At 43.9% G+C, this 72,089-nt stretch overlaps 1 protein-coding gene across 1 annotated transcript; it reads left to right on the top strand.

Moving 5' to 3' along the window:
- The first annotated feature begins 42,745 nt into the window (after window positions 1-42,745).
- ODF1 (outer dense fiber of sperm tails 1) lies at window positions 42,746-53,926 on the top strand. Its single transcript, XM_082364463.1, has 2 exons — window positions 42,746-44,443; window positions 51,315-53,926. The coding sequence occupies exons 1-2, from the start codon at window positions 44,124-44,126 to the stop codon at window positions 51,709-51,711; spliced, it is 717 nt and encodes a 238-aa protein (XP_082220589.1). The 5' UTR covers window positions 42,746-44,123; the 3' UTR covers window positions 51,712-53,926.
- The last annotated feature ends 18,163 nt before the right edge of the window (window positions 53,927-72,089 follow it).

The raw sequence follows: 72,089 nt of genomic DNA, 5'->3' as shown, positions 1-72,089 counted from the left end.
GCAGCTGAGAAGAATGAAGGGCTTCAACCTATTTGTCAAATGTGCTACCAGACACATTTTTTAAAAAGTAGATTCCCAAACCCTAAATCAACACTCACTTTGTTTTCTATTCCAAAAATTAGGGAAGACTTACAATTACTACCTAACTTTTGTTACATATAAATAACAATATAGATTAATTTTATAATTTTTCTTTTCACTTTCCAAGATCAAATTCTAATCAATTTTTTCCATATCTTATATGAAATGTTTGTGTTGCGTTCCCTTTATGTCCTCCTTAGACATTAATTGTCTTTGACTGTGAGACCTCCTATACTTTGCCCTGCTGTTTCATGCTTCTGAACTTTTGTCCATGGTGTTCCATCTGCCTACGGGACCTGTCTCTGTTGTTCTGCAGGGAAACCCTTCTTCACTGCTCTCGACCTTCTCCAATATCACCTCCTGTGTGAGAGTTTCCTCTAACCTTTCCTGCTCCCTTAGCCAGATGGATGGAAATATGAGGAAATACACAACCTAACAGAAAAGGTAAGTTATAATGAAGCAATGAATTATTCTGTGTCAAGAGGCACAGATTTCTTGGATTGAAACACGAGCACAAGTAAAGAACATTTCCACTATCATAGAAAGTTCTACTGGACAGCATTGGCACTTACTTGCGAAAACACAACAGATTAAAAAAAAATAACAAAGCACTAAGAAAGGAATTCTAGGCTTATTTTCCTTTTAAGTAATGGTGGTACTGCTGGAAAGACTATGTGTTCTGGGAGCACGTTGGAGGGGTCCTTACCAGTGCGGGAGGCTGGATGAGGAAATGATCTTTAAGCTCAGACTTGAGTAGGAATTAACTAGGAATGTGTTGGCGGGGGACGGGGAGGTTGGAGAGAGCTGTGGATTGGTTTGGAACAAGGAACAATCCCAAGGAGAGGAAACTATGGGCAGGGAGAACCTGAAGAAAGAGTGCACAGGATGCCTTTGGAAGAAGTATAAGATATTCATCAGGCTCTAATTCTGCAAACAAATTCATGGTTGACATTGTGCCTGCATCAAAAAATAAAAGAATATGCCTTAAATGAGACTTAAGTGCCATAGGAAATAAACTCTTCTGGTTATAATAGATCAGGACGACCAGAAGGGATGATGTGTCAGGAGGTTTCCTATTAATTCTTTATTTTCATTATTTGTTCACTTAACACTTATCCCATGTCAAATGGTGGTAAGAATTCTATTAGGAAACTCATTGAGTGCCCCAAATAGACTGGAGATGTTACATAATGAATGGAAGTTCATGATCTATCTTCAGATTTTTGTTCCAACTGAACTCACAACTTTTTGATAGACATAGCAATCATGAATAGAATATCAGATTTTTGGTTTCCAGTGCAGTGTGTCCAAAATGTGGCATTTGAGAAGCCCTTGCAGCACTTATTAAAATGCACATCCCTAGCCCAGAAATAAACCCACACATCTATGGTCAATTAATCTACAACAAAGGAGGCAAGAATATACAATGGAGAAAAGATAGTCTCTTCAACAGGTGGTGTTGGGAAAGCTGGACAGCTACATGTAAATCAATAAAATTAGAACACCCCCTCATACCCCTCATACCATATATAAAAACAAACTCCAAATGGTTTAAAGACCTAAATATAAGATATAACACCATAAATCCTAGAAGAAAACAAGGCAAAACATTCTCGGACATAATCTTAGCAATATTTTCTTAGATCAGTCTCCCAAGGCAAAAGAAATAAAAGCAAAAATAAACAAATGGGACCTAATCAAACTTAAAAGTTTTTGCACAGCAAAGGAAACCATCCACAAAATGAAAAGGCAATCTACAGACTGGGAGAAAATATTTGCAAACAATGCAACAGACAAGGGGTTAACATCCAAAATACACAAACAGCTCATACAAGTCAATATCAAAAAAACCAAAGAACCCAATCAAAAAATGGGCAGAAAACCTAAATAGACATTTCTACAAAGAAGACATACAGATGGCCAAGAAACACATGAAAAGATGCTCAACATCACTAATTATTAGAGAATGCAAATCAAAACCACAATGAGGTATTACCTCATACTGGTCAGAATGGCTATCATCAAAAAGTCTATGAATAATAAATGCTGGAGAGGGTATGGAGAAAAGGGAACCCTCCTACACTGCTGATGGGAATGTAAATTTGTGCAGCCATTATGGAGAACAGTATGGGGGTTCCTTTAAAAACTGAAAATAGAGCTACAATATGATCCAGCAATCCCACTCTGGGGTATTTATCTGGAAAAGATGAAAACTCTAATTTGAAAAGATTCATGCACCCCAATGTTCAGAGCAGCACTATTTACAATACCAAGACATGGAAACAACCCAAGCGCCCATCAACAGATAACTGGTTTAACAAGATGCGGTATATAGATACAATGGAATATTACTCGGCAGTAAAAAAGAATGAAACATTGCCATGTGCAGCAGCATGGATGGACCTAGAGAATATCATACGAAGTGAAATAAGTTAGACAGAGAAAGACAAATGTTATATGATATCACTTATATGTAGAATCTAAAAAATAATACAAATGAATCTATATACAAAACAGAAATAGACTCACTGACATAGAAAACAAACTTATGGTTACCAAAGGGGAAAGGGAGGGGAAAAGGAATAAATTAGGAGTATGAAATTAACAAACTACTATACATGAAATAGAAAAGCAACAAGGATTTATTGTATAACACAGGGAACTATATTCAATGTCTTGTAATAACCTATAATGGAAAAGAAGCTGAAAAAAAAAATATATATATATATAAAACTGAATCACTTTGCTGTACACCTGAAACTAACACAATATTGTAAATCAACTATACTTCAATAAAAAAATAAAAAATAATTAAAATGCATATCCCATTTCCCTGCCATCCCCTGGGCAGAGGTAGGGGCTCAGGGGCATTCAAGATTTGGCTCCATAACCCACCACCATAGTATTGCTGCTGGAGGTGTAATGGGTGTTAGCACTGCTTTACAAGAGGTACTGAAGGCTGCCTTCTTCCACGATGACCTAGCACACGGAATTTGTGAAGGTGCCAATGTCTTAGTGCCAAGCCCATCTTTGAGTGCTTACATCCAACTGTGATGAGCCTATGTATGTCAAGTAGGTGGAGGCCCTTTGTGCTGACAAAACTCAACGTCATTGAGGTTCATGACAATAAGAAGCTAGGGGAATGAGTAGGCCTCTGGAATACTGAGAGATGGGGAAAACCCTGTAGAAAGGTTGGTTGCAGATGGGTGGTTTTAGTAAAGGACTATGCAAAGAATCCCAAGGACGTCATCAGACAATACTTCAAATGCAAAAATATGAATAAAAAACTTGGCTTTTGTTTTTAAAAAATGCATATCCCCAAGCCCACCATGGACCTACTGAATCAGAATTGGTGGGATCTACAGGGCTAACAAACTCCCTGGGTAATTCTACTGCACTCTAAAGTTTGAGAACTTCCATCTGATTGAAGTGACTCTCAGGTATATAATGGCAGCCTGGAGCCAAGCTGGCTACATAAGAACCACGTGGAGTTCTGGTTTTGTTTTTAATTATTAACTCTATACTTATTGGGATTTCACTAGTTTTTCCACTAATATCCTTTTCCTGTTCCAGGATCCTACCCAGGATACCACATTACATCTAATCATCATGTCTCTTTAGTCTTCTCTGGTCTGTGTCAGTTTCTTAGAGTGTCCTTTTTTTGTTTATGACCTTGATATCTCTGAAGAACGCTGGCCTGGTTATCCTGTAAAATGTTCCTCAATTTGAGTTTGTCTGATGGTTTTCTCATGGTTAGACTAAGGTTATGGGTTTTAGGGGAGAATACTACAGAGGTGAAGTAATATTCTTATCTCACTTTATCAAAGGTACATACTCTGGGCAAGATTTATTACTATTGACGCTAATCTTGATTAGTTGGCCTGGAGGTAGTGTTTGCCAGTTTTCTTCACTGTAAATTACTCCCCTACCCCAACACTATACTCTTTGGAAGAGAGTCCCCCAAAGCACAACCCAAAGTCAAGAAAGAGGTGGAAATTAAGCTTCCCTTCCTGGAGTGGAGACTATCTACATAAATTATTTGGAATCCCTGGAATTCTTCTGTAAGGGAGATGGGTTTCTTTTTCCCCATTTATTTATTTAATCATTTATGTATACCAATATGGGTTCATGGATATTTACACTCTGTGTTATAATCCAACGCTATGTTATTTATTTTATTGCTCGAGTTTTCCAGCTTTGGCCATTGGAAGCTTTTTCAGATTGGCTCCTGGGTCCCTTTGACATGCCCCACTTTTTTTACTTTAGACACTACAAGATGCTTCAAGCCCATCTTGTGTATTCCCCATCCCAGACTAGAACCAGGCATTTCTCCCAGTAGAGTTGTCTTTCTAAAACATGAATTTCTCCCTCCCAACCTTGGAGACGTAAATCCAGTTGGCCTAGAGAGGGAGCCCATGAATATGTTTTTTTTTAAATTAGATGAAACTGGGAGTTCCCTAGTGGTCTAGTGGTTAGGATCCAGCACTTTCACTGCTGTGGCCCGGGTTTAATCCCTGGTAGGGGAACTGAGATCCTGCAAGCCTTGCAGCATGGCCAAAAAAAAAAAAATTTAATGAAATAGAACATACTCATAGTAAAAACAAATTCAAACAATGCAAAGGGGATATATATATATATATATATATATATATATATATATATATATATATTAAAAGTGAGAGTCTATCAGTCTTCCTGCCCAAAGGCAACCTATTGCCAGTTTCTTATAAATCCTTTCAAAACTAATCTATACATATTTCTGAATATGCATACATGTCCATATGTATATATCACCCATATTTTTACGGAAATGATAGTACACTACAACACTCTTGCCTCTTGCTGTTTTCACTTAATAACACATCTTGGAGATTGTTACATGAACACAGATTGACATCATCCTTTTCGAAATGGCAGAGAGCTTCAGTGGATAGCCATGACATAACTTATTTACCCACTGTTTATTGATAAACATTTAGGGTGTCTCTGAGTTTTGCCATTACAAGCAATGCTACTGTGAACTTCCTGTACATACTTTTTCATACATGTCTTAAGACATCACTATGCTAAACTCACAGCAGTGAAATCAATGTGTCAAAGGTATACGCCTGTAACATTTTGATAGATATTGACAAACTGCAATTCAAAAGAGGTTATTGCAACATACAGTCCCACCAACAATGTATGAGAATGTCTTTTCTCCACATTATTGACAATAAACTGTACTATTAAATTTGCCAATCTGGTAGGTGAAAATGGTATCCAAAGTTTAAATGTTCATGACTTTAATTATGAGTGATATCAATTGTATTTTCATATGTTGATAAGTATTTAGAACTTTTATATGTGTATAAACGGCCTATTCATACCTTTTGTCCTTTCTTTGCTATTGGGTTATCAATATTTTTCTTATTGGTTTGTAAGAGCTCTTTATATATTAAGAAAACAAGTACATTCTTGCTTTCTGTGTTGTACATATTTTTTTAGAATACTGTACATTTTAAAAAAAGTCTCCCAGGTGATTCTGATGACAGCCAGGTTGGGAAACCACTGCTAGGGAATTTATTAATCAGGGTTAATATGTCCCATGTGTGTGCCACCTCCAGGCATAGGTAAGGGTAACTGCTGCCTACCTGGTGCGGTCTGAGGGTAACAAAAATCCCTGTCTGAAATCATCTCAGCTACTAACAGCAGAGACTCCCAGCATTAAACCTACCCTTTGGGGCATAAGGCAGCGTTACCAGGAAGATGAGCAGCACACTGACCCATTACTGTGCAACAGCAAGACTGCCCCTCCCCCCACCCTGTCCTGTATCCTGGGACAGTGGGAGACTCTTCTAGCATAATATCACAGGACACAGCCACGGCATTGTTAATCAAGCAGTATGAAAGCTCTGATTACCTTATACACAACACATCCTGAGGGCAGACAAGACAGAAGGCTTCTCCCCTTTTCCATCTCCCACTCCCCAGGTCCTGAAGCCATTAAATAGCAAGGTGGAAATGAACAATGCACAGCCCAGCAGAAGAAAGGAACCAAAGGAAGGGCTGTGTGGGAAAGGGGCGGGGGGGCAGGATGTCCAGGGGGAAAGGCTCTTCTTCCACAGGGAGGGAGCTGCCACCTGGATGCCTGAGGGTCATTGTGAAGCCCCTCTTTAGTGAGAGAACCCCAAGAAGGGCAAGCTGGTGGGAAGGGGCAGCTCCAGAATCCCTGCCCCTTAGTGGCCTCTAGAATGGATTGGAATGTTCTGCTGAATGTAAAATGAAAAGGGCTGTTTTATACATAAATTTGGACCCTGTGTCTGGCTAACTATATCTGCACCACACCCTCCCATCCAAGATGTTTGTGTAGGGTTGTGTTGAGGGCTGACCCAAGCTGAGGAATGAGGAGCACCTTAGATTAAAGTATAGACCAGTGGAATCTGCCTGCCAATGCAGGGGACACGGGTTTGAGCCCTGGTCCAGGAAGATCCCACATGCCGCAGAGCAACTAAGCCCGAGAGCCACAACTACTGAGCCTGCGCACTACAGCTTGTGAGCCACAACTACGGAGCCCACGTGCCACAACTACTGAAGCCCACGCACCTAGAGCCCGTGCTCCGCAACAAGAGAAGCCACCACAATGAGAAGCCCACGCACCACAATGAAGAGTAACTTCCGCTCGCCGCAACTAGAGAAAGCCCATGTGCAGCAACAAAGACGCAGCCAAAAATAAATAAATAAATAAATAAAATTTATTTGATAAATAAATAATAAATAATAAATTTAATAAATAAATAAAATAAAATAAATAAATAAAATTAAAAAAAAAAAAGAAAGTACAGACCAGGGTTCTCAAAGTACCGTCCTAGGACCAGAAGCATCAGCACAACCTGGGAACTCATTAGAAATGCAAATTCTGAGATCCCACCCCAGACCCACTAAATCAGAAACTCTGGGGATGGGGCCTAACAGTCCATACTGTAATAAGCCCTGCAGGTGATTATAAAGCTAAAGTTTGAGAACCACTGCTCTTGGTCGGAGCCACTGCCATCTACCATGGCATCCAAGATAGCAGAGTGGAGCCTGTCAGCAAAAAGAATGCACCAAGGGCAGTAGGGGCACTCAGATATTCTCTCTGCAGTAGAGACACACAGTTACAACCACCATCTGGACCCTAAAACTTCCGGGTGAGTGTTTGTTGGGAATCAATGTTTTCCCCAGAGAGTTGGCACCAGAGTGCCGTGTACATTTCCCAGATGGGTTTCTGAACAAGAACCTCCTGCAGGAGGTTCCCAGCCCTGAGAACCAGAACTGTGGCTTGTCTACAGGCAAGGAATTCTTAAAGATCTGCCTCTACCTGCAGAGGTGGAGTTTTTAAGGAGAACTGCATTCCTGTAGGGGTAGGGAGGCTATTCTTCTTGTCTGCATATAAGCAGGGTGAGGGCTCTGTGTGTCACTCCCATGTCACTTCACTTCTTTGAATTTCAGAGTTGAGCTAACAGGGCTTTATTTACGCAATCCCAAAACACTTCGTCTTGGCAAAATTAAAGAACAAGAATATATATACTTTTGATAGATTTTTTTCATGGCTCCAAAATAATTTGGATCCTGGATCATTATTTCAGCTGTCTCTGTCAGCAAGTAACCTTAATGAGTACCATCTTGTAATTTATCGCCAAGTCACATTTTTTGGCAAATATTTTCCTATAAAATATTTAAGGCTCCATCTGACTTTGGGTCTTTTGAAGAGATTATGTTTCCTCTAAATGTCTGATGCATCCTCTAGGGTTTTGGCCACAGCGTTGCTAATGTGAATGCTGCTGACGGAAAGCTCTGCGCTCCGGGGTGCTGGCAGCTTGTCACCCCACTTAACAGACCTTTGCGTCCACTGGAAAAGGTGCAGTGGAGCGAAAATTTTTCAGAATTATTTTTCAATTACATTCCCTCTATTTTTTTTTCCTTTGCCAGAAGTAAAATGAAAAAACTCTAAATACCAACATGATTGTTTTAAGACATGTTTAGTTTAGGGGACTTCCCTGGCGGTCCAGTGGTTAAGACTTTGCCTTCCAATGCAGGGGGCGTGGGTTCGATCCCTGGTCAAGGAGCTAAGATCCCACATGTCTCATGGTCAAAAAACCAAAGCATAAAAAACAGAAGCAATATTGTAACAAATTCAATAAAGACTTTAAAAATGGTCCACATCAAAAAAACAGAAAAAGAAATGTTTAGTTTAAAAAGCCATTTTAGTCCCAAGCCTGAGGTCAAGAGGCAAGAAGAGGCTGTGTGGGCCCTGAATGGGAAGGTTCTGTCCCTTCAGGGATGTTGGGTGAAACCCTGAGGTCTTCCCGCAAGAGGCAACAGAGGCTGGATGCGCAGCAGGCCGGACACCGCATGGTCCCTGAGGGGGGAAAACTGACTTCACAGTCCTGTAACACTAAACCGGTTTCTCTAAATTCCCTGCTCCAGGCTGAGGGAAGCTGATTCTGAGGATTGGGATGCTGGCTGGCATTTCCAATGGCAGGAGCTGGGCTTCCTAAGTCTCAAGTTTCCCAGAATGATCTGACTTATTGACATTACATTTCAGGAGGCAAACTGAGAGCTCTTGAGAAGCTGTGCTTATTTTTTTAGGGTTTCAGCAGCTTTTACACACACTCACACATACCCACACATACACAAACCTTTCTGCAAAGAGAACATTGTATTTATATATTCTAACAAGTCTCCCTGGTCTCTCTGCCATGCATTTTAAATTTAGATGTTGTGGAGGTTAAAAAAAAGTCAACCTCTGGATATCCTGCAGTTGTGCAGACTCTTAACCCGAGGGCTGTAACACCCCTGAAATTACCTGCCAATTGTGCATTTTCACCACCAGAGTCGAGAGCACACAGCGTTCATCAAAAGGTCAAAGAGTTTTAAGGTGTTTAAGAACCTCAGCAAGTTGTTAAAATTTAGATGCCATGGCAATGATTAATTTCTGTCGCCTGCAAGTGAATATTGGTGAAGGACGATGGTCAAAGTTATTCACCAATGTCTCCCCATCCAGAACAATACAACATACACATATAGCCAAAATCAGACTCATAAGCCATATTTTTCTTTTCTGAGAAAAAAAGAATCTTTGTAATATGGAATAGTATTCTTATACCCCAACCACCATCCTAAATTCAGTTATTAATATTTTTCCCTTAAGGCTTTAAAGGGTTTTTTTTAATTAAAAGAGAAAAAAACATTAGAGGTCGAATTTGGTTCCCAGTCAAATTCCTCTTTCTAAAAGTAACTGCATTGATGAATTTAGCATGTATCCCTTTAGCCCACTCTTCAAAATTTGTACATCAATATAGCCCTGAACAATACATAGCATTCCTTTTATATTTTAAATGGTACCATCCTGAATGCATCAGTCTGCAACTTATTTTATTCCCTTAAGACTATACTTTGACATCTATCCATATTGACATATGAAAATCTAGTTCATGCCTTTGCATTTGCTATTTTGTACTTTAACATTTAAATGCACCACACTTTATTTATTCATCATTGATGGATACTCAGGTTGTTTTTAATTTCTTGGTCTCAGAAACAAGGCAGCAATGCATCTCCTTGAACGAGTCTCCTTGTGAGAGTGTCTTTCTAGGGTGGAGACCTAGAAGCAGAACTGCTGAACCATAGGGTATGTGCATCTTTGATTTAATAAAATACTGCCCAATGGGTCTCCAAAGTGCAGTATAGCAATTTCACTCCTCCAGCAGCCTCTGAGATTGCAGGATGATCTTCCACTGGGCTCAGATGGGAATGTACCTGGTCTGAGACCTCCTGCCCCATTCCACCTTTCTGTGTTCAGGTTTCTCCAAGCATGGAGATGAGAGCCCTCCAAATAAAGGCTTTTGGGGGAAATCTTTCTTAAACAGTTTCTATCCATGAGGCTCTGCTAACCTGCCGTGGCCTACACCATGGGGCTGTGCCCCTCCCTGTTTGTTTCGACGCTTAGCTTTTATTTCTCCTGACTTGATAAGACAAGTGGAAACTCTTCATCGGCTCACACCCGTGCCCTAAACTGACATGACCCAGGGGGCTGACACTGACCAGAGAGGGACCCAGTATCACATTAGTTTGACCTTAGGTTAGCTAAGGTCAATATTGCTGCTTGGTTTGGATTGTCCATTCATTGCACCAGTATTTATCAAGCACCTGGGTGAGGGGTGCTTGATAAATACTGGTGCAATGAAAGATAAACAAGACAACGCTCTACAGCAGTAATTGTCATCCGTAGGGCATATGTCCTAGCAGCTTAGGTTCTTATCTCAACCAGTCCTTCCAGCAGGCCTATGAAGAAGGTACTACTATTATCTCCTTTTTACAGGGCAGGAAACTGAGGCTCTGAGTTCAAGGTGATCTCTCGTGCCCAGGCACAGCTAGGATTCCAGTCCACAACTCTTTGTCTCCAAGGTAAGTGGTAGGAGGAGCTCTCTGTGGAGCTGGAGTGAGAGGTCGCTTTGGTGAAGGGGAAGAGAGTAGAAGGTAGAAAGGAAGTGTCATAGGAACGGGGCTAGAAGGATGTTTCAAACATTAATGGGAAAGGATGGTGGGAAGGATAGAGGATGCACAAACGCATGAGGTGGGAAAGAGAAGAAAGCGTTTGGGGAATGCGGAACAGCTGGAATAGAGGCAACTGGAGGAGTGGAGTAGGACATAAACCAGGAAAACAAGTTGGGACTTGATCACAGTAGACAGGATGAGTCACTGGAGGCTTGAGCTACAGAGTGATGTGATCAGAGCCGGAAGCAATAAAGAGAATGGAATTGTGGGGAAGTGCAGGGACACTGGGAGAGGAGCTGAGAGGGGAGGGAGATGTTGAGGACTCACATGCTCACATCCATTCTAACCAGCACCACTAAGGCTGGGAAGCTGGAAGATACAACTCACGCACTTCTTTGTAGCTAGACTTCTAGACAAGGATCCATTTTGCTGACATGGATGACACAGAGTCAGCGTGGTGCCAGGGTCACTTGCTTCTTGATTGGAGGACTTCTGTAGTGAAAGAACTCACTTTCTAATTCTTGACAGATAGGAGGATTCCAAGAGTTGGGTGTCGCTCCTGGAAGCTCTGTTTCTAATGTCTTCTTTAGGGTTTCAACAAGTTGTTAGCCACCTAAACCTGAGTTCTGCTCAGACTAGCTTGAATGGCTTCTATGTCTGCAAATAAATTCTAAATAAGAAGGCAATAGCTTGGGTGGAAACAACAGGGCTGGAAAGAAGAGGGAGTGGGTGCACACATTTCAGAAGCAGAAATGGGCAGGATGGGGTAGATCTTGGGGTTTGGGATGGAGGAAATTGTCAAAGTTGATGCTCAGGTCTTACATAATGATGATGTGGGCAGTGATGGGGTTATTAATGGCCACAAACATCGGATTTTGAGAAGCTGACTTTAACCTAGAACTTTGGGGAAGACCTAAATTTGGGGAAGTGGGAAGAAGAGTCAGTTATGATGCAATTACCTGTTTAGAAGCCTCTTTCCACTGGAAGCTGGAGTTCTATGAGGTCAGAATCTTTGCTAGCTTGTTCACTATCATAAACTCTAGGCCTGGCTCAGTGCTTGAAATATTGTGGATACTCAAGAAATATTTGTTGAGTAGTGAAGTTAGGGGTCCAAGGCGCAAGAATAACTATGAAAGGAAAACATTTTTAGAGTAAGAGGGTAGGAAATAATGTAGGAGGGATAAAAGATGTTGAGAAGTAAGAAAAAGACCACCAGATATGACAATTGGGGATGGATAAAACAGGACATTTTAAAAGCTTTTCTAAAAATAAGCTTTTTTTAAAAATTGAAGGAAAACATACATGCAGAAAGCACAGGTCATACATGTGCAGCTTAATGAATTACCACAGATTGTAACCACCTTCCAGATCAAAAACCAGAATATTCCCAGCATATCCAAAGCCTCCTTCATAACCCCTCTCCATCATTAACCTTCACTATAAGGGAAACCACTATCCTGGCTTCTAACATCATAGATTAGTTTTGCCCATTTTGAGCTTTATATAGAGGCATACACTATATATTCAGTTGTGTCTGGTTTCTTTTGCTCAAAATTATATTTGTGAAATTCATCTGTGTTGTTGCATGTGGCAGTAGTTTGTTCATTTTCGTTGCTGTATAGTATTCCACGGTGTGACTGCACCAAACGGTTTACCTGTTTTACTGCTGGTGGACATTTAGCTTGCTTCCTGCTTTTGACTATTAATAAAGCAACTGTAAACATTCTTATATAAATCTTTTGGAATACCTACCTATACATTTATATTAGGTACATATCTAGCAGTGAAATTGCTGGAATATAGGGTCTGAATATATTCAGTTTTAGTAAACACCATCAAAATGTTTTCCAAAGTGGATGAATTAATTTATACAGTCAGCCCTCTGTATACAAATACAGATTTTGGTATCCACAGGGCTCCTGGAACCAATCCCCTGCAGATACGAGGGACAACTGTCCTCCATCCAACAACTGTACTTTAAAATTGTTATTTTCTCCAAAAGGGATTAGTGTTTTTCATGTTCTGTTTAAGAAATCTCACCTAACTTAAAATCATGGAGATAGTCTTCTATTTTATATTTTAGAAGATTTATTGTTTTGTCTTTCACATTTAGATCTATAACATGCTTAGAGTTGATATTTACATATGTTTTGAGATAGGGGGTCAAGATTAATATTTATTCCATTTGGACATCCAATTGGCCCAACATCATTTACTTGAGAAGATTTCCTTTCCTCATTGTTCTGCAGAACCATCTCTATCATATATTATATGTATATGTGTGAATCTAATTATGGGCTATCTGTTCTAAAATTTTGACCCTGCCATTAACCCAGGTGTTACAACTTTTCCCTCTTGATATTTTTCATTCTCTGTTCCAAGAAGTAGATATTAGTAATCAGTTATTTTTCCAATTTGCAATGAATCCTGAGATTTATAATAAATGTTGTGCTGGATTGTTCTACTGGGAATTGTGTTTCCTAGAATTCTTTTCTCTGTATGATTCTGGGTTGAGTTAGCCAAAAGTGAAGTTGTGAGAGAGTTAGGAAGCAGGAATGAAGCAGGCACCATTATGGTCTAAAAGTCATCAATGCTGAGAAGTAGTGAGAGCCAGCCTAGACGTGCCAACAGGCTTCTGTGTGCCCTCACTCTTCCCCGCTCTGCATCCAGCTTTCCTTCCTGTCTGCAGGTTCTGCCAATAGCAGCACCCCCAGGCCTGCCGGCAGATGCTGTGCTGTGAACACACAAAGCTGTCGTCATGAAGATCCAACAATCCTCCCTAGACTTCATCTCCAGCTCACGCCCCCCACCCCATCCTACTCCAGCAGCTGGACGTGCCTGGGCTCCAGATTTCCCTGTAAGCCAGGGCTGGTTAGTGATTTCCTCTGATTCTTCAACTCCCCTTTCCAGACCTTTACTTCCCCAGCTCTTCCCAAAATTGTGTAAGGTCCATTTCCTATAATAAATTCCTTATCCCATAGCTCATAGTGATTTTGCTTCCCTGATAGAACCCTGACTGAGCCACACATGTTGAAATAATCAACACAACATACCAGAGGCAAGCCCTAAATTTGCATTTGGTAAAAATCTGCAACTGATGAAAAATTGACTGAAGAACTGCATGATGGGATTCTGGGCTGACAACACTGGCAACGTGACTACATTGCTGATTTTGAATTTAAGATCCTGAAGCTGGCTAATTGACCTCTTTGCTCGTCCTTCCTCAACCGCATCCCTAGCTGCCTTGGATCATTCCCTTTCTATATTCCCACGTCTATCTTTCCCTCCAGATTGTAAACTCATTCAGGGGCTCGTCATATTCCTCTTTGCCTGAAGGAAAGTGTAAACCCAACACCACAAGGATGCCAGGAGGGAGTGATTGGAAGGGAGAGCTCAGAGTCAAGGTGCTGGCACTTGACTTGGGCCTAAATGTATGAACAGGACCTCGATGGGCACGAAGAGAGGGAACAAGTAAGAACAGGTAACATTTATCTGTGGATTATGTGCCAAGCACTGTGCTAATGAGGACTTTATGCATTAACTTACTCATTCTCATGTCACCTGGACGAAGCCAGTGCTATCATATCCTCATTTTATAGATGAGGAAACTGGGAATCAGGGTAACTAGAAAATGAACCCATCACCACATTCCCCTACTAATATCCAGACAGAAACTAGGGATGGGGTTGATTTGTCTTAGAATTTAAGAAGAGCCCTTCCTTAGGAGTGGTAATTGCAAAACTTTGGTGTGGTCCTTGAATACATAAGGGAGGCCTGGAAAATGGGAGTGGGGGGAGAGAGAGACAGAGAGAGGGAGAGAGGTGGGGGCAGGGGGTGGAGAGGTGGTGGTTTTTGTGTTGCTGTTTTATTGTTTCTCCTGAGGGAGACGGAAAAGAAGAAGGAAAGAAGATGGAGAGGAGCAACAGAAATGGCTGATGAGTGTTTTTAAGAATATGACCAAGGAGGCCATAAAGGATGGCTAATGTTTACTTTTAACTTTTCTGATTTTCTGTGATACAAATCCCTTCATCTTCCTGAATTTTTAGTAAAAATAAAGTCTGCCATACACACAAAGATGTGTCAGTGTGAATCTGTAGGAAATAGGGAAATGGCTGAGTCTCGAGTTTGGGTTATACGAAACTGTGAGATGAGCCCTAAACTGAACTAATTAACAGAAGGAGAAGGTCAGAATAAGAGGTAACTCAGAACTTAGGTCCCCCAGGAACTTGCAGAAATCTTAGAGAAGGCTCTGGGCTTTCCAAAGTGTGTGGAATGGGGCATTTGGGACAATCTTCTCTGGATCTTAAGGGGCAAAAGTCTGTGTTTGACGCTTCCATCCTTTAAGGAACTGGGGGGTCAAGATGGTAAAGATACAGCCCCCATTCTCATCAACTGATCAAATAACATCAACATCTATCTGGGGGCTCAAAATGTACAGATAAAAGTAGGGGAAAGTAACACGAGCTAGTATCTCATTCAGCGGGTGGTGGATCGCTTTCAAAGTCTACTCACCATTTAGTTGTGTTGAATGACACTTGGTAGTGAAGCTTTTGAAAACAGGCAAGAGGATGTGTAAGAACACTAGCTTTGATGTGTGTATACAGCATGGACAAATGCACCAGCCATCTGCCGTCTTCCCCCACATTCCCCCCAAATCCCACCCTGGGAACTGCCCCCTCTGCCTTCCTGAAGCTTGATCAAATTAGTAAGGAACAAGGAAATTCAGGACCTTTTGATCAGGGACTTCATTATTTGAAAATATTTTTACCTTTTGGAATTTTCTAGAACTAGATCCTAACTAATCTCTTAGTGTTAATGGTCTCCTATCAGCGACCAAGTCAACAAATGTTTATTGAGCATAGACCATGGCAGGCACTGGGGTTCCAGGGAGAGCCAAGACCCAGACTCACCCTTGATGGTCACAGTGACTTGCAAGAACCCAGGCATGACTTCTAAATATTCAGTGACCTGGCGAAATAGAGTCTTGGAGAAACATTCAACTTTCAAGCTTCACAATGCTCTCCTCCGCTTAACCCTCTTCCTTTCGGTGCCTCTACTTGTCAAAAGGGCTTTTGTTAAATAATAAAATATCAAGGATGTTCTTTCTTTTAAGAGATTTCTCAACAGGGTTTTATGTTTCTCCGAAGAACAGAGATGTCCAAATCCAGCACCTACATAGAACAGAACGATGGGCACACTCATGTTGACAGCATGCCTGAAGTTGAGTGACATTAAATTTATTTTTCAGGCTTCATTAAGCCTGAAGCCCACAAACCTAAGCCACCATTTATTATAGAAGAGGAAAGCAAGCGACTTGAAATAATGAAGAAAAACCGCAAAACAGTATCTTAGGATTTTGTCAGAAAACACTGAATCCTCCTGTAAAAAACAAGACAACAGGCCCCAAATGGAGTCACTTATGCTAAGCCCCACGTCACCAAATGGAGACTTAATTGCAGTTTTGGCTCTCCCAGAAAGGGAATCTTAAACCAGTCAATCAGGAATCATCAGCACAAGTCAGGTAATCTCCTGACAGACCCCTGCTTTCCCCTAAAGGAAAGCGACCTTGCAATAACCAACCCAAGGTTTTGTCTAGTGTGACTTCCTTGTTCCTGCTCTCTTCCTCTTATAAAAGTCTTTCATTCTGTACGGCTCCTCAGAGCTCTTTTCTGTCTGCTAGATGAGATGCTGCCCGTTTCATGAACAAGGCCAATAAGATCTTTCAAGTTTACTCTGTTGAATTTTGTTTTTTAACACTCCAAAGACAGCCAATAGCAAAATTAACCCCAAAGACCTAATACCTATCCTTCTACTGCAGTAGAGTGGCTAAGACCATCTCCCCTGGCCTGAGGCTGCTTTTGGAAATCCAGTGGGCTCTGCCCCGCCCACGCGAAGTGCTCTCCTGCCTGTGCTCAGTACCAGCTCCACAGCGGGGACCACCAGCTGGGCTCTGTTTCTTAAGGTTGTCTCCCTTTCCAGGCTCACAGAAATGTCATTGCCTTTTCCGAGACTTCTGAGAATTCCCAGGGGCCTCATGGTCTCCAGCATGTGCTTCTGGAACAGGGTAAATTCACAGATCGGCTTGCTGCCCTCATGCGTGGTCCCTGCTTTAGACTATCAACCAGACCTGAAACTCTGCCCGTCTCCATAAATGCCACTGAAAGCCTCTCACACAAGGGATGGAGTGTGTGTGTGTGTGGGGGGGGGGGGCAGAGTGCCTGTGGGTGGCTTGGTAAAATGGAGGGGTCTAACTCTAACGCTCCCCCTACATGACATCACACATAACGTCGGCGAGACCTGTCCCCACAAGTCTTCCAGGTGCCCTGCGTGCCAGGCTCGTGCTGCCTGTCTTCTCTCACTTCCCTTCTTGCCTTCCGCCCTTCCTCTGACCTACAGTTCAAATTCTTCCCATTTGTTTATGTGGAACAACTCCTCAGCCCCTGCCCCTGGACTCAGCGCCAGGCCTCCCCCTGCACAGCTAAGGACTTGGCTTACACAGCCAGTTAGGCACTTAGTCAGAGGCCGTCTTCCTCCCGTTGACTAAGCGGTGTGGTAGTTTCTAAATGTGTCCACAGATTCTCTGAGACCTCTCCTTCCGGAGGCGAGCACCTAATTCCCCTCCCCGGTAGTGGGAGCTGAACTTAGTGATGCACTTGCCACAGATGAAATGTGGCAGAAGGGACACGTGATTTCCCAGGTGAGCACGTAAAAGGCGCTATGGCTTCCCCTCCCTCTCAGATCACACGCACTGGGGCAAGCCAGCTGCCACGTCACAAGGACACGCAAGAGAAGCTCCTCTCTTCTCTTCCTCCATTGCTAGTTCTTCCCACCAGACACAGTTTAGGGTCAGAGTGAAAAGTGTGGTAGAGTTTGGGGTGGGGGGGAGGTGCTGGGTCACAGCAGAGGAGTAGGAAGACAATCAATACCGAGGTGACCAAGTGCAGGGGAGCAGGGCACAGGTTCTGGAGTCACAGAGACCTGGGTTTGAGTCCCAGCTCTACCTTTTATTACAAGCCCCTTTAAGCTTCTGAAGCATCAGGTTGCTCATCTGTAAAATGGGGCATTATCTCCTTCAGAAAGACGCTCTGAGGAGTAAGTGGACTGAGACACAGTTAGGCTGGGTGTCAGGCCTGGCCCAGTGTAAGCACTCCTCGGTGGTAGTAATTATGATGGTGCTGAGTATTGGTTGAGCACCTACTGTGCGTGCATCAGGCTCTGTGGTATCTGCATTACACACATTATCATATCATTATTGATATGATATGATATCTTAATCTTCACACACCAACTCAATTAGGTTGATAAATTGTAGTGGTTGAATAATATCTCCCCAAAACGATAATATGTCCAAATCAGAATCCCAGATACCTGTGAATGGTGTGATCTTATTTGGAAATAGGGTCTTTGCAGATGTAATTAACTTAGGGATCTTGGGATGAGATCAGTTTCAATTTAGACTAGGCCCTAAATTTCATGATGGGGGTCCTTATAAGAGAAAGGAGAAGGACATTTGAGGCCCAGAAGAGGGAAGAAGGCCACGTGAAGATGGAGGCCGAGGTGGGAGTTATGGTGCCACAAGCCAAGGAAGGCCAGAGCTGGAAGTTTTCTCCCCTGGAGCCTCTGGAGGGAAGCACGGCCTTGCTGATACCTCAAGTCTGGACTTCTGGCTTCTATGATTATGAAGAGAATGAATTCCTATTGTTTTAGGCCACCAAGTTTGTGGTCATTTGTTACAGCAGCCCTGGGACACTAATACATATGTTTTTATCCCCACTTTACAGATGAGGGAATGAAAGTGAACTAACTTGCTTAGTGTCTGTTTTTATGCAAAGCACTGACTTACACTAGATGAACATGAAGCTACTGAGTGCCTATAAGAGAAAGGATCGGGAACCAACAGAGGACAATTAGGACAAACGTGCAGCTCCATGCCTCCACCGGAGGAAAGGAAAAGGAGTCCACATCATTTCACTTAATGTGCTACTTCTCACAAATACCAGAGCTCGTTTAATTAGGTCAGAAGAAACCCTCCTGGATGGAGAAAGCTAGCAAAACAGAACTCAGGGTGACATGTAAAACGGCTCAGCACAACTCTGTGGAAGAGACCAGACCAGCCAGAACCAGCGCTGAAGACTGATGATTAGAGCCTTGGGAGACTCTGAGCAGATTAAATTAATAGAGCAATTAGGGGCAAGGAAGCAGGCTAAACCTCTTAAAATCTAGGAATCGAAGGAGAAAATTTCAGGACAATTTGGTTTGTAGGAAAGACTCAGGTCGCAAACTTTAATTTCTCTTTGGTTCCTTTTTAAGATGCTGAAATGGCAGGTCTAAAGAGCAAGAAATAATCACAGATTTCTTCTAAAGTGCAAACAGCAGGGAATCATTAACTTTTAAGGTCTACTCATTTCCCAAGGAGCCAAGGAGCCCTGCCTGATCTTGAGGGTTTAATCCACTTACACACAGGGGAAAGATTTCTGCTAACCTACACCATTATCATCCCAAGAGGCTTCTCTTGCCTTTCTTTTGAAAAAAAATTTGCACTTTCCATAGCTGCAAAAATAAATGCTCAAAGTACAAAACTTGGAAAACTTGAAAAGGCACAAAGAAAATAAAAGGAAAAAATAAGCACCATAATCCCACCTCCAACATATTAAAATATTTTCTTCTGGTATTTGATATATAGTTACTGATATAAATATATAATTCAAAACCAAGCGGACTGTAGCTGCTCCTGCATGTTCATGGGAGGGGTGGCGTGCGCGCATAATGCATATTTATGGAGAAAAAAACAGCTAACATTTAATAGTATTTACTTTGTGCCAAACATAATTCTAAGCACTTTGTACATATTAACTCTAAGAAACTTTTGCCTACTACCAAGTCCAAAGATACTCTTTTGTATTTAACTCATTTGATTCTCAACGACCCTCTACAATGGTAGCGTCACGCCCATTCTGTATATAGGGAAACTGAGGCTCGTGAAGACCAGTGCCCCAAACCACACAGCTGGTGAGCGGCGGAGCGGGGTTATTCCCAGCCTACTCGGGAGGCAACCATTCACTGCCGCCTTCCTTTTAGAGACCGGGAGGTGGGAGGGACTCACGGTTCAGAGACTCCCCTCGTTGGTCTCTTCTGTCCCAGACTGACGTCTGCCAGAGTCATCAAGGAGAAGAGGTTCGTGATCTAGGGGTGGGGAGCACGTGTTAAGGAGGGGGTGGGGAAAACTGAAGCGAGGAGAGCCTAGAGTGGGGGCGGGCCCTGCCCTGGCACCGCCCTACAGGTGGGCAGCCCCACCGCCACGCCCACCGCCACGCCCATCCCCGCCCACAGCCTGGGTCGGTCCCTCAGAGCCTGGGGCGGGTCGCCTGAGATGCTTGCAGTAGGAGAGTTAGCCACGCAGCACCCTGGACGTTAAGAAAAGTCTGCCACACACATGTTTGCCCTGGGCAGCAGCTGGTTTTGGAGAAATTCAGGGAAATGACTGAATCCCACGTCTGAGCTGGGGCAGTGGAGGGGGGAAGGGGGAAGAGAAGCCTCAGCGCGCTGAGAGGCCGCAGTGAGCCCCTGGGAATCTGGATAAATCTTGAACAAGACGTTGTGCATTGTACTCTCTATAAACACGGACCAGAGGATACGACCAATTCTATCTCAAGCCGAAAGGGCTGAATGATCTCAGCCGACATCTGGAAGAGAGAGAGAAATTCACACATGCATATACATACATGCTCTCTATAACATGTGTATTATGTTTTGTATGTTATATATTACGTATATGACACAAAACGTGTACGAGTAGATATGTCAATAATTCTTTACAAAAAGTGACATTATCATACATAATGTAATAAATCTATATAATATACAGTATATATTATATGTGACATGATTACATTATGTAACATATACATATTATATGACAGCTACACAACAAAATATACACATTTTATATATGATATACAAGCACACACTGATATAATTTTTATTAAAATGTAATATTACATGTGGTTTTTGTGGGGTTTTTTGATGTGGACCATTTTTAAAGTCTTTATTGAATTCGTTACAATATTGCTGCTGTTTTATGTTTTTGGTTTTTTGGCCACAAAGCATGTGGGATCTTAGCTCCCTGACCAGGGATCGAACCCGCACCCCCTGCACTGGAAGGCAAAGTCCTAACCACTGGACCGCCAGGGAAGTCCCAAAATGTAATATTACATGTGGTTTTAACCTTCTCTCCCATTAAAATTTTTTTATAAAAATGGGACATTATTATATATACAATTTTGTGGGATTTTTACTTAGAAATATACTGTGAATATTTTATCATCTTAGTAATATTCTTTTACAATATGATTGTTAATATATTTTTATATTCTATGTGGAGGCATCATAATTTGCTTAACCAGTCTCCAATTTATTTGGTTATTTGCGCTTTTTTGATTTTTTTGTTATTATAAATAATGCTGCTAATGAACTTTCTTATAAATAGATCTCTGATTTGACATGTAGTGCCGGCACCAGTCAGGGCCTGACAAGAAACAGGTGGCATGCTAAAACTGGGTAATTGAGGGACGTCTAATAAAAGGACAACATACAAATGTGTGAAACCAGCCACGGATGGTGCAGTGCTGGGGGCTACTACCACCCCTAGACTGGAGGGGGCAGGGAAGGAGCAGTTACCAGAACCTGCAGAGGTTGGTGTTTGGGGAGGGTCACCTGGTAGGAGGTGTGGCCTTAGGTGCAGAGACGCAGCAAGCCCAGGCAGCACAGGAAGCCAAAGAAACAGTATCCTCACCCTCTTCCCATCCTTCCAGCTCCTTCCCATGACTCTCATTAGCAGGACCCAGCCACAAGCCAGAGGCCAGTCCACACAGGTCAGCCCCCAGGGGCACAGAAGGATGGAGAAGAGTAGACGGTGGATGTGGAGAAGCAAACAGGCTAATGCGCCATAAAGAAATATGTTAATTTCATACCCAAAAGCAGTGTAAAAAGGCACCTATTTCTCTATAATACCCATGTAGATACTGGGCATTACCACTTGTAGGGGGCTGAATAATGGCTCTCAAGAATATCAGATCCGAATCCCTGGAACTTCTAAGTGTTACCTTATATAGAAGAAAGGTCTTTGCAGATGTGATTATGTTAAGGATCTTGAAATGGGGAGCTTATCCTGGATTATCCAAGTGGGCATCATGAGTGTCCTTATAAGAGAAGGGCAGAGGGAGATTTGACACAGAGCAGAGATTGGAGTAATGTGGCCACAAGCCAAGGAATGCCAACGGCCATCAGAAACCGGAAAAGGCAAGGAGTGGATTCTCCCCTAGAGCCTCCAGAGTGAGTGTGGCCCTGCTGGCACTTTGACTTCAACGCACTGAATAAACTGAGTTTGTGATCAATTTTTACAGCAGTCGTGGAAAACTAATACACCACTTTTTACAATCTGTGTTAGTCATGGGGTTAGGGAGTAGGAGAATGTTTCATTACTGCTTCACTTTCTATTTCTCTTGTTGCTTGTGAGGTCAAATACGTTTTTATGTTTAGTTTTCTTTTGTAGAATCGCCTTTGCCCACGGCAGGGGTGAGGGTGGCAGTAGGATTCATCTTTTTCTGCTTGGTTTGTGGAGTGTTTTATATCATAAGCTACCAACTGCTGGTTTGTTTCCCAAACATTTTAGTAGGTTTGTTACTTTTTATAAGTGGCTTTGGTGTTTTGATACAATGGAACTTAAAATTTTTATGTGGTCAAATCTTTTAATCTTTGTCTATGTTTTTTTTAAAGAATGCCTACTCTTAGCACTTTTTTTTTTATCATTTTAGTTAGTTAGTTAGTTACGCCATGTCTTAGTTGCGGCAGGAGGGGTCCTTAGTTGCAGCGTGTGGGCTCCTTAGTTGTGGCATGCAAACTCTTAGTTGCGCCATGCAGGTGGAATCTAGTTCCCTGACCAGGGGTCGAACCAGGGCCCCCTGCATTGGGAGCGCAGAGTCTTATCCACTGTGCCACCAGGGAAGTCCCTGCCTATATTTTTTAGAATGATGCCAATTTCAATATGATTACATAAATAGGACTTATAGTCTATTTTACAGTTTCTTTTTAACCTCTAATTTTTATCTTCCAACTAACTAGTACTGCTCACCTAACAACTGATAGTGGTAAAAAAAAACTATGTGTAGAGCAGAAAAAGAAGTATTAGTCAGAAAAGCTTACAAAGCTTGCAAAAATGGAGGGGATTAAAAACATATGGTTCTTCACTGTATTATGTATCAGCAGGTAGTTGGCAGAAAATACTTGAATCTATCATGTATTATTGAGCCAGTACCGTTATTTGTTGCTGTGGACTTAACCATTGTCAGTTCTGCGAATTTTTGTCACAAATAGAAGCTAAATATCCTGGCTTCCACTACTATACCACACTTCTGTGGCTTAGCAGTGGTAAAGCTTTATTGCAACTTTTTTTTTTTTTGGCCACACTGCGAGGCATGTAGAATCTTAGTTGTCCTACCAGGAATTGAACCCGTGCCCCCTGCAGTGGAAGCTCGGAGTCTTACTCGACCGCCAGGGAAGTCCCTTTATTGCAACTTTTGAACTTGGGCCTGAGATTGAAATTTTTCTGGATGAGAACTTCCCTTTATTATTTTTATTTATTTGTTTATTTATTTATTAAGCAGTCATTATTATTGAACATTGAATAGCTTTGAAAATTAACTTCTGCAGACTTGATAATGCTTCTTAATGAATTCAATCTAAAATTAAAAGACAAAACAGTGTTTACTGCAAAACTTATGTACTGCAATGAGGTCATCTTGATGGTAACTAACAGTACTTGGATCACAAGTAATGTCAGACTGCTTTATAGAGCTTCTATGATTTCACAAATTAAAATGAGACATGACATCTCCATTGCCACACAAATTTTCAGTGGGTATATTTATATATTCAGCTCATACTATAGTTCCAGCAGCATTTTTTGAACCTCCATGCAAGTATAAAGGGAATTTCCATATTTCAAAATCCATTATCTGCAATTGAGGAGCTTCCACATAATCTTCAATTGGAAGTGATTAATCTGCATTATAATGACATGCTCAAAGGCAAATAAGAATGGAACAAATAGAATTCTAAAAATGCCTTCCAAACAATGAATATGCTCAATTAAAATTGTATGCTTCAAAACTGATATCAGTATTTGGTAGCACCTAGCTGTGTGAAAAGACATTTTCAAAGATAAAATACATAAAATCCCATTACAGATCAGTAATAACAGATAAACATTTGCAATAGATTTCTATGTCCACTAGTGGGAACACTAACTTTGAACCCCCATTAAGCAAAACGTTATCCTCTCCCAAAAAAGAATTCCATTCTTACCATTAGTAAACCTATGTCACAAAAAAATTGTATTCATTTATTATCATTGTTTTGTTGTATTATTATATTTTGAATTTTGTCAGTAAGAATTTTATGGCAATTTGTATTCTCTCTTGTTGTATAAGTGCCTAGATAATATTTTCAATTTTACCTCTTGGCCTACAAAGCCCATAATATTTACTATCTAGTTCTTAACAGAAAAAGTTTGCTGACCTTGGATTTAGAGGATGTACACCAAAACGTCAACAGTGGTTTTTCCCCAGTATTTAGATTATGAATATTTTAATTTACTTCTTATTCTTGCTACTTGCATTTTCTCATTTATCAGCAATGAACACGTATTAACCATGTAATAAAGAAAATAAGCTACTTATAAAATCAGTTCTAGAAACTGTTCCTCCAATCAAGTTGATACACGCATCACTAAAAAACATTCTCCATTCCGTAAAGTAGGCTCACTTCTATGGAATTCATTGTCTTTCGCATCAGGTGTGGAAAATGGCAATAAAACTGAGGACGACTTCCTATGAAGAGAAGTGCTTGTGCTTTGCTCAGAACCACATCAGAGCAGAGAATTTCCAGGAGGACACTTCATCTGCCACAAGGCTGAATCAGATTCTTCAGAAGCCCCACTCAGCCTTATGGGGAGCAAGCAGAATGGATGGGCTGTGGAGTCCCCTTCCAACACAGCATCTGACATCCCACCACCTGAGATGCTCTATAGCAGATTGCACATTTGATTGGAAGTAACTATCCCGAGACTGATCCACAATCACAGGTTAGAGAGGATCAGGGCCGCTGAAGGGATGGAAAATGAGCTCTGTCCATTTTGCCCAGTAACAATCTGTGCCAGTGGTGGCCTGGTGTGGTGGTTTGCAAACCTTTTATCTGTTTTCAGAAGAAACTATACACTGAATTCCAATATAAAAAAATCCATTTTTATCTGTATAAATTTATTTTATAATTTCAAGTGGCAATATTTTCCATTTATAGTAATCAAACAACAAGGGAAATGAGGCTGTTCAGATAAAAATTAAAATTAGATTTAGACTGGCCTCAGCATCAAGTTTGTCCTCCTGCATCATGTTTCTGTTGCATGGAATCAGTAAAATCCCAATTCCCATAAGCATGTGATTGCAAGCAGTAACAGCTTTTAACTGCTTGCTTTGCAACCTTGAGATACCCTTCAATTGAACTGATCTAAAATCTTAAAAGAAAAGTAGTAGAAAATGTTTGTCTTAAGAATGTAATCACTAACATTCTCTTCCAACTGCCAGTATTGCTTATCATGAGTATAAAAGTCAATCAAGTAGCATCCAAAACCATAATAAATATTAGAATGAATATATTTTAATATATTCAATATTAATAATATTTAAATAAATATTAAAATGAATCTAAATATGGTACGTTTACCATCTGAAAGTGCCAATTATTACACAACTCACTATTGTGTTGGGTTCGAGTTTAAGTGAATGGATATGCACAGATCTGAATATTTTTAAGAAAGGAGAATAGAGTTATGATCTAATCAATATTGTTAAGGAAGGTCATAGAAGCATATAGTATGTACTCAATAAACATTTGTCAACTGAATGAATGAATGAGGTTTTCTCTACAAAAGGCAGCACAAGTTTGTGCTGTGATGGTCTCTGCCATGTTGAATCTAATTATGGGACATCTGAATGTACCTGTTTGTGTTTGTGTGTGTTTGTTATAGTTTTTAGAAACCATATAGTAAAGTACATAGTTACGAACGAAGTCTCTGGAGTCAGAGAACCTGCATTCAAATCCCAGTGCTACTATTTACTAGCTACATGGACTCGGAATAACTGCCTAACTTCTTCTCTGTGCCTTAGTTTTCTCATCTGTAAAATGAGGATAAAATAGCACCCACTTCACAGGGTAGTTGTGAGGATTAAATGAGCTATTCATGTAAATAACTTGAGAAAGTTTTGCTCTTTAAAGCCAGTAAAATAATTATATATATACTAAAGAAATGTAAATCAAAAGCAAATGTTTACAGAATTCTCCAAGGAATCCTAAGATCTCAGGGAACATAGGTCGAGAGAGTGAGTGTTTGTGCATCTCAAAGCAAGATGACCTCCTCTTGTTTGGTTGCTTAATTTATCTCAAAGGAACCTCCGGTGGGTTTCCTCACCCCTGCTTGGACCTAATTCCCAAATTTTCATTTCTATCCTATGCATAACCAAGTTTCCTCTGTAAAAAGGATGGTGTAATAGTTTCCTAGGGCTGCTCTAACAAATTAGCACGAACTAGATGCCTTAAAACAACAGAAATTTATTCTTTCACAGTTCTGCAAGCCAGAAGTCTGAAATCCAGGTTTGGCAGGGCCATGTTCCCTCTGATACCTGTAGGGAATCCTTCCTTGTCTCATCCTAGCCTCTGATGGTTTGCCAGCAATCTCTATCATTCCTTGGTTTATAGATGCATCACTCCAATCCTCCGTCTTCACATGTGTTCCTTGCGTCTCTTCACATCCTCTCTGTGTCCAAATTTCCCTTTTTATAATGACACCAGTCCAACTGGATTAGGGCCCACCCTAATGAGCTCATTTTAACTTGATTACCTCTGTAAAGACCCTATCACCAATTAAGATTACATTCTGAAGTACTAGGGGGCAGGACTTCAATATATCTTTTTGGGGAGACATAACTGATGGCAACAAAGAATGTCCAAGGTGCTAGGGTTTGGATGACTGCTAAACAACCTAGGTGTCCCAGAGGCACTGGACAGGCCTAAGGGCTATGCAAGGGTTTGAGTCCTTGCACCTAGTTGGAGGAGGGAGCTAGCATGTGTTGTGTGCTCCTAGTGCACAGTGCTGTATCAAGCACACTGCAAACACCAGCTGTTTGCAAACACCACCTGTTAAATGCACATTATCCTCTTGTGTTGCAGGTGTTATTTTGACCATTTTACAGATGAGGAAACTGAGGCCTGGTGAGGTCAACAGACTAGTACTCAATCAGTTTGGGATTCTGGCTATGGTCTACTGGAGAAACTGGGGTTTGCTATTTATGCTGGTGACTATGTCACTTCCATTCCCACTTTATTCCTGGACTGTTGGTGGGTTTAGAATCTAGTCAGTGATTACGGTGACAGTCAGTCCCCTCTTCTAGTTTCAGATATGACTCACTGGGTCACATCTTTTATCCAGATTTAACCATGAGCATCATGCGAAAGCAGAAGTGAAATATTTTGCCCTTTTTCCCAAAGGTATCACAACTGTCAGAGATTTATGACTAGGCACTGAATTGAAATGCTGATTTCGGAGTGCCTAACATGTGCTGAAAGATGTTTTTATTTTTATTTTATTTACTTTTTTAATAAATTTATTTATTTATTTATTTTGGCTGCGTTGGGTCTTCGTTGCTGCGCGCGGGCTTTCTCTAGTTGCGGCGAGCAGGGGCTATTCTTCGTTGCAGTGCGCAGGCTTCTCATTGTGGTGGCTTCTCTTGTTGTGGAGCACGGGCTCAGTAGTTGCAGCACGTGGGCTCAGTAGTTGTGGCTCGTGGGCTCTAGAGCACAGGCTCAGTAGTTGTGGCGCACGGGCCTAGTTGCTCCGCGGCATGTGGGATTTTCCCAGACCAGGGCTTGAACCCGTGTCGCCTGCATTGGCAGGCGGATTCTTAACCACTGCGCCACCAGGGAAGCCCTGAAAGGTGTTTTTAAATAAGAATAACCTGGAAACTCCATGCCACCGAGACATGTGTCAGATATGGTACCAAGAATCATCCAGGGCCTACCCTGTGCCAGGCCGAGTCTAAGCGTGTACATATATTTTCTCATTTAATTATCAGAAAATGCCTGATGAGACTGGTATTTTTGCTCCATTTCCAGATTAAAAAATGGAGACTCATGGTCCGATTGAATCTTTTGTAAGTGGGAAAGGCAGGATTTGTCTGATTTGAAAGCCTATGCTCTGAATCTTGACTATTCCCCCAGTTACAACAACAACCAAAAAAACTCAGCACTCAGCAGAGTTCAAGTTCAAGGGAATGCAAAGACCTCCGCTGGAGAGTGTTCACACCCTCTCTCCAGCCCAGAGAAGGGGCCTTCCCGCCTCCCACGTGGTACTACAGGAATGGCTCACGGGTCAGGGGCCCTTTCCCCAGCTGGACCAGGTGGTTATTTTGCAGTTGAACGTCAAAATACACAGACTGAGGTTTCTCTGCTGCATTTCCTTTGTCCTCCCCCACCCACGCCCGCCCTCTCTCGCCTTGTGCTTATTAACACAGCAGGCTTACCCAGCACCTTTTATTTTTAGGATCTTAGAATGTTTGAACAAGACATTTGTATTATGTTCATGTGCTCATGGCTGGGAAAATCAGAATCACAAAGGCTCTTATGATCATGATGACTTAGATGGTTATGCAACAAACAATTCAAGATAAAAGCCTTGGGGAGGGGGGTAGGGTGCTGCCGCAGACCTGTCCCCAGGCCTCAGGGCTTGCTGATCTGGGTGAAAACAGCTCCTACCTTCCAGGGCCCTGTCCGCCTCTGCTGCAAGGGCGTTATTGACAGGCAGGGAGGCCGACAGCTGGGCGCCTCAAAGTCATGCTCACCCGCGTTAGCCATTTTAAGTCGTTTAAAATTCATTTCAAATACTAGGAATAGCAGTTTGTCACTTCCTCTGTTGTTGTTTTTTTCCCATGGACATATTAATATGGATGTGGCTAGCAGGTTCCAAGCTCTGAATTGAGCTCATTAAGTCACAGCTGGCTGGGAATACATGTCAATCTATGCCTTTATTTGTCAAGCTGGTTTTATAATGAAATTAAACTGGACTCCTCCAGACAGCCCCTTCCCTGAAAGCAAAGCCGCTTTAGCCTCTGGGGAGTGGATACCACTGAGTTCTGATGACGCTCTCTCCTCGGAAGAAATGCATATATGATTTCGGTAATTAAAACATTTAATTTGGTGGTTATCCTCACAAAAAGAAACCACTTGAATTAACCCTGGTGGGGGAACATTCCATCCAGCTGTTAGAACCGGGGCTTTCTGCCCCCTCATCCCACCTCCTTTCCTTTGAGGGAACAGCCCACCTGCTTGGGGACATTCCCTTGTCACTCACCATATACCAGTTTTCTGAGTGGAAGTGTGGCTGGCCAGATGGCCCGCAGCATTACTCACTTTCCTCGGCTGAAACACATGGTTCCATTTCTGAAACACAGTATTTATTTTTAAAAAGAGCTCAAGAAAAAGCTGATTCATTGTTACTCCAGAGGAACTCCTTAAGGGAAGATAGTACCCTTAAGAGCAGACATTTCGTGAAAACCTTTTTGGTTTAAATAAAAGGAGCTGCTGTGTCAAATACATTCACCTGGGGAGCTTGTTAAACAAGGGGATTCCCAGGTCCACCCCTCCTGAAACAGGAACCTGGGCTGGGGCCCAGAATCGGGCTTTTTAACAAGCTCCCTGGGTGATTCATTTGCATCCTGAAGTTTGGGAGCCACTGGGGTAGGGGGGAGACACCCACTCATCATCAGTGCTGGGTTGGGTTGTAACAGTGAGTCAGGCCGGGAATGATGTGCCCGAACTCACCTGGCAGCCTCTGTGCTTCATTTGGATGACAAATTAGAAAATGATGTGCAATTAAGCTTTTCACCAGGCAGTTAATCAGTTCAACCCCTCTTGTACCTCAGAGCCAGCCTTTGTGTCCCTGGGTAATCAGGAAAGTCACCAAGACTCCCCAGGTAATGTGGCCTGGAGGATGACAGAGCAGAAGCCCTCAGATGTTGTCTGTCAACCCGGAAAACAGAACAGGCTGAGTCCTGTAGCCTCACCCCGACTGGGTTCTAACTCTCAGAAGCTGCTGAGGAGGAGCCCGGCATACCCGCAGATGTTTCTGTAGTGGTTCCCAAATGTCAGCCCAACCCAGGGTCTGGACCTGGGCCATCCAGAGAACTTATTAAAAATACAGATTTCTGGGACCCAGCCCTGAGGCACTGATGGAGAGTGTCTTGGAGGCTGGGCCCTGAAATCTGTATCCATGGCAATCCTTCCTGGGGATCGGGAACCACTGTGAACAGAGAGTACCGCTTGTTGGATCTTGAGGATATTAGAAATAAACCTACAGAGAAGTCAATGTAAAGAAAAGAAACTAGACATCAGATGGCAGGGGAACCATGATCCTGCAGCCCTAGATTCTACCAGACGTCCTAATAAGGGGAAGGCAATCGATGAGAACTGAAAAGAAAGACACCCCTTTAAAAGGGGTAATTCACATTTGTTTTGCTCCCTTTTAGCACCGGGAGCTTCCAGAATGATGGAGAGGGTGGGATGAAGAAGATTCTGACTGCACAGGCTGCTGGCTCCTATGAGGGGATTTCTTTTTTTTAAGGGGTATTTCCAGTGGTGTGTTATAAGTGGGTGCTCGGGGAAAAAAAGAAAGAAAAAGCCCTGATTTGTAATGTTGGCTGATTTCCCTGGAGTAAATCCTTCCTCTGTGGCCTATTTCAAGCTAGCAACGGGATGTCACTGAGCGTGAAGTTGGGAAGAGATAGGTGCAGTTGGCTCTCTCTGCTGGCGGAAGCTCGCTCCAGCACACCTCGGGATAGTCCCCAAATTCAAAGGAGACCTTCCTGAAAAAGTCCAGCAGTATCTGCAGCAACATCACCATGCTGGAATCCCTGTGGGAGGGAGACAGGCCGAGTAACTGGGAAGGCAGAATAACACCACCTGTGTGGTTGAGGGCTTCTCCTTACCAGCTGTGCGGACATTGCCGGGTACCACGCCAGGAGCCACGCTCAATGCCCACGCACAAACTTCCCAACAAAAAGCCAGCACCTCGCCTAAGGCAGAGCCCAGTTTCCCAAGGAAGTGGGGACATGCAGTGGAAACAGGAACCAAGAACTTCAGGTGGGAGAAGGGGGGTCTTTCTATTTGAATTCTGCTCATAAACACTCATTAAAGACCCAGAGTTCACGAAAAAGGAAATGGAACTGTTGCCCCGAAGCCCTGGTATCTGGACAAGCAGATTCTGCAACATTAGGGGGAGGGGCTTGGGATGACACATTCTGCACAACCTGAACTGGAGTGGAATGGAAACTATCCAGTTAATCATTCAAATCTGTGTCTAAGGAACCATGATGCTCAGTTATGCATTTCAAGTACTTTCAAAAACTGCTCTGGAGAGAGATGTGAAACCCATGATGGAGAGAAAATTAGCACTTATTTTCCCAAGTAGGTGAAAATGTGTTGGGTAAATAATGGGAAAGAAAGCAGAGGTTTCTGGGAATTACCTCGTCTGCATGAGTGAAGAAAGAATGAGGTGGGGTGGGAGGAAATGACAATGCAAATCCCAGATTTGATGGGAAATATCTTTCGTGCCCCTGGTCCTCAAGAAGAGCTGGTTGGTCCTGAAACAAAAGCAACCAACGGTGTACAACTCTGCTCTGTTCCTACGTTCCCTTAATGTGTTGGGCAGATCCAGAGTGAAAGACAAGGGGTAGAAGGACAGCAGAATGCAGGGATTGCTTTATTTTCAAGCCACTTCCTGTTGTGAGAACGCAAGCCCAGAGCATGTGGGTGCCCTTGTGTGTTTATGTTTGGGGTGGGAGTTAGGGAACGCTAGTAAAATCCCAGTTTACTAAAAAACAAGCAAGTGAGATCCTGCCGTACAATGATCTGCTATAAATGTTTGCTGGTGGGGCCGGCTGACAGGCAGTGACGCGCTGGAGCCAGCTGGGGCACTGGCTGGTGGGAGCCACGCATGCACGTCTCTTCCCAACTTGACATCAGCGACATGACACTGACAGCTTGAAATCGGCCACAGCAGGATTTACACTGCAGTAATTGGCAGATCCTGGGTCATTTGTTCCTGGAGAGCTGGTTATTACAGACCTACCACCGCACCACTGTGGGCAAGTTACTCTAATGAGAGGTTGGATCATAGCTGTGTCACTTAGTGTGCTCAGGCCACCGTCACAAAATACCACAGACTGAGTGGCTGAAACAACAGACATTTATTTTCTCACAGTTCTAGAGGCTAGAAGTCCAAAGTCAAGGTGTCAGCAGGGTTGGTTTCTCCTTAGGCCTCTGTCCTTGGCTTGCAGACTGCCGCCTTCTCGCAGCATCCTCACGGGCTTTGCTCTGTGCATGCCCGTCCCTGGCATCTCTTCCACTTCTTATAAGGACACCAGTCAGACTGAATTAGGGCCTACTCATAAGACCTCCTTTGACCTTAATTACTTCTTTAAAGGCCCAATGTCCAAATACAATCACATTGGGTGCTCTGGCTTGAGGTGCCTCTGGTCAGAGCGCCCAGGAGCATGAATCTTCCTTTCTGACCCTAACAGATAGCCCAGCTCGCCTCAGCCCCGCCACACCACCCTCTGTTTCTCCACCATCAGCTGCAGACTCTTGCCTGTTCTCCGTCAGTCCCTTCATCCCTCAATCCTCGCTGTGTCTGCTGTGCCCCAGGCACTGTGCTAGCGCTATGGGCGTGGCAGTGCAAGTGGCAGCCTAGTCCCTGGACACCTACACAAGCCATTACAACTGTGATGCTCCCTTGAGACAGAGCATGTCATGGGAGGACAGAGTGCACTGACCCCAGGGAAGTGCTGTTTGAGCTGAGATCTGAACCAGTGAGTAGGGTTAGCTGAGGAGGGAGGGGGTTAAGCGTGGGGGACACAGAGCAAGCAGACGTGCAAAGGCACTGAGGCAGAAAGAGCGAGGTGTGTTCTGCCGCCTTCAGGCCGCGCTCCCTTCTCCTGCCCCCAGCCCCACTCCCCACTCCAATGGGTCCTGCTTGGTGGGGAGGTGGCGAGGGGCGAGAAAGAACTCATGGACTGGGAGAAGGTGGAGTGGGGCTACAGGGCTTGTTAAGAGACTGGAGTCCTCTGCAAGTTTCCAAAAATCTTCAGTGTTTATTAAGAGAATGAGAAAGTTGGAGGGTAAGAGACTATGACCAAAGAGTAGAACTTCCAGAGCCAAGATTTAAGAGTGAAGCAGTTCCAGGAGATGATGGAGGCTGGAGGGACCTGCGGCGAGGGTGCTGAGGTGAATGTCATTGAAGGCAGGCAATTCAAGAAACCAAGAGCCTGGAGAGATGCCAGCCTGGGAATTGGCAGGAGTGAGAGGGGGAGAGACCGAGGACAACCTGGGTGAGGAGAGAGCAGAGGAGCTGCAGGAGAGGCCCTTTCCAAGACCACAGGCCCATCTGCCCTTGCCATCACCAGCTGAGTACGTGGGAAAGTTCGAGGGAAGCCACTGCAGCCTCTGAACCGGGCTCCTCCCCAGTCCCCTGCCTCCAGTGGTGACCCGCGCTGCTGTGCGGGGAACGTAACTAGGACTGCAGTAAAGGCCAGGGCCTGGGGACTGAACTTTGAGGAACATCAGGAAAACAGCACTCCAGATTTATTTATGGGAGAGATAAACATTTGTTTGCAAAACTAGGAGTAAAGGAAATTTAGAAAGAGAAACACACACTCAGGCATTAGTAGTATTGACTGTACCCTGGCTTCCCGGCCACCCAGGGGCACCCCCGGAGGCGTAACTTCAACAGTAATAAACCACAGGTCTTTGGCTGGCGGCCACCCACCGTTAAGCACCCCAGCCTTCTGCTGGGTCTTTCTCAGTTATTTCTGGGAGCTCTGCATGAGTGTTTCTAGACGCTCACAACAGCCCTCTCTGGTCCCACTGGGCGTCCACCGCTCTGCCCATGTCCTCCTCCAGCTCACGCTATGAAGCGTCCTGGTCGTCTAGCCTGGAAGTCACCTTCCCTGGAGCCGTTCTCTCTTGAGGACTCTGACATCCTTGCCAACGGTGCCATCTCCTGGGGCTTCCAGCACTGGTGCTGCCTCTAACAGCTTCCCGGAAGGGCACTGCTCCTCGATGCCTCTGTTAGTACTGCTGGGACCTCCTCCCCGTTGGTTCTGGGCACATCGGCTAATGTACTGAAGGGTGAAGGTGACAGAGCTTTGCCAAAGCCATCCCCTGCTTCAGGTCAAAGTGGGGAGACTGTTTTCCCCCCTTTTATTGTGTGTGATCTGAAAATCAGCTAGGATCCCTCTGGCCCTGGCGACTTAACAGGCTGGACCCCTCTGTGCATGCCCAAGGCGCTCTCCGAGGTCCCTAGAGGAGGCTGGCATCCTCACAGTCACCTCGGGGCTGAAGCTCCTGGTGTCCCAGTCAGCTCAATGCGTGGGTCCCTCACCATCTCACACATGCCACTTTCTGTTTCACACCAGCTTGGCCCTGCCACGAACCTCAGCTTATTCTTTGATTTTTATTAAAAACAAAACAAACAAAACCCCCGCCATTCATATAAGTGATCTGTGAGATGTGCTAGGCATTACTGAGTGCTCAGGAGGGGATGGAGGTTTATATCACAGCAGCACAACTCACAGAGAGATTGGACTTTCCTTAGTCTTAAAAATCACCCACTAGCGATTGTATACGAGTACACACACTTTGCAAAACTGTTCAGCAATGTCTAGCCGAGTTGAACGCATGCATACCCTATACCCGGACCAGGCAATTCCATCCCACAAACACGCTACGAATATTCACCAAGACGTGTACAAAAATGACCCTATGTCCATAGTCCCAACAACAGCCTCAAATGAAAAATGCCCAAATGTCCATCTATAAGTGTCCATCCACACAGAAAGCGTAACTAGGTTGTGGTGTATTTATATAAGGGAATGCCATACAACAGAAAGGAGTGAAATACAAATATAGGCAACAATGAGACTCTCAACTCTTATGTTGACTGGGAGAAGTGAGACACCAAAGAGTAGATAGATTTTTGTATATTTCCATTTATATAAAGTTCAAAACCAGACAAAACGAGTATTGGGTGCTAGAGAGCAGGAGCGGGTGCTAATGCCAGAAGGAGGCATGAACAGGGGCTGCTGGGGTACGTTCTGTTTCTTGATGGACATGCTGGTTACTTGTAGGTTCACCTGGTGAAAATTCACCAGGCTGAACGATTATGATGGGTCACTTTTCTATATGTGTGTTCTTCTTCAATAAAGTTTACATTAAATAATAGAGAGCCCTCCTGCCACTAAGGGATTTCCCACCAGCCACGTGGCCTTCCTCCTTCCCCTCCCACTTCCCGCTCACCTCCTCCAGTCCTGTCTGTTGGTCTCTAAGGAACAGGATGTGAGCTGTCTCGCTGCCCTGGCTCCTGTCCCTTCAGGGTTCACTCTTCTGGGTCCCCCCACCCTTCACTTACTCTTTTGGGGTTTTTTTTAAAGATATATTTATTTTGATGTGGACCATTTTTAAAGTCTTTATTGAATTTTGTTACAGTATTGGTTCTGTTTTATGTTTTGGGTTTTTGTGGGGTTTTTTCATTGTTTTTTTTTTGGCCATGAGGCATGTGGGATCCTAGCTCCCTGGGGACCAGGGATTGAACCTGCACCCCCTGTGCTGAAAGGAAAAGCCTTAAGCACTGGACCCCCAGGGAAGTCCCACTTACTCTTTTTTGAATAAAGAGAAATTCCTCCCTAAGACAAGTTCTTGTGCCAGCTTTTAAGAATATAATTTCTGGGCTTCCCTGGTGTAGAAGGGGTTAAGAATCCGCCTGCCAATGCAGGGGACACGGGTTTGAGCCCTGGTCGGGGAAGATCCCACATGCCGTGGAGCAACTAAGCCCGTGCGCCACAACTACTGAAGCCCGCGCACCTAGAGCCTGTGCTCGGCAACAGAAGAAGCCACCGTAATGAGAAGCCCGTGCACCACAGCAAAGAGTAGCCCCCACTCGCCACAACTAGAGAAAGCCCGCGCACAGCAACGAAGACCTGACACAGCCAAAAATAAATTAATTAATTAATTAATTTTTTAAAAAAAAGAATATAATTTCCCCCACCTGGAAGGGTTAGACGGGCTCAGGGAGGGGCCAGCAGCCCGGCAGCGCCGCACGGTGGTTACGCCTGGAGCTGCAGGGTTGTCGCCAGTGCACCTTCGGCTTCTGAGACTTGCCAGCAGGGTAGCCATAGAAAAGTGACTTGGCTGATCTGTGCTGCAGATTCCTCTCCTGTGAAAAAGCAACAACATTAGCACTGACCTCAAAGGGCTGACCGAGAGGGTCAAACAGACAAACATGTGACCAGCACCTAGAATACCACCTGGATGCGTAGCTATCACTACTGCTTTGAACCCCTCATCTTATAGAATATCTAATGAAAAGAGCTCCGTTTTTGTTTTGTTTCTTGCTGTCATACATGCTGGCCATCTTCCTGTACTGAAGACTCCAATATGAGTCGATGCAGGGGAGGGGCTGGATGTAATAGAGGCTGAGAACAGAATCAGGCCATAGAATCAGGCCACGCTGCACCCGGAGTCCAGGCCTCCCTCCAATCTGAGCTTTACACGCCCCTCCTCTAGGTGATTTCTTTCTCCAGAAGCAAATAGGTCCTAGCTGGACCCACAATTCCTGTCCACAAGCTGGGCCAGACCCAACTAAATTCCTAAAAGGGGTTCCAACTTGGCTGAAGCCAAGACTCTGCTACATAGGTTCTAAAAATATCACTTATAATTAATCAGTTTCTCTCCTTCTTCTTTCTTTTACACACCCACATGTGTGCACACACACGCATTATTCACAACTGGATTTTGAACTTTTAACTCTTCCTACTCTTTTGAGATCCACAGTTGCTACTGACCGTTGGATGCTTACTAGAACAACAACTGAACGAGATGATCAGCTCACAACGTGATAAAACAGAAGTCTCCTCATCTGAGAGACTCGAAGCAGGACGTGGAAGCCATGAAGGACCAAGGGCTCCACAGCTAAGGAGGCTGCCCCACTACGACCGCCTGGATTTCTGGGTTCAAAGTCCCTTAGTCCGCATCCCCCAATGCCAAAGTCCCAGGAAAGAGAACCTGGCCGACCAGCCACTGTTGGGCGCCTCGCTCGGTGCAGAAACCTATGCCCAGGATGGCAGACAGGTCTTGTCTTAGGAGGATTTCTGCCAGAGTCTCCCCAATCTTCCCTCCGTCGGGTGGGATTGGGGTTCAGTCCTGAGAGAAGGGGATCAGTGGATACACAGATTCCCCAAAAGCTCTGTAACGGAACTCTGCAAGTGAGGCTGAATACAGTGTTTTAGTAAAAGTTTAGCTATTGTGGCTTTGAAGTGCCATGGCACCGTGTAACTTCCAGAAGATGAATCAAAGCAGTGATTCTCGACGCGTGAGCCTTACAACCCTTTCAGGGGTCCAAGAGGTCCTTCCTTTCCCAATTATACACCAGTGTAAAGCTGGATTCTCTCTCTTTTTTAAAAAAAAAATTAATTTATTCTTGGCTGCGTTGGGTCTTCATTGCTGCGCATGGGCTTTCTCTAGTTGTGGCGAGCGGGGGCTACTCTTTGTTGCAGTGCCGGGCTTCTCACTGCGGTGGCTTCTCTTGTTGTGGAGCACGGGCTCTAGGCGTGCAGGCTTCAGTAGTTGTGGCACGTGGACTCAGTAGTTGTGGCTCGTGGGCTCTAGAGTGCAGGCTCAGTAGTTGTGGCACACGGGCTTAGTTGCTCCGTGGCATGTAGGATCTTCCCGGACCAGGGCTCGAACCCGTGTCCCCTGCATTGGCAGGCGGATTCTCAACCACTGCACCACAAGGGAAGTCCCTGGATTATCTTTTATGCTCAAAGCAAACATATTGCAACAGAAAATAGGTCGCAACAGCTTGGAGGCAAAAGGAGATATTTCAGCTGTCCTCTATGAAGCTGGACATCAGAAAGATTTGTAAAAGTGTAAAACAGTGTCACCGTTCTCAATTTTATTTTTTTTGGAAAGCAAATTTCCATAAAAAGTGCTACTTGTGTTAGCATGTTTACTATTGTTATTTTTAAATGCTTACATATTCTGTAAATGTCTCAGTTTTGATTTCTTATATGGGAAGTCTTAATAGATAAAACCCACATAACCAAGAGCTCTTTGGGATCCCCAATCATTCAGTGAGGGCACCGAGTCCTAACCACTGGACTGCCAGGGAATTCCCCAAATTTTCTTCTCAGGAGCCATTAGACTTGAAGACAGAGAGAGGAGGCTGGCCACCTGGATGGAATCCTACCTCTGCCGCTTGCTGTGTTAACTCCCTGTGCCTCAGTCCCCTTATCTGTAAAATGGGGATAAACAGCCCTACTTCAGAGGGTCACTAATCAGCCTGGCACAGAGTTGAGCATTCACTAAGTGTGAAATATTATTATTCTAGTAAGCATCTATTTAAGAGTTAGGCAGTTATGGCGGTGGTGGTGGAAGGAATATAAAAATTCTCATCCCCCTTGAATTAATCGGGCCACCATCTGCAACAGAAGCAAGTCCTTCTGTTTCTAGGAAGACATGGACACATGCTTTTTGTTTGAGTGATTCCAGTGTGAAGTTCAAGAAAGTTTTTTTGGTCTCTGTCCTCATCAACAAACTGGATTGCAGCTAACAATTTTTCTTGGTGAAAAATCCATGAGGCTGGAGGGGAGCAGGGGGAGAAGCAGCAAGTGGAGACACGAGAGGATGGGAGAAAGGAGTCAGAGACTATAGTCGTCACGAAGAATCCAGAGCTCATAATAAGACTTTTACTACGTTCAAAGCCACAGGTCTGTACCCCACTGAGGCGAGCTCCATCACTTAAACTGGGCAAACTGGATGACCACTACAGCCACTTGGTATTCCCACCTGCATTTCCAGCCTGCATCTCCTTCCCTGGTTTTGACATCTCCTACGTCCCAGGCAAACCAGGATGGTGATCACGAAAACCCCTGTCCACTCCTCAAATGTTAATGAGGAAATTTACTCGTGTATATACTTGGTATATAAAGCTCTCATAACTCCTTCCCAATAATGCCTGAATGATCATATTTGCTGAAAGAAAAAGGAAAGCACCTCCTGAGATCCTGGCCAAGAGCAACCTTCCTGCTGCAGCCACTTAGACCCAAGTTCACTCCCATTGGGTGCAGTTACAAGAGTAACTTACCAACATTCTCCTTCTCCTTATCCCTCCCTTTATCTGGCAGGAAGATACCTGTTAAAGCTCTTTGTGGATGTGGGAGTAAGAGGGAGGTAAATGATATGAACCACTGTGGTTGGCCATAGGAGCCCTGGTCATCCTAACCCAGTGAGGGCGCACTCTGTCATATGTACAAGCCCCCAGCTCTTCCATTCTTATCTGCCTGGGGTGCTTGAGCAGAGATTCCCTGCTGAGTAGGAAATGGTATGGATGACTTGGATTTTCCAGAGCTAATGTTCTGAGATAGAACCCCAGGAAAGTCTCTCTTGCCCCAGGGAGAGTGTCCATGGATGGGCCTTCCTGGGTGTTTCCAGACACTTGCCCTAGTTTGAGTCATCGCCATCACCTGTACCTACAGGGCCTTCAGCACTGGTGGCTGAGCTGATGCAGCTAGTTCTGGGTTAAGAGGGAGGAGCTGGACTATCTCTGGACAACGTCCACCGGAGCAAAGGCTGACCTATATGTTCATCCTGGAGTGGTCCTCTTGGACAGGTCCGGGGGACAGGCTGTCATGTCAGCTGTGTTCTTTAGTTACAAGAAACTGAACCTGCCGGGGTAACTGAAGAGAAGCAGGAATTTATTGGAAGGATATGGAAGAGTTCAGAGACTCAAAGGAAAGCCAAAGAGCCAACTTGAAAACAACAGAACAAGGCAGAAACTAAGGTGTAGTCTCTTCAGGGTCCACTGTCCACATGAATCAGCTCCAACCATCTCCAGTCTCTCTGTAAAAGGTCAAATTCCCAGAAGAGAGTCAGGTTGGCCAGCTTTGGTTACATGTCTGCCCCTTTACTGGGCAACTTTATTGATAGTACCTAATGGCAGATGGCGGGGTTGGAGGGAAGATAGTTATTTTATTGAAAGAGGGTGCCATAGATGATAGGTAAGAAAAGCATTAGATGTCCATTACAGGAAGACTTTCTCAGTGGCAAACCTGCTCAGAGAGATGGCCCTGGAGCCCACCCGGATTATAGAGGCAGAGGCCAGAGGTGGGCTTAGCAATTCAGTGCAAAGCTGATAGTGTCACAGACAGCACACTATCAAAAACTGTTTCATCATGGGCTTCCCTGGTGGCGCAGTGGTTAAGAATCCACCTGTCAATGCAAGGGACACGGTTTCGAGCCCTGGTCCGGGAAGATCCCACATGCCGCAGAGCAACTAAGACCGTGAGCCACAACTACTGAGCCTGTGCACCTAGAGCCTGTGCTCCGCAACAAGAGAAGCCACCGTGGTGAGAAGCCTGTGCACCGCAATGAAGGGTAGCCCCCGCTCGCCGCAACTAGAGAAAGCCCACGCACAGCAATGAAGACCCAATGCAGCCAAAAATAAAATAAAGAAAATAAATAAATAATTGTTTCATTAGAAGATTAGTGATATCCTCATTGAAGAAACTAAGAAATCACAGAAAAGTCTAGAAAAGAGAATTTTTAAAGTCATCTATAATTCCACCACTGAGAAACAACCACAGTTAATTTTTGAGGGTGTTTTTCTCCTCCTATGGATTCTTGTTAACATAGTTGAAGACATATTCTGTGTATGACTTTGAACTTGATGTTTAAGCACCGATTCAATAACTGCTAGAGGAGTATTTTTGTAACATTGGCCTAGGAAATGACTTGACCCATAGCTGTCCTACGTGGTGGAAGAGACAGAGGAGACCTTTTTGGGCCCATAGTTCCACCAGTACTGGGGACCAAGCATCCACTTTGCCCAGCCTGGGAAGTTGCCAAGGCCTGCCCTCCATCCCATAGGAGGTTCTATCCAGCCAAGGTGGATGGGAACTTCCGCAGACATTGTCCTATGTAAGGAAAGGCCCTCATCTCCACTTTAGAGCCCATGGAAGCTCCTTGTGTTTATGCTTCAGGGAACTGTGATTCTAGATCATTCCTGTGGGTTTCTGCTTGTTCTGATGAATTCTACATTGTCCTTCTAACATGAATGGATCATATTTCCATCTGATCTTTTCAGGCGCCACTACCTTTAAGTCATTTGAAATGATGTCAAGAATATGCTTCATGATAAAGAGTGAAATTACTAGGAGGATGGCATCATGGGAGAATCCTAGTTAAAATAAAGCTGTAACTATCTTCATAATGTGCCAGGTATAATATAGATGTGTGTGTACTTAAATTCCTGAACCTGTATATTTAACAATCTAAAACTGAGAGCTTGCTTGTTTTAACCTTTGCTGACATTTGCTAAGGGACAGAATTCATGGTGATATAAGAGTTCAGAAGTCCATCATTTGGAACTAGAGAAATATGCATAACTCCCACAATGAACTCTCAGGCCATATTCCTATGAACACAGTCTACCTTCAGAACTGGATGGAATCACTCTTGAAAGACTTCAGCATTTGTCCACACAGGAGTATTATTCCCCTTTGTTTTTTAACTCATCCCATGTGACTCGGGCTCCAGCCTCCCATTTTAATGTCTTCAGAGAAATCTGTTTTCTTTACTAAAATACTTCATCTGCCCAGAAAAGGGATCCCTAGGTCAAGGCTGGGGAGTGCTGGGTGTGGTCTAGTGATACACAGGGGACTTCAGCATAAGGGGCTCTTACCTCTCTGATTATTCCTTCTAAGAGACTATCATGAGCTCCTTTAATTCTCTCATTTTTTATCATTGTTCCTCAGGAGTCTGCTTCCGCCCTCTTCTTTTTTTCAATCTATTCCTCCTCCTCTTGCCCATTCTTTTTTTTTTCTTAATTTATTTTTGGCTGCATTGGGTCTTCGTTGCTGCGTGCAGGTTTTCTCTAGTTGCAGTGAGCAGAGGCTACTCATTGTTGCGGTGCATGGGCTTCTCATTGTGGTGGCTTCTCCTGTTGCGGAGCACGGGCTCTAGACGCAAGAGTTTCAGTAGTTGTGGCACGCAGGCTCCGTAGTTGTGGTTCGCGGGCTCTAGAGCGCAGGCTCAGTAGTTGTGGCGCATGGACTTAGTTGCTCCACGGCATGTGGGATCTTCCCAGACCAGGGCTCGAACCCGTGTCCCCTGCATTGGCAGGCAGATTCTTAACCACTGAGTCACCAGGGAAGCCCCCTTGCCAAACTCTTTATGGAATTGTGGCTCCTGAATTGATATCTCTGGCCCAGCTTTATCTCAAGTTCCAGACCCACTTAGCCACAAGCTACTCCACATTTCTACCTTAAAGTTGTCACTAGCACCTCAAGCTCAGCATGTCCTCCAAAATTACTCTTCTTCCTGTGTTTCTTATCTCAGTCAATGGCACCACGGTTCTGCCTAGCTAGAAACCTACGAGTCCTCCCTCACTCTATCCTCTTTCTGGTCACTAAATTCTGTTTAATTTACTCATTTGGTCATTCAGTGAATCAATTTTAAACTCCTACCCTGTGCCAGCCATTGTGTTGGGTATCTAATGGTGAACAAAAATAGGCCCCTGCCCTCATGGAGCTTACAGTCTAGTTGGGGAAACAGACAAATGGTGTTGTAAAAGAAATATGCAGAGTGCTGAGCGTTTAGTCTGGGGGACAGGGAAGACCTCGAAGGAGGGACGTTTAAGAGAAGAGCTAAAGAACACCTTAGGAGTTAACTAGATCAAGGGGTGGTGTGGGGAGTTCAATCTCTAAGCAGACAGAACAGTGTGTGCACAAGTCCAGAAAGAGGTGGAATGAGAGAAACTTCAAGGAAGCCTTTGTGGCTCAAGTGTAATGAATTACAGGAACAGTGATGAGAGAGGAGAGGAGAGGCAGGCAGAGGCCTTATTGTTCAGCACCTTGTAAGGGTGTTGGACCTTCTTCTAAGAGGACAGAGAAGACTCTGAAGACTTTGGGGGGCGGGTAGAGTTGAGGGGTAGCAGATTTATATATCAACCTCACTCCAGCTACAACGTGGAGAGTGGATTGGGTGGGGCCTGAGTGGATGTGGTGGGGAGGAGAGCCCATTGGCTTCCTTCTTGCCACTCCTATGACCATGGTCCCCAGTCCAGGATTTGGCTGTCTCTTGCCTTCCAGCAGAAGACACTGCTACTGTTTTCCCCTTGAACTGCACCTTCCACGTGGCTGCTGGACTACCTTTCAACTTCTCTCAACAGAAACAAAAACCAGTGATCCTTCATTGTGCTCAAAATAAAGTTAAAACTCTTTAGCTGGCCACAAGTCCCTTTAAACCTGGCCCTTGTCTCCCTCTCCAGTGTCACACCCAACCACTTGTCCTCAAGTACCCTATGCCTTAGTCCACTAAAAGGGGATTCGAGAGGCAGAGAGCAGTTTGAGGGGAAAGGCCCAGAGGAGCAAAGTACCCGAGCCAAGGCTGAGGCTGAGCCCCAGGTCCAGCGTGTTGATCCAGCTGAGAGCACAGAAAACTGGCCCAAGCGGGGGTTTCATACTTTTGGCTTCAAGCAACTTCAGGCAGTTGGCTATGAGTATCAAGGACCAACACTTGGGAAGCACCTGGGGATAAGTCATCTGGCGGCTTGGACGTAAGACCAGAGGTGTAGTTGCTGGGAGGTGGTGATTGAGGACAGGACCCTGAGCACTGAGAGATGGCAGCTTAAGAGCAGGACCCCAACCACGGGAGAACTGAGGTTCCAGGACAGCCAGGATGCCAGCTTATAAAGAATGGGCAGGACCCAGAGACTTGGGGCTCAGAAGGTCAAGGACAAAGGCTGACTTGAGGATGGCTTGGTAAGGAGACCCATGGGAGAGTTCTTTATATTCCACCTCTAAAGGGAAAAGGGGACAGAATGAATCCTGTAGTGTAGGGGCAAGGCTAGATGTCAAGGCTAGAGCGAGAAGGGCATAAAGAAAGGAGCCAGGCAGCTCCTTCCATCCGCCCCCCCCCCCACCAAGACCTTCATAGTTGTGGCTAGTCCACAGGACACACACAAGTCAAGAACATTTCACTTTAGCTCAATAAACCCCAAAGAGCTGTGATTACTTGAGGGGGGGCCCATCCCAACTCAAGGTGAATGAAATCTTATATGGTTCTGAGAGCAGCTTTGTAACTCTAAGGAGGGTCTCTGGAGACCATGACTGTGCACAGTTCTCATGGTAACCAAAAGACTATGACATACTTAGAGGGTGGTGAGGTCACAGAACCCAAGCTTTAAAGTAAGTGAATCATGTGTGGCTCATTTATTTTTAAAAGAAACTTCTGAGAAGAGCTTAGAACAATTTTTCTCCCCCGAGTGCCATTTCCCAAAGGTACTCACAGAACAATAAGGTGTGACTGTAATGGCTGCACTGAGTTGTCTTCTGGACAGTGTTAGAAGGGACATAAAGAAGGTGGACAGAGAACTAAGGCAGTTGAGATGCATCGACGAACTCAGCACACGATGCCTGTGTGACTTATACGTGCACCCGTATTGCTGCTGTGACTTGCACCCGTACCCACACTGCCTGTGCTATTCAAAGCGATCACAGACCTGCGGCCTGTGTGATCTCTACCCATGTTGCGGGTGTGATGTCAAGCTTTACTGTCTTCGCCCGTCTCTCAGAAGTTTGGAGAGGAAAGCCATTAGAGCCATGGAAGATGAAAAGAGAGAGCTTGCCAAGTAAGAGAACTTCCTAAGGTTTTTATAGTTGGTATATTAGCCTCCTAAGTTGGAAAAAGGGGGGGAAAGTGTGACAATCGATACTTGAGCAAAGATGAAATGGGTTCAAGATAATGACTCTGGTGACTTAACAAAGATTTAAAAAAAGAAGAGTAAATGGGTCCATGATGGGAATTGTAAGATTCTCAAGACAGTGTAATGATGTCGATTGGCAAGGCTGTTTTCGGCTTATAGCAGGAGTGCCAACGTGATAAATAATGTGGCTTTAATGAGAGAAAGAAACAGGGGGGCGTCATTAAAAAGCTATTGGAAGCAGCAAAATAAACATTTTTTCTGGTTATGAGTAAAGTGATTTGAGTATATTTCGGCTTACAGAAATGACTTTGGGAGAAGTAATAATAATTGATCAAATCCTTAATGTTTGCCAGAGGCTTTAAGAGCAAGGGAGCAAATTGAACAACAGAGGCATTTATATGGTTTTGTAGGAAATCCTTTCTCCTACTCCCCAACTCTTGATGACTTAAAATTCATCTGGAATTGGGTTTATTGTCTGCCTCCCCCTTCAACTGTAGCAAAGATTGTGCAAATAAACTACAGAACTGAGAGCTGCAGTTTTCAGAATACAGTTGAAAAGGTTTTAATAGAATTGGATAATTTTAAATGCACTTTAAAATTTTGGGGGTTTGATCACATTTTATTTTTTGCTTGAGAAAGCTTTCCTTTTCTGTCTACATATGCCATTTAGTCTGTTACTATGATGAAAAAAATGGTTGAAAACACTGTCCCCTGGTTAAATAAATTATGGTACATCCAAACATTGGGATGATATGTAAATGTAAAAAGGACTGATGAAGCATTTTAAGTATTGTCATATTAAGTGAAAAAAGCAACGTGCAGAAAAACTACTTAATATACTATTTTTTAAAAGAAGGACATAAATAGATGATCTTTTGTATTGAAATCTATGTGACACATAACATTGTGTAAATTTAAGGTGTACGATGTTAATTTGATACATTTATATATTGTAATACGATTACCATTGTAGCGATAATTAGAACCTCTATTGTGTTACATAATTATCATTTCTTTTTAGTGGTTGGAATAATTAAGTTCTAGTCTCTTAACCACTTTAATGATTGTAATACAATATTTGTTGTCTATATTCACTATACCATGCATTAGAGCTCCAGGACTTACTACTCACTGCCAGTTTGTGTCCTTAAACAACATCCTTCCTACCCCAATGATAGATTAATAGGTTAGATGACAGATAAATAAATAGATTAGATAGATAGATAGATAGATGATAGATCGATAGAAAGTAGATGATGGATGGATGGATGGAGAGAGAGAGAATGAGGCCCTTGACAACCGTGACAGTGATGTTTCCCTGGAAAGGGCAGTAGGGCAATTATTGTCCAGGTCATCAGTCACCAAAGGTCAGGAATGGACCTCCCTCAATAGTCTGAGATGGAACTATTGGCAATAAACTCATCTACACTCAATTTGAACCAGTTTTAATTTTTACTCCTTAGAGTATCAAGTTATATAAATTTCATGCAGCGTGAGTCAGGGGTTCTTTTTTAAGTACTTGGTCTAAATGAAGGGTTACTTGTGAGCAGGTGTGTCCACTTCCCTGTGCCTCTGAATACTCGAATACCCTTGATCCAAGTCTGCTCAGCCTTTGTCTCCTGGCTGTCCCTATTCTCCAGACTCTCCAGGTGAGTTCTTCACCACCTGGGCACCCCCTGCCTACTCTGGGAGTCTCAATGATCTGCAGTGGACACAACTTCAGGCTTAAGTCTCGGCAGTGTGGTTTTTACAAGAGGTAATGTTTTCTCTGGTTCGTCATACTTTTCCTGACAATGCTTGGATTTTTTGCTAATTTTTTTTCTGTTGCTTGTGGCAGTATATGAAGCTGCTGTTGTCTTCCTGGATCTCTGAACTGATAATCCAGAGTCCATTTCAGAAATGACCTCAGGCTTGCCCTTTTGCATCTCTCCCCAGCCGCTTTTCTTCTTCCTATTCATACCACCTTGGGAATGCTCTATTGCTCTATTTCTGACAGCTTGACATTTCACTAACCTGGAAATCTTAGTATTACCTGCAAACCTAAATATTCAATTTTCTGAATATGGATGAAAATGTTAAACCCTGATCCAGCTCCAATCCCAGAGGACTCCTACATTAATATTTTTTTCAGTGAAATGCCTCTTTTTTCTTCTCTCTCAGCTCCCAGTCCATGACTAAATAGATCCAGAAATATCATGCTGATTCAATTTTTTAAAAAACAATCTTTGGTGTGAAACTTTGTCCAAGGCTTTTAGAATGTAGAAATCGTATTCACATGACCTTTTACCCCTTAAAGAGAAAGATAGCAGTTTGGTTAGGTTATGACATGTCCTTTCAGATGCCAGGCTGTGTTATCCAGAAGATTCTTTGCCCAATGGGGAAATAAGATTCCCTGGTCTATAGTTGCCATGGCCCCACTGGAATTGTCTTTCTGTGTGACAGTCTATGTGCTCTGTCTCTGGGTGCTCCTTTAATAACGGGCAAGAAGTTTTGGCTAACCATATAATTCCCCCCAAGAGTCATTTGAGCCTTCCTGAGTGTGTGTTATTTGATTGATGCACATGCGTGTGTGTGTGTGTGTGTGTGTGTGTGGTGCGTTTTTGGACTGGGTACAGAAGGTCCAATTCCTTTTCATTGTTTACTGAGCAGTTGCTTCAAAAGACACCTTGGCAGTATCTTCATTAGTAGAAACCCAAGTAAGTACTTTCATTTCTTTAGCTTCTCTGATATTCTTTTTTCCTCCCCAAATTTCCTTTTGCACCCCAAGCACTCACCTTTTCCGACTCTTCCTTCCTCTTCTGGATTGAGAGAGACTGAAGTGACTGAATTTGGTTTCCTTTGTAAGAAGCCATGTGACCAGCCTGATGTAAGTTTGCACCTGACTCACCTCCACACTTCGTGGGCTTCCTGTCTTCTGTACTCAAGTGCCAGAAGCAAAGTCAGCCCCTCCTCAATCCTGCCCTTACGAGTTTATTATCTAATTACCAAGCCCGCGGCAGAGTGGCTCTGACACCTGGCTTTAGTCCTTGCGGGTACATGAACCTTGATTTGCAGCTGCGCCCAGGAACGCACTGGGCTCAACCCTGTGACCTTTGCTGGTGCCTGGAAACTCATCCTGAGACTGTGCTTGCATCTGCTCATCCAAGTATCCGTGGGCAGCCTGCAGCTCGAGAAGTTCCCTTGAAAAGCCCCCCACAAAGGGCACCATCTTCTGAAAACTTCAAAAACCTGTCCTCTGGTTTCTTGTTTACCCCTCACGCTCTGAGTACGAAGTTTTCACGGAATCGCTCTCAATGGGGGAGGCTGGTAACTGTTAGCCCTCAGGGTTGCATTCTTTGTGGTTTAGCGGTGCCTTCCTGGGTCTTAAGCCCTCAGGGAATCTTTCCATCCCCCATCCTTTGACCCAAAGATCAGGGCATAGTCACACCTCGGGAAGCCGGCAGAGAGGAACTCCGGGGCTTTATGGCTTTACTTACTTTACGGCTGGTGGCTGGTTGGCTTTCCGCTGAGAGGAGAGTTCGCTGTTTCCCTCTGTGTCCCTGCAGAGCTGGAAGCGAGTTGGGCCCCTTGGTCCCCTCTCATCACAATCTCTTTGTACGCAGAGGTCTCGGGGTGGCAAGAGTAGGCGTTGCTGCCCATCCAGGCCAAAGGCATGTCCATTATTTGACCTTAGTGTTTAATGACACAGGACTCGGGGCCTGGTCGCTTAAGGCCTTGAATTTCAGGGAAGTCTGTATAAAGCGGAGCCTGGTACAGCCTGTTAAAGAAAGTTACCCTTTATTGAGTGAAAACCAAGTGCCTAACACTTCATCTTCATTTAATCCTTGTAACACCGTGGCCATCTTACAGATGATGAACCAGAGTCAGGGCAATGTTCTTGATCATCAGGAAATGGGACAGCTGGGACTTGAAGCCAGGTTTGCCTGACTCTGGAATCCATGTGCTTAATCACCTGGTTAGTGGTCCTGAGTGATCTCCCGACCAGGACCAGCAGCCAGCATCACCTGGAACTTGTTAGAAATGCAAATTGTTGACTCCTCCCCAGACTGGCTGAATCAGAAACTCTGGGGGGTGGGGCCCAGACACCTGTAATTGAACAAGCCCCGCAGGTGTTCAGATGCACCTGTGTCGTGCCACTCTGCTCCCGCTGATACCCTTCTTCAGTATCAACCAAAAGTCAGGAGGAGAGAGACAAGGCAGGAAATGGGAAGAAGGAGAAGAAAGAAGAGAGAGGGAAAGATGCATTGGAAAGGAACAATTGAGCTTAATGGGTCTTTGGAGGGATCTAAATTAGGAGAAAAAGTGAAGTACTCCAAGGAAACTAGAGGAAGGCCAGCCTCCCTTTGGTTCAGAGTAGAGACAGGCATTCTCATCATCCTCATTACTTTATTCGTCAGCCGGCTGAACCTGATTCATATCTTTGTGAAGATGGCTGGCGATATCCTTCACCTCTGCTGTGGGCAGTATCGCATTCAGGAGCTTGGTCATACATTCAGGTGAAATTCAGCTTCAGCTGGGAGAAGAGGTGACAGCCCAGAGTGGCAGACAGATGGCACTGCCCACTTGCTTTTCCCCAGCTTTCCGAAGAGCGTTCTGCCACCAACCAAAGAGGCTGACTTGCCTCTGTTTACTATGACTAAGTTCCTCCCTGGTGATAGCTAGTAGAGCAGGCCATCTCTCTTTGCCCAGAACCCCATAGAACCAAGGAAAATCGCATGTGGGGTGACAGGTACTTTGCCGGGCAGGAGTCAGGTTGCAACTTCAGAGTTAAATCTGATGAGTAAAATGAGGCTCCTGCAATTTCTCCTAAACCTACACATCCCCACTGATAAACCCTGGCCTAGAAGCAAAAGGAAGAAGAAACCTGGTCTAGCCAAGACTTCGGGGCAATTTCCTGAAGACCCACATTTGTGAGACCCCTTTTCAGCTGCTGCAGTGGGGACGCGGCTGAAGTGACAGGAATAGAGGAAGAGGGGGAATCTAAGCAAAACAAAAACGAAACAGGAACAACGAACACATACTTCAAGACTCATATTGTAAGAGGAGGATATAGATCTGGGAGCCAGCTTTGCCTTGTAGATCTGGCTCCCAGATCCATCTCCTGTAGAAGGCAACAGGGCTTATGGGTATGTTAAAAAAATATTCCCTCTTTTTGCTTATCTGTATTTTCTGAGTTTTTTACAATGAACTTGTATAACTTAAGTAACAAAAAGAAGTAAGTGTATAAAAAAATTCAGCAAAAAAAGTAAGAATTAAAAATGTATCTCAAACCAATCACCCAATCAGAGTCCAGACTCTTCAAACCAGAAGAGCTTCTAGAAAGCATACATACCAATACCTCCCTTTGGAGGCCAAGAGATGCAAGAAGATTTGCCGGGAGTGAGTCTTAGAACACAGATTTTTTTGAACACAGATTTTTTAAAAAAACGTTAAGGGATAAAAAGAAGAGCATTTCAGAGCATTAGGTTGTCTTTGGAAGGATCAGGCAGTTAGAAAGAAAGTGGTCCCTGAGCAGGGCCAGAGCACACAGGGCTGATGCCAGGCTGCTGAGGTCCTCATGCCAAGAGCTCAGTCTGACTGATGGTTAAAATCATGACCTAGGCATTAAACAAGCCTGGATTTGAATCTAGGCTCTGCCATTCACCACCTTCACCACCTCCCCATCTACAAAATGGTGACAACTACACCTGCATGACAGGGTTCTTGTGAGGGTCAAATGAAACAATGCCTCTAATGGCTTAGCACTTTCCATGGCACATTGTGGGGAAAAAAAAAAAGAAAGAAAAAGAAAAAACACACAACAGACAAAAGCCTAGCATCCTAACTATGTGGCAAGCACTAGTATAGATTCTTTTCATTCATTAACTAATTTAAGTCTCATAAAACCCCTAGAAATGGGTTACTATTATTGTCCCAATTTTACAGATGAGGAAACTGAGGCACAGAGCGGTTTAAGGAGCCTGCCCAAAGTTCCATAACTAATAAGAGGAGGAGCTGAGATTTAAATGCAAGAGAATGTGGTGATCATTTTGTAATGCATAGAACTGTCAAATCACTATGTTGTGCACCAGGAACTAACATAGTATTATAGGTCAATTGTACTTCAGAAAAACCCAACCCACCAACCAAACTCACAGAAAAAGAGATGAGATTTGTGGTTATCAGAGCAGTGGGATGGGGTGGGGGGGATTGGATAAAGGTGGTCAAAAGGTACAAACTTCCAGTTACAGGATAAATAAGTACTAGGGATATAACATACAACATGATTAAGTAACAGTGCTGTAGGTTATATATGAAAGTTGTTAAGAGTAAATCCTAAGAGTTCTCATCACAAAGAAAAAAATAACTTTTTCTATTTAATGTTGTATCTATATGAGATGATGGAGGTTCACTAAACTTATCATGATAATCATTTCATGACGTATGTTAAGTCAAATCATTATTCTGTACACCTCAAATTTACACGGTGCTGTATGTCAATTATATCTCAATAAAACTGGAAGGAAAAAGAAAAAAGGAGAATTAAAAATAAATACAAGAGAAAGATCTGGAAGGCCAAGCACCCATCTGTTGTTAACAGGGGTTTACCTGTGAGGGAGTGTGATTTACATGGGAGGACTCTCATTTTTTACTTTTACACGCTTCTGTAAAGTTTGACTTTTCACAATGACTAGTGTGTATTACTTTTGCTGTTTTTTTTTTTTTAAAAAGAGGTAAAAATATTGCTTGTCAAGCTGTGTCTGAGCTCCATGGTCTGAGCTTCTTCCTCCCACCCTTTCCTTTTCCTAAATTGCAGATTGAGAAGAACAACAAATAGAATTCTAGCCTCCTCTTGCTGTAGCAGTAACGTTTTAGGATCAGTGAACGTGTGCGGCTTCGAACCCGATCAAGTCAAGGTGCGAGTGAAGGACGGAAAGGTGTGCGTGTCAGCTGAGCGCGAGAACAGATACGACTGCCTGGGATCAAAAAAGTACAGCTACATGAACATCTGCAAAGAGTTCAGCTTGCCCCCGTGTGTAGACGAGAAGGACGTGACGTACTCCTACGGGCTCGGCAGTTGTGTCAAGATCGAGTCTCCCTGCTACCCTTGCACGTCTCCCTGCAACCCCTGTGACCCCTGCAGCCCCTGTGACCCCTGCAACCCATGCTATCCCTGTGGGAGCCGGTTTTCCTGTAGGAAGATGATTTTGTAAAGTGTAGGAACCCAGGACTTAGTAGAGTCAGGTATCCAGCCCGGCAGCTCTTCTAGTGTTTCTCTCCCCCTTCCCATGGCCTGTGTTATTCAAGAACATAGAATACTGAATACATAACTGCAATCCACTGGTGTGTGAAAGTATTTTGGTTCAACCCACCACAGAGCCCCGCCAGGTTAGTGGGCAACGGAAGGATGAACAGATGGGAACGGAGATGAATGGTGAGATCTGCCCTCCTGTGTGCTACTCCATACCCCACTACCTCCAAATTCCAGGAAAAGATACTTTTGGGGTGGGCATCCCCAGACACTGTTTTTCCAAATGATTTTGTGACATGACCTTGCCCAGAAATGAAACAGTCAAAGCAGAAACCAAGACTAGTTAGGGCTGAAGGCAAGCGCTTTTTCAAAACTACTGCGGTAGGGAGCACCAGACAGAAAGTGACTCCCCAGTGGAAATGTGGTTGGAGTTTTGACTGGGGCAACGATGAGGGTACAAAAGTATGGGGGGAGCATGTTCAGTGACAGAGGGTGGGGTGGCCATATGCTGTCGTGTCTCAACATTCCTGTGATTTGGGGGAAGGGCCAGCTCTGGCTCAGGGTGGTTTGCAAGCTCCTAAGGATTTATTTCAACTATCTGCTTTTCTCAGACCCTAAAACTCCTTCAAGGCACAGAAGTTCAGTCCAAAGTTCATGAGTGGAAAAGTACAGCTTTCATGAAATGATAGCATAGTTCACCTGAACTTGGATCCTCATGGACACAGCCCGTGAGTAATTCGTGACCGCCAAGACAGAAATAAGTGTAAAGGAAGAGGGAGATGATGGGGAGGGATCAGAATGAGAACACTGGCTGGTTACAGATCTGACTGTCACGGGGAACGCAAAACCCTTGCGTTTGCACAGTAAGTCTTTTTCATTAGTCTCAGCTGCACGTGCGTTAAAGCCTTGGCTGCACATGGGAATCACTTAGGGAAGCTTTAAAAACATGGATGCCAAACCATAAAGGTAAAACACAAACAAACCACACACACACACACACAAAAGAAAAAAGAAAAAAAAAATTTTTTTTAATGTTTTAAAGAAAAAGAAAAAAGTACTGATGCCTGGGTCCCATCTCCAGAGATTCTAATGCAATAGATTTGAGGTGTGCAGCCTAGACATCGAGATTTTTAAAAGTCTCCCCAGGTAACTGAATCACACAGGTAAGGTTGAGAAACTCTGGATGGGATCTTAAAGCTCTCAAAGCCCTTTTTCTTTAAAAGCTTCCTTCAAGTTCAAGGTTAAAGAATATTGATGGTGATAGCAAACACATTTTGCTTTAAGCTGAGGAAAGTAATGGCCCGCTAATACAGGTGGTGAATGAAAAACATTGAACATTTCAAAAATGTATTACCTAGCAGCTAGGTATAAATGAATGTTTGTATGTACCAAATGGTAGAGTTACCTTTATAAGTGGCTTGCCATACTTTGATGACATGTTCATAAATATTCTAGTTTCTAAGTAACACATTTTAAAAATGGATTTTGAAAAAATTTCATGCCGTGGAGTCAATGGAATCCCACTGGTGTCTTGAAAAAGCAGGACTCTCTGTCCTCTGGAGGGTGCCATTCCCCGGCATGCCTGGTGACAGTCGATTATTTTATTCACCTGCCCACCTGCTCACCCTCCTGTTAGTCCAGATTCAGTTCATTCATTCACCAACCTGCCAGCCAGATTCATCCGTTTAAATGCCAGATACTGTGCTCTATAGCAGAGACGGAGAGAAATACCCTCTTCACAAATGCCTCAGATTAAATTCAAGGAGGTGTTTGGGGGGGTTGGGAGAGGAGGGAGTTCCAAAGAAACTGAATTTACAAGGGCTAGGAGAGGCCAGAGGGGCATTCCAGATGGGCCTTGGGCATTTCCAAGGAATGTACTGGTGACCTCACTGCCTCGCAGGACGCCTTGGGGAAGCCAGAGGCCGCCCCTCAGCTTGAAGCCTGGCTTGCGCTGGATTGGTTGCCTGAGTCTGCGCACCATCCTCACAGGCAAGTGTTTGTCTACTGAGTACCTGCTATGATGAAGCGCAGTGCCAGGAGCTGTTGTCAATGAGAAGTACCTTTCCAGGAACTGCTCACAGCGAAGGCAAGACTAACACCATGCTATAATTGTCAAAGGCTTTAGGTGTGCTTCAGACAATGTGTCAGTAACAGGAAGAGTCCTGGAGTCAGGATGCCAGACACTGCTCCAGAAGCAACTGGTCCACCACTTAGAACCCCTTCCAGCAGATCATCTTTCTCTTTGCACTGTAGAGAGCTCCCCCAGGGGCATGGTCATGACCCTGTGTGGCTGGAATAACTTCTGCTCTTAGTGGAATGGGGATCACTAAGCATCAGAATGTCTGAAATTTCCAGTCTGGAAGGTTCTGGAGGGAAAATACTCCTTTTCTTCTACTAAAACTTCAGTGACAACTGCATTTTCATACACTAAGGAAAATGGCCTGAGAAGAATTTTACTCCAGTTTGTGATTTATGTAGTTATTTATTTATTTTTGCAGAAAACAATCTTTTTTTTTTTTTTTTTTACACTCATGAATTCGTAGGTCAGAAATTCAGGCAGGGCTTGGTGAGATACTTTGTCTTTGCTCCATTTGGGAAGAACTAAATGGCTGGAATCTTCTGGAGTCTTCTTCATTCACTATTTGGCACCTAGGCTGGGGTGACTCCAAGGGCTGGGCTGTGATTTTAGATGAAAAAAATCTTACAGTGGTGTACAAAATGTCACACTTTATTATACACATAAAGAACTGCTTTTATTGAAAACAATACAATATCAATCATAACATTCAGCATTAAAAATGTTTCCACTAATGGAATGTTTGAAATTAACACTGCATTAGAGGGGAGGGATAAATCAGGAGCTTGGGATGAATACACACACACTGCTATATAAAGATAGATAACCAACAAGGACATACTGTACAGCACAGAGAACTCAATATTCTGTGATAACCTATAAGAGAAAAGAACCTAAAAAAGAATGAATATATGTATATGCAAAACTGAATCACTTTGCTGTACAACTGAAACTAACACAACATTGTAAATCAACTATATGCCAATAAAATTAAAATTAAAAAATAAAACACTGCGTTAGAAAATTACAGGAATATGGTCACCATGCCTATGAAAACTACAGCCAATTAGTCAACAAAACAGTTAAGCTTTGTTCACTGTTTTTCTCCCCCATATGTTTGTGGTTATTAAGACCATTTACATTAAAAATGGATCAAGGTTTAGTGTTGGTTCTATAGATATGATGAGTATTTATCCCAGGTTTCCTGGGACACCCCAGGTTTCAAATGACTGTATCCTGGTTTGGGGATGGGAGGATGTGGTCCACACTGTTGGCTTTATGTGGTGAGGGTTTCCTGATCCAGGTGTGAAGGGGTTAGAACGGACCATTTGGATAACATCTGAGACAGCAACAGAACAAAAGGGTACAAGAACGAGAAAGCTGTTTGAGTGAAAACTGGCAGCCCTTGAAGAAGCAGGCAAAGGTGGCAGGCAAGCATGAGGCCAGGATGTGTCTGGGCGAAACAACTTGAGAATAGATTAGGCAACCGTCTTGGAAGAGGAAGTTGGTTTTCTTGAATCAGCAGCTTAGTCACCTTCCGGCATCATCAGTGTCAAGTACTTTTTGGCCTTCAGGGCCTGGCTACGGGATTCTGAGGTGGTTTCACCAACTTGGAAGGGGGCGGATTTTAGAAAGGTGGGCCTACGGGTTCATTTGTGGGAGAAACCTTCATTCCTTCTTCACGTGAATCCATTCAAGGGCTTCCTCTGTGCCCGGCAGCCTGTGAGAAACGGCAGGATCCAGAAATGGCCAAAACCCAAATCTTTGCCTTTGAGGAGTTTTCAGTCCAGTGTGGGAGACAGGCCTATAAAGTAGTAAATTATAATCCCACCTTATCAAGGATTCCTATCTTAGATAGAACCAAGCACTGAGGGGCACAGAGAGGAGAGCCACTAACCACGGGATAGCTGGGGTGACTCAGGCCGGCCGTCGTGTAGTGGGCCTCACACGGTCCTTTCTCTAAGTCCTTTTCCCCCTCAGTGGGTGAGTACAGGGAATAACGAGACTTGTTCCTCCGGGGTTGTGTAAGTGCTCCTGAGAAGCCCCCTTATCCTTCCAGGCTCCTGTTGCTTCTTTCCCTATTTTCTTCCCTTTAAGGAACTGTCAGAGTCCAGGCAGGAAACAGAGAGTACACTCAGCTGTGGTTTTTAGAAGGCTTTTTAGTGAAGTGACTATTTACAGAGGTGTGTGTAGCTTCCCAGAAGCAGTAAGAGACACTGATGCCCACAGCAACTGCCCACAAAGGGAAGCCGCTCGCCCACCTGACCTGCAGAGGCAGGGGAAGAGGTGGTGGCGTCCAGGTGAAAGCTGGCGTCCTGGGAGAGGGGCTGCTGGACAGGAGCTGTGAATGTAGAAGAACGTACTGCTACCAGGACTGCCCAGCAGGTGTGTACTGAGAGCAATAAATACTCCCACCTCCCCTTCCTCCCAACCTCCAATTCCCTGACAGTGTACCCCGCTAGCCAACCCCAGTGGGAGGCCAGAAGGCGAGGGAGCCCGTGAGGTGGTTCAATGAGGTTAGCCACCCAGGGCCCACAGCGGAACAGAGAACTCAACGCGGAACTTTAGAGTTAATGGAAAATAACCCACACTCTTTCTTTCCTCCCTCCCTCCCTCCCTTCCCTCTTACCTGCTTGCCCACAAGGCATCATGCCAGGCATTGAGGAATTAAGGATCAACAAACCAGACCTGGCCCTCACCTTTAAGTCTAGGAAGGAGACAGACAAAGGGATACAGGGTGGGGTGGATGAGCTCAGGAAACAACCCTGGGGTCTGGTTTTACTTCACCAAATTCAAGCCATAAAGCTCCTTGCTCCTAGAACTAGTGTCTGAAGGGACCCCATGAAAACCTTTACTCACAGCTCATCCTAGAAAGCCCAGGTGATGGACCACTTGGAATTCAGAGACAAAATGCTTCTCAGCCCCAAGTCACTATCCCCCATGCCCTCTGTTATTCTTCAGCATTTCTATCTCTTATTTAAACCTAGGCACTCTTCCTTAATATGTAATGGCAGAGAAATTCAGAAGAACAGCTTTTAACCTTGGGATGAAGAAAAACAATTTGAGCAAGACAGGGTACCCAGAAGCCATAACAAAAAATACAGATATATTCAATTACATTTTTTAATATTGTGAGGCAAAAATCATAAAGTCAATGGAGATATAATAGACTAGGAAGAAAATAGTTGAAACCTGTCAAAGTCTATATCCTTAGTAAACAATTTGAAAAGCAAAGGACAAACAATTTAAAAAGAGACAAGAAGAATATGTATAGCAGCCTTATTCATAATCTCTAAAAACTGAGAGCAGTCAAGATGTCCTTCAATAGAACATAAAATGGATTTAAAAAACTGTGGTACATCCACACAATGGGATATTATTTTGTGATTTTAAAAAATAATAGGCTATCAAGTCACGAAAAGACAAGTATGAACCTCAAATACATATTGATAAATGAAAGATGTTAATCTGAAAAGGCTACATACTGTATGATTCCAACTACATAAGATTCTGGAAAAGGCAAAACTATAGAGTCAGTAAAATGATCAGTGATTGGCAGGGATTTGGTAGGAGTGGGGTAGAGGGTTGAATAGAAGAAGCATGCAATTTTTTTTAGGGTGGTGAAACTATTTTGTGTGTACCGTACTTGTAGATACAGGACACCATGTATTTATCAAAATCCATAGAACTTTACAGCATAAATAGTGAACAAATGCATACACATTAAAAAAAAAAACATTTAGGAGGGACTCCAGGATTGAATGCAGACTGTGATGAAATAATCTGTATTACAAATGTAACAAAACACCTCCCTGAAGGGGGTGAGGGGGAAAGGTGCTGACCTAGGTAATTTTGGAAATGAGTAGAGCCATAAGACTAAAGGCAAAAAGAGCTGCACATAAAACTGTACTCTGTTTGATGAAATTTTTTTCCCATCAGGGTACAGGTTAATAATTCTGATACTGGTATACATGTGTACTGGAAATAAACAAGTAAATATTGGTGGACTGAGGGAGCCAGGCTTCTCACCCTTGGAGTGGGCATTTACAAATAAGCATGGGAAAGAGGCTAGACTATTCCTCTTGGTGGTAATGGATTAGAGTTGTAGATATAGGAATTAATTCATGTTCATACAGAAATATTTATAGGTATGTATAGATATACTGGTAAGTTCACATATATTTCCTTGCTCTGTCAGCTGAGAGGATGTGGAAGCAATAACACCCCAGTAGTAATGAGCAATCTTGTACCCAGACCTTGGTTTCTAATACCATTCTCCCATAAGAGAAACTAGGACTCCTTGGAGAAAAGGCTGATTCTAGGATAGGGCAAGCTGATTCTAGGATACAAGAAGAAACTGGAGCACCTTGAAGTGCCAGAAAGTAAGGATGTGCTCAAAAAAACAAAAACCATATTGATGGGGATATGTCAAAGGGTCATGGGAGCCATCTGAAAAGGTCAAAGCTGGAACAATTTGAACAAGAAAATAAGTAAGATAGTATTGGATTATAACCCAAAATATAAAGTAAATATCCATGCATCCAAGTGGATATATATATATAAATGAATGATTGAGTAAACAATTAAATGAGGGAAACAGACAAATCTTTCATACAGAAGAATTCCAAATAATTTATGTAGCTACTTTATCCTCAAGGAGAAGGAGCATGACGGTCCACTCCTTAGGTGTGGGTTGCACGCAGTAACTTCCTTCCAAAGAGTCCAGTATGGAAAAAGGGGGGAAAGAGTAACTTTGCGGGGGAGAATCTGACAAACACTACCTCAGCCAGGTGCTCAAGGCCAACAGCAAGGTGACTAGTCATGTTGATAGTTTGGATCCTAACGCCAGTCTAATCATGAGAAAAAGATCATTCAAGTCCCAGATAGGGACATACTACACCATGCCTGACCAGCATTATTCAAAACTGTCAAGGTCGTCAAAGATAAGGAGTGTCTGAGAAGCTATCAAAGCCAAGAGGAGCCCAAGGAGATGAAACAACTAAATGTAACGTGGTGCCTGGATGGGATCCTGGCACAGAAAAGGGACATTAGGTAAAAAACTATGGACATCTGAAGAAACTCTTCAATTAATAATAATGTATCAATATTGGTCCATTGATTGTAACAAATGTACCAAAGTAATATAAGATGTTATTAGTATGGGAAACTGAGCGCAGCTCTGTGGGAACTCTCTGCACTGCCTTCACAATTTTTCTGTAAATCTAAAACTGTTCTTAAAAATAAAGTTTATTTTAATATAATAAAATAAATGATAGGCAAGAGGGTAATTTGCAGAAGAGGAAATGTAAGTAGTCAATGGGCATGAAAAAAACACCCTGAACCCTGTGTTCATTGCAGAGATGTGAATTAAAACATTAACGGCATATTCTTTTTCACACATCAAATTAACTTAAAACATAAACAGCAACACAATTTTACTCTGGCTGGAGGCGGTTTTGCGGTTAAGAGGGCACGCTCATTTCTTGCTGGTAAAAGTGTAAGTTACTAAACCTTTTGGACAACAATCTGACATTATCTACTAAAAAGGCACATATCAGGGACTTCCCTAGTGGCGCAGTGGTTAAGAATCCGCCTGTCAATGCAGGGGATGCTGGTTCGATCCCTGGTCCGGGAAGATCCCACATGCCATGGAGCAACTAAGCCCGTATGCCACAACTACTGAGCCTGTGCTCTAGAGCCTGCGAGCCACAACTACTGAGCCCACGCACCACAACTACTGAAGCCCGCGCGCCTAGAGCCCGTGCTCCGCAACAAGAGAAGCCGCCGCAATGAGAAGCCCGCGCACCACAACGAAGAGTAGCCCCCGCTCGCTGCAGCTAGAGAAAGCCCGTGCGCAGCAATGAAGACCCAACGCAGACAAAAAAAAAAGGCACATATCTTTGGAGGCCATATTCCACTTCAGGCAACCTTCAGAAATAAGAGCACTGGTGCACACAAACCAAAGTACACATTTTGAAGCTTGGTTTGAAGAGGTGGAAGTCGGAAAACCATCTGAATATCTCTCAATGAGGTAAGAGCTGAATGGATTACAATTTGCTCATCCTGTGGGATATTTAATAAACATGATGAGTGAGGTCCCCATGGATTGATCTGGAGGGACTCCATGATACATTAAGAGGAAGAAGTTATGGATTAACATGTATGACCCTGGTTCTGTAAAACAACCACCACACAACACAACACAAATGTATGTGTGAAGATGAACATGGATGAAAGGTCTGAGTTGAATTTTTAATAGTTTATTCAACTCAGGGAAGAGTGGACTGAGCCATCACCTTGTTCCTTATATATCTCTGCATTGTTTGTAACACAAACAAAGCATAGGTTACTTTTTATTTTTAAGAAACTAAATAAAGTTTAAATTTAAAAAAGTCAATGGTCATATGGTAGGCAGAATAATTTCCCCACCCACCTAAAATATCCAAGTCCTAATCCCTGGAACCCATGGGTATGTTACTTTACATGACAAAATGTATAAATTCACAGTTGCAAGTGTAACTAAGTTAAGGATCTTAAACTGCGAAGATTATCCTGGATTATTCAGGTGGGCCTGATGTAATCACAAGGATCCTTGGAAGAGGAAGGCAGGAGGGTCCCATCCACAGTAGGACATGTGATGCCAGAGGCAAAGGCTGGAGTGACACAAGCCAAAGGACCTCCAGCCAAGGAATGCAGGCAGCCTCTTAGGAGCTGGAAAAGGCAAGGAAATGGATTCTCCCCTAGAGTATGTAAAAGGAACACAGTTCAGTGGACACCTAAATTTTAGAACTTCTGACCTCCAGAATTTAAGAAAAGAGATTTGTGTTGTTTTAAGTCACTGAGATTGTGGTACTTTGTTACAGCGATAACAGGAAACAAATACAGGGTCACATTTAAGATGTAATTCACCACTGCTACTTTAGCATTTCTGATACCCTGAAGGGAGAGTTTTTATGGGGTAAAAGACATAGCTTGAATATCTCAGATTTCAGCTGGGGAGGAGTCAGTCCCATGGGAGAGGAGTGTGAAGAAAACCTTAAAAGATCAGAAAACTTGTTGAAGGATGGCAGTGGTCCTCAGCCCTGGCTGTGCATCAGAATCAGCTGAGGATGCTAGAACACTCCTGCCAGAGGAACTCTCACACAGGCCCACAAGGGGACATACAGGAGGATGCGCAGTGCAGAGCTGCCAGGGCTGGAGGACAGCTGAGGGCTACGTGGGTGTTCATCCCTACAGGAATGGAAAGTAAGGTATGAGGGACACTGTGCAGGAATGAGAAGCCAGGAGCTAGTATTCATATGTCAATAAAGACAGAACCTTAAAACATAGTATTGGGGGGAACAGATAAGAAACAACCTACAAATGTACATTAAAAACACATACACCCAAACAACCCTATATATTTATAAGAATACAAGCACATTTAATAACATATCTAAAATCCCTGGGGTACCCTTAGCAGGAGGGAAAAAGAGTGGGGATCAGGGAGGAAGAGGTCAAATAATAAAGAGAGTAATAAAAATAATAAAAAGAGAGGTACTCTGAGTGCACTAGTGATGGTAAGTGGTATATACATTGAGGCCTAGACTCCAAAAAGGAGGAAGGAAAGATTCAGCTTAATGAGATCCAGCTAAAGGCTGGGTCTGGGTCATTTTTCTTTTCTTTTTTTTTTTTTTTGGGCTGCATTGGGTCTTTGTTGCTGCGCACGGGCTTCTCATTGTGGTGGCTTCTCTTGTTGCGGAGCGTGGGCCCTAGGCACGCAGGCTTCAGTAGTTGCGGCACACGGGCTTAGTTGCTCCGCGGCATGTGGGGTACTCCCGGACCAGGGGTCGAACCCGTGTCCCCTGCATTGGGAGGCAGAATCTTAACCACTGCGCCACCAGGGAAGCCCTGGGCCTGGGTCATTTTTAAAAGCTCCAGAGATGATTCTGATGTGCCTCCAGGGCTGAGAACCTGGGGCCCATGCTGAACACAGGCAGTTCTGTGGATGATCCTCTAGAGAAGAGGTGGCCCTGGAGAGAGCAGGAGGTGGTGGTAGGGACATGGGGCCCCTAAAAATGGCAGCTATTGTGATAGAATGATGGCATCATGGGTAGTTCTCTTCCTGTATCTTCTAAATACTTTGAATGTCTTTGTATTGCATATATATGCAATATATATTTATATTTTATTATATATTTATTATTTATATTTTTATTATATATATTAGATATATATATTTAATGCCATTGACTTTTTGTTTTTAATTAGTTCTGAGTTTCTAGGGAGAGTTAAGAGCCATGAGGGAACTCAATAGCCACTTGAGATTTTAAAGCTCAGACTAAATAGTAGCAGGTGCCAAATTCATCAAAAAGAAATGTTAAAGGGCAGTTGAAACAAGAGTTAACACTTTAAGGTAAGAAGAAATCTTAACAGTTATATCTAAACATTTGTCCTTATATACTGCATTTCATAATTTAAATATAACAAGTGCATTTAATTAATATTTGTTACCTAGATATATGATACACTTATGAAAAGAAAGTGGACGTACTAAATGGGGAGAACGTGTTAGGCTGAGTCCTCTGAGAAGCAAGTACAAGACAAGATGAAATGAGCAAGAAATTTATTAGAGGAAACATCTGTGAGAGAAGACAGGGAGGGAGCCAGAAGAGGCTGGGAGAGCCTGGCTTCAGAGCGCAATACAGGTCGGCCGCTTAGTGAAGGAGAGAGGAAAGGAACGAAGGCTGGGTGAAACCTTCTAAGATTGCCCTGCAGTCTGAGGAAGGACCAGCATGGCTGTCAGGGAGTTCCCAAGTCAAAGTCACCTTCAGAGGATGCCACACCCCCAGCAATAGGCCCACCTTCATATCCTTGTCACACCCCATTGGCTGGGACTAGAATCCCCACAGTTGGAGGTGAGTGATGCATTCTCATGGCTGCCACAGAGATCCTCAGCTGTGTCAGTGTTTATAAACTAAGCCCAATATCTATGCTTGGACTAAGGCAGTGACATCATTTATTGAGTGGTGACACCTCTTATTTGGTGAGGACAGTAACTAACTGGAGAGAATTTTAAAGTTTTTCTAGGACTTGCCTGACACTTTCACTTAACTTGTTTTTGTGATGGTGAGATTAAGGAACATGGAAGGTGGAGGACAGACATGTAATAATGGTGGAGAACTTGCTCCACGCCAGGCTCTATGCTGGTTGCTTTACATGCTTTCTCTCTTCTCATCCTCAAAATAGCCCTAAGAGATTGATGCTGGAACCAAAATATTCATTTGTGTTTGGTTCTCCCTGAATTTCAGACCCCTCACCCTTTGCTGCCAGGGAGGTTTATGTTGCTGGATTAGAAAACAGAAGCCATCCATACCTAACCCACCTTTCTGGCTTTTATTTTTCAGAAGTATGAGTTTTCCAGGGGATAGGTGTCAGGGGAGAAAGACTGGGTCCTGGGCAGCAGAAAGAGCTAGAGGGAGATTCCTGAGGTCAGTGACTTCCTAAGTAGTTAGTGGACCTGGTCCTATTTTTAAAAACGCCCAGAGAATGTAGCAGGACTGCAGAGGATCCCTGTGCTCCCTTAAGGATATCTGTGCTGATCATCCTGAATCAAAGATGATAGGCCTTCCCTTGCTTGGAAACACCAAGTTGGCCTCCTGGATACAATGCAATACTAGGGAGAGGGCAGAGCACCAGTGATGCCTGGAACTGACTTTCTACCAGCTTGGCAGGATGGAGACTTGCAGACTAAATTTGATTTTAAAGAAAGCAAAAATGTGTGATGTTTCTGGCACACCCATATTTATATGGAATATGAGTCACAGCCGTGTTATACTTCTTTGGTGAATGTGTGGCGGGTAGTCCAATTTCAGTCATTTTTCAGGGCACCCTCCTCTTAGGGTTTGTTGACCTAAAACAAATAGGTTGCCAGGTATTTCTCCAGCAAAGATGGGTTTATCTGGGATCAGCAGAGGATTGTAGTTCAGGGTCTACAAACATGGTGAGCCATGTGGAAATTTCTGTACTGCAAGGGAAGACGAATGTTTTTTATAGAGAGGAAAAGGAAGGTGGGAGGGCTGTAGTAAACAGAGTCCATGGCATTTCGTTAGCTGAGTCCTTGCCAGCAAAGAAGAGTCTTTCTTCTTCCTGTTGGGCTCTATTTTGTTGCAGGGTGTAAGAGCTCCCCCTTCTGGTCTCCCAACTCAATTGCGGTTTCTGCTTATTAAATATTTTTTACAGGTTGTACAGGGTCCTGGGGCATACAGGAGTTGTCTTTTGACCTGCAGCCACTGTCGTGCAGCTCTGCCCCTCCTTGGCCCATATCTGGCTATAGAGCTACATCTGAGTTGTTCATCCTTGTCCAGTGTCCTGCCCAGGCCAGCGAGGCTCTTAAGGTGGTGGGCTGCACCACTGGTAGCATCTGCTCCCTCTCTGCCCACTCACTGAGACACATATTTCATACTGCTTTGCAAACCTACTACACCTGGGTTAGTTAGGGTAATGCTACCTGTTGGAACAATCAAACCCCAAATTTTCAGCAGCTTGAAAAATAAAAGTTTATTTCTTGTGCACAGAAGTCCAGGGCAGGTGGCTTTCAGGAATCCAGGTGCCTTTCATCTTGGGCCTCCACCCCTCCTAGAGCTCTGGAGTTCTCTGCACCCACACAACAGCTTGTGTGCAAGAGAGAGAAAGTGGGGAAAGATGGACCTACTTCTTAACCTCTTTAGCCAGGAAATGCCAATTAGCACTAATTGCTTCTACTCATAGTCAATTAGTAAGAACTAGTCACATGGTCCCACCTGGAAGCAGGGGAGTCTGGGAACTGTAGTTCCTGCCTGGGTAGCTGTATAATATGAAAGGGGAACATGAGGGAGCATGAGTTTTTGCTGTTCATGCCACACCCTCCACAGGCCCAGTTATAACTAATGACCACATTTCATACTTCACTGGAAAATGGAATTCAGACATTTCCCTATCTTCCTACCACCAAATCCACTAGAAGATTTGATACCCACACTCTCTGCCTTTTCCCTTGTCACTGGTGTAACAGTGGGGAACGCTAAAAGGAAGAGGCTCTGCTTAAGGGTGATTCCACCAGGCAGCAGAACTGAGAGGGAGGGCAAGAGGAAAGCATGTAAAAAAAAAAAAAAAAAAAGAGATAAAAGGAATTCAAATTGGAAAGGAAGGAGTTAAACTGTCACTGTTTGCAGACAATACAGAAAATCTTAAAGACACTACCAAAAAACTACTAGAATTCATCAATGAATTCGGTAAAATTGCATGATACAAAATTAATATACAGAAATCTGTTGCATTTTGATACACTAAAAATGAACTATCAGAAAGAGAAATTAAGAAAACAATTCCATTTACAGTTGCATCAAAAAGAATAAGATATCTAGGAATAAATTTACCTAAGGAGGGAAAAGACCTGTATTTGGAAAACTGTAAGACACTGATAAAAGAAATTGAAGATGACACAAACAGATGGAAAGATATGCCATGTTCATGGATTGGAAGAATTAATACTGTTAAATTGACCATACTACCCAAGGCAATCTACAGATTCAGTGCAATCCCTATCAAAATACCAATGGCATTTTTCACAGAATGAGAACAAATAATTTTAAAATTTGTATGGAAACACAAAAGATCCCAAATAGCCACAACAATCTTGAGAAAGAAGAAAAGAACTGGAGGAGTCACACTCCCTGACTTCAGACTATACTACAAAGCTACAGTAATCAAAACAGTATGGTACTGGCACAAAATGAGACACATAGATCAATGAAACAGAACAGAGAGCCCAGAAATAAACCTATGCACTTATGGTCAATTAATCTATGACAAAGGAGGCAAGAATATACAATCTATGACAAAGAAGGCAAGAATATACAATGGAGAAAAGACAGTCTCTTCAATAAGTGGTGCTGGGAAAACTAAACAGCTACATGTAAAAGAATGAAATTAGAACATTCTCTAACACCATATACAAAAATAAACTCAAAATGGATTAAAGACCTAAATGTAAGACTGGAAACCATAAAACTCCTAGAGGAAAACATAGGCAGGACGCTCTTTGACATAAGTCATAGCAATAGTTTTTTGGATCTGTCTCCTAAAGCAAAGGAAATAAAAGCAAAAATAAACAAATGGGACCTAATTAAACATAAAAAAGTTTCTGCACAGCAAAGGAAACCATCTACAAAACAAAAAGACAACCTACTGAATGGGAGAAAATATTTGCAAATGATATGACCAATAAGTGGTTAATATCCAACATATATAAACAGCTCATGCATCTCATCATCAAAAAAAACAAACAACCTGATTAAAAAATGGGCAGGAGAACTGAATAGACATTTTTCCAAAGGGGAAATGCAGATGGCCAACAAGCACATGAAAAGATGCTCAACATTGCTAATCATCAGGGAAATACAAATCAAAACCACAGTGAGGGTTCCCTGGCAGTCCAGTGGTTGGGACTTTGCCTTCCAGTGCAGGGGGTGTGGGTTCGATCCCTGGTCAGAGAGCTGGGATCCCACGTGCCTCGCGGCCAAGGGACCAAGGCATAAACAGAAGCAACAGTGTAACAAATTCAATAAAAGACTTTTTAAAAATGGTCCACGTCAAAAAAATCTTAAAAAATAATCACAATGAGATATGACCTCACACCTGTCAGAATGGCAATCATCAAAAAGGACAGAAATAAATTTTGGTGAGGGTAAGAAAAGGGAACCCTCATACACTGTTGGTAGAAATGTAAACTGGTGCATCCACTATGGAAAACAGTATGGCGGTTTCTCAAAAAATTAAAAATAGAACTATCATAGGACCCAGCAATTCCACTCCTGGGCAATATCCTGAAAAAACAAACACACTAATTCGAAAAGATACATGCAACCCAATATTCACAGCAGCATTACTCACAACTGCCAAGATACAGAAGCAAGCTGCATTCATCAACAGATGAATGGGAAAGAAGATATGGTATATAGATAAATACACACACACACATACACACACACACACACACACACACACACACAATGGAATACTACTCAGCCATAAAAAGAATGAAATTCTGCCATGTGCAACAACATGGATGGACATGGAGGGTATTATGCTAAGTGAAATAAGTCAGACACAGAAAGACAAATACAGTGTGGTATCACTTATATGTGGAATCTAAAAAAATACAACAAACTAGGTATATAACAAAAAGAAGTAGACTCACAGATATAGAGAACAAACTATACAAGTTACAAGTGGGGAGAGGGAAGCGGGGGGGACAAGATAGGGGTAGGAGATTAAGAGGTACAAACTATTATGTATAAAATAAACTACAAGGATATATTGCACAGCACAGGGAATATAGCCAATATGCTATAACTATAAATGGAGTATAATCTTTAAAAATAAGGATTATTTTGAGCTCAAGGCAACTGAGAAGAAATAGTTACAACAAAAGCTCCCTGCCCTTCCCCTACTTGCCTAAAAGCAGAAGTACATTTATAAAGATGTCCTCTCCCCTCTCTGTCAAGGACAGAAGTTAATCACTGGAGATAATGCTAGACCCTTAGCAGCACCTGAGGAATCTACATAACAAACTTTGCTAAAACCAGCCCTCATTTACCATTGGCTCCCTCATATATTTGCAGTTCCACAACTTACCACCCCCAGAAGCCCGTCTTGTCCCTTCTCTTAAAATGTATTGTTCTTTTAAGATGCTGTATAAGCCCAAGTTCTTATCACTCCTTCGAGTTACTTACAGCTGGGTAATACATACATTAATAAACTTGATTTCTCTTGTTAATTTGTCAGTCGAATTTCCAGGGCCCCAGACAGAGAACCTAATATGGGGGGAGGAAGGTTTTTTTTTTTCCTCTCCTATACTTGTTTCCCAGGTGTAGATGGGTGGAAGGGGGCTGGACTTGGGGGGCCTAAAAACGTACAGGGTGAAGTCTGTCTGGAGGGGCAAAGTGGACCAGCAAAGAGGGATGCTGCTGGAGTCAGGAGCCGGGGGTGGCTGGAAGCAGAGCTCCTTGAACTTGACTGAGCATCACATCACCCGGGCTCTTGTTAACATGTAGGTTCTGATTCAACAGGTGAGGGTGAGCCTAAGCTCTCCATTTCTGACAGGTGGTGCGTGCTGGTCCATGGCCCACATGCACTTGCAAGATGGTAAGCGGAAAGCTGGGGGAGGCACCCCCAAGTGGGTAAAACGCCCCCAGAGATGGCAGACTCTGAAGGCCTCACCTAAGTGCCTCTCCCGAGGAAGAATCTGTGGTTGTATACCTACCCCGGTCACAGTCGCAGTCACCTGAGGCCATGGTCACCTGAGGCCTGCAGCACTCACAGAAGACCTTCCCGGTCAATTACCCATCTCCCTCCACCCTCACAGCCCCCCAAAGCAGCAGCTAGTAGGTGACAGGGGACAGGCACAAAGGGACAGAGAAGAGTAACAAGCACATTTCCTTTTTCACCCAGTGTATAAAAAGCAGGCCCGGGCTTCCCTGGTGGCGCAGTGGTTGAGAATCTGCCTGCTAGTGTGGGGGGCACGGGTTCGAGCCCTGGTCTGGGAAGATCCCACATGCCGCGGAACAACTAGGCCCGTGAGCCACAATTACTGAGCCTGCGCATCTGGAGCCTGTGCTCCGCAACAAGAGAGGCTGCAATAGTGAGAGGCCCGCGCACCGCGATGAAGAGTGGCCCCCGCTTGCCACAACTAGAGAAAGCCCTCGCACAGAAACGAAGACCCAACAGAGCCAAAAATAGAAGTAAATAAAACAAATGTGGGGTTTTAAATGTTCAAAAAAAAAAAAAAAAAAAGCAGGCCCACACTTAAGGGGGAAGAGCTTTTCAACTGGACCAGAAGTCAAAGTTTCCAGGTCAGCCCAGCCTGGATTTTTTTTTTTCCACCCAAGATAAGCTGAAAAGCTGTGGGATCTGCTGAGATCTCACTCAGGGGCTGGAAGGAACTGCCCACAAAGTGGGTGAAAAAAGGCAGTTTAGAGAAAAAATAAGTGGCTTCCTGCCTGCACCCTGCTGATCCCAGCTGGTTCCACAACCTGGGAGTAAACCTTTCCCAGGCACTGGTTCTGTCCCCTCTCCTGCTCCCAGGGCCACGGGCCCCCAACCTGCCCTCCCACTGGATCCTCAGTTCCTCTCTTGCTGTTAGCAGCGCACTCACAGGAGGCTCTCTCTGATTTAACAAAACCAAAACAACGCCTCCCTCCACCCCTTGCCTATTTCAGCAACAGAACGTCCACATTTTCTCCACTTCCTTGCCTCTCATTTGCTTTTTTTGTTGGTGTTTTTACACGTTTAAGTAAAATATGTGTGTAAAAAAACCCCAAAGTTTTCCTGCTCCTTGGGCAAGTGACTAGCTTCTCTGAGGCTTCCTTTTCTTACTGTAACAAGGATACGGCCTTGCTGTGTTCTGAGAACACTAAAGAACTCTGCTGAGCACCAGAGACACCAAGTTGGTCCTCGGTAAACACTCGTTCTGGCAGAAGATGAGAAAGCCCTGCACCTCCAGGTACAGCAGGGTTGGCATCAGGTGGGATATGCCCAGGCAAGTCCTGGCAAGTCTCTGGATTTCCTTCGCTTCCCTCCCTGCCCACACTGGCTCCCATCACCTCATATCCTTCATTCTCTGAGGTCTGGGCTGGAGCCGAGAATTGCAAAATAAAATCAGCCCTGGAAAGGGCAGTAATGAGGCCAGCAGACCATGCATTCTACCCACCAGCCCCCAGTGCACTCACCAAAGCAGACTGTCCTGCAGACCCCAGGGCTCTGGCGATTTCTGATCTCTCTGCCTCATTCTTTATTGGCCACGCCCTCTTCTTACTCCATGAGGCCCTGAGGGCTTAGGAGGTACCAGCTGCAGGGCCAGGTGCCAAGGGTTTCAGAGATTCCGACCTGACATGCTTCCTTCCTCTAAGGAGTTCATCGGGGTGGAGAGCAAAGCAATCAAGTTTCAAACCCGAATGTCACTGGGGAATAGCTGGGTGGCCGTGGACAAGACACTTCCAGGGCACCCATTTCTCCATCTACAAAAGAGGGAGAATAATAAGTACCTTCAGGGCTCTTTTGAAAATTACACGGTGCAGGGCTTCCCTGGTAGCGCAGTGGTTGAGAGTCTGCCTGCTAATGCAGGGGACACGGGTTCGAGCCCTGGTCTGGGAAGATCCCACATGCCGCGGAGCAACTAGGCCCGTGAGCCACAACTACTGAGCCTGCCGTGTCTGGAGCCTGTGCTCCGCAAGAGAGGCCGCGATAGTGAAGAGGCCCGCGCACTGCGATGAAGAGTGGCCCCCGCTTGCCGCAACTAGAGAAAGCCCTCGCACAGAAATGAAGACCCAACACAGCCAAAAATAAATATAAATAAATAAATAAAAGATTACTATTAAAAAAAAAAGAGAAAATTACACTGTGCAATCTAGCTCTTAGGATTGTTAAAAATAAAAATTCAACCCAGTAAATTTGAAGATCTGATTGGCCTTATTCAATGGTGGGCAGCATCCCATCTGGTAAACAGAAGGGCGCTCCGAGGGGTTATACAAAATGGGAGGTTTTTATAGGAAGAAGGAGGGTGGGGCAAGGAAGCAAGAGAAAAGAAAGGATTGTTTCAGGCCCATCACCTTTTCTGGGAGAAGGGCAGGGTCTCCCACGCAGATTTCCTCTTCTTCCCTTGGGGGAGGGGGAGTTGGTGGCCCACGTGACAGATGACCTCAGTGATGTGGGCCAGAAGGTTCCAAACTGGCCGATTAAGACTATATTCCTGGGGAAGGTTGAAGCTGCAGTTGGGTCAGGTATTAAGCCTAGTTTTGGTATCATGGGCTTTAGCACAAGTGACACCATTTGGGGGCCTATGTATTTCTCTTTAACAGGATTTACACAACAAGAATTTTTCTTTTGTTTTGCCTGTCAAGAAAAAATGGAATAACCTCCTAAGGCATGGAATCTACTTCTCTCTAAAGACCTGCAAACACACTGGAGATGAAAAATAATACATAGGAATACATAGTATAATACAAAAGACAGAAAAGCAGTTGGGGGAATTTTTCAGTTCTACTGATAACACAACAACAGCAAAACAACAACTAACTTCGCCAGGTGAAAGGTTAAAGGTCCCATCAACGTCCAGGCTTTGGTGTGGCCACTAGCGGGTATTGGTTTGCAGAAATGAAACTGGCAGGACTGCAAAGCGATTTGCTTTCCCTGCAGAAGTTCCAAGAGACAGAACAGAGCTAATTGTCTAGAACTAGGCTGAGGTGGGTATTGAATTTTCATTTCTAAATTTAGTTCTTAAACCATATGACAAATATAATAAAAGAGACTGCTGAATGCCAAGGGAGAGAAAGAAACCTGCATGTTAGTCTTTCCCTTGTAAAATACCTCCTAAGAACACACTGTATTATATTGCAATGTTATTAAGTTGCCAGGGCTCTGGGGAACACATTATTAGAGGAATTTATTACTATAGATTCCACAATAATAAATGGTCACGGAACATCTTACTTTGGGAGCTTTCTTATTTGATTCCTGAGGGATTTCTTTGGATTCACATCTACCTGAAAATTCATGTAAAACATGAAAATAAGGTTTGCATTAATTTTTTTCTTAAATGTTTTCTGTTTTATTTTCACTTCTGCAGGGCTGGGGAGCAATGAGCACCCTAGGAGATGTCCTTCTCACCCACCGAATTCAGAATTTAAAAGAGGGTTTTTGCTACCCTCTAGTGGCCGGCTTTGGTCCCCTTGCCCAGCAGGCATCCATGGGGAGGAGAGCAGGAGACAGGTCCCCAGCCCAGAAGGAGAGGGAGAGAGGAAAACGCCTCCCGCAGGGGTGCCAGCCCTTTCTGCTCCCCTCCCCACTCCAGACAGGAAAACCAGGGGCGCCTAAGCCGTGGGGAAGTTGGGAGGGATAGCTGGTACAGGCAAGGGGAGACGGTGTGGAAACCACTCCCGTCTCGTGGTTCTGTGCTGCGGGTGTAAGGAAGGGGGCCGCTGTGGTCTCAGGGCACCCCTCACCTTGCTGCACCCCTATGGGCATGCCATGAGAATGGGAAGTCCTCTGTGGTCCCACATCCCCATTCACTGTGTCACCCAGTTGTGTTGCTGGCAGGCCCTCCATTCGTGAGTCTGTATCTGCTGCCCATCCTGATGGGAGGAGGAAAGACTGGGGAGACTCCTAGCAGAGAGAATGCTTTCCTGGTCTGTGAGCTTCCCCAGAACCCTGAATCCTGCCACCCCAGCCCCTTCTCCCGGCCATGG

Source organism: Balaenoptera borealis (genome assembly GCF_965194805.1).
Source record: "Balaenoptera borealis genome assembly, chromosome: 17".
Lineage (NCBI taxonomy): Eukaryota > Metazoa > Chordata > Mammalia > Artiodactyla > Balaenopteridae > Balaenoptera > Balaenoptera borealis.
The sequence above is the reverse complement of the archived record's forward strand: the minus strand, read 5'-3'. Positions and strand labels throughout refer to the sequence as shown.

Excerpts from the sequence above, each read along its gene's own strand:
- ODF1 (XM_082364463.1), top strand. The coding sequence starts at position 44,124 with ATGGCTGCACTGAGTTGTCTTCTGGACAGTGTTAGAAGGGACATAAAG. Across the intron at positions 44,444-51,314 it reads GAAAAGAGAGAGCTTGCCAA|ATTGAGAAGAACAACAAATA; the intron begins GTAAGAGAACTT and ends CCTAAATTGCAG.